This window comes from Heptranchias perlo, chromosome 20, assembly GCF_035084215.1.
Source record: "Heptranchias perlo isolate sHepPer1 chromosome 20, sHepPer1.hap1, whole genome shotgun sequence".
Lineage (NCBI taxonomy): Eukaryota > Metazoa > Chordata > Chondrichthyes > Hexanchiformes > Hexanchidae > Heptranchias > Heptranchias perlo.
The window spans coordinates 14,539,675-14,610,430 of record NC_090344.1 but is presented as its reverse complement, the minus strand read 5'-3'; the positions used below and the strand labels follow the sequence as shown (position 1 = coordinate 14,610,430).

General features: G+C 45.0%; 8 non-coding genes across 8 annotated transcripts; 4 read left to right on the top strand and 4 right to left on the bottom strand.

Annotated features, from left to right (window-relative positions):
• Positions 1–590: 590 nt before the first annotated feature.
• Positions 591–679, bottom strand: trnap-cgg (transfer RNA proline (anticodon CGG)). The gene is given in 2 exon segments: positions 591–626; positions 644–679. It is a non-coding gene; the product is annotated as a tRNA-Pro (tRNA).
• A 4,215-nt stretch (positions 680–4,894) lies between these two features.
• On the top strand, positions 4,895–4,968 carry trnat-agu (transfer RNA threonine (anticodon AGU)). The gene has a single exon. It is a non-coding gene; the product is annotated as a tRNA-Thr (tRNA).
• Positions 4,969–10,659: 5,691 nt separating this feature from the next.
• On the bottom strand, positions 10,660–10,741 carry trnas-cga (transfer RNA serine (anticodon CGA)). Its single transcript has one exon. It is a non-coding gene; the product is annotated as a tRNA-Ser (tRNA).
• Positions 10,742–21,919: 11,178 nt separating this feature from the next.
• On the bottom strand, positions 21,920–21,993 carry trnan-guu (transfer RNA asparagine (anticodon GUU)). The gene has a single exon. It is a non-coding gene; the product is annotated as a tRNA-Asn (tRNA).
• Positions 21,994–27,505: 5,512 nt separating this feature from the next.
• trnav-cac (transfer RNA valine (anticodon CAC)) lies at positions 27,506–27,578 on the top strand. The gene has a single exon. It is a non-coding gene; the product is annotated as a tRNA-Val (tRNA).
• Positions 27,579–45,843: 18,265 nt separating this feature from the next.
• Positions 45,844–45,917, top strand: trnat-agu (transfer RNA threonine (anticodon AGU)). The gene has a single exon. It is a non-coding gene; the product is annotated as a tRNA-Thr (tRNA).
• A 4,209-nt stretch (positions 45,918–50,126) lies between these two features.
• On the bottom strand, positions 50,127–50,209 carry trnas-uga (transfer RNA serine (anticodon UGA)). The gene has a single exon. It is a non-coding gene; the product is annotated as a tRNA-Ser (tRNA).
• Positions 50,210–58,332: 8,123 nt separating this feature from the next.
• On the top strand, positions 58,333–58,404 carry trnag-ucc (transfer RNA glycine (anticodon UCC)). The gene has a single exon. It is a non-coding gene; the product is annotated as a tRNA-Gly (tRNA).
• Positions 58,405–70,756: the final 12,352 nt, after the last annotated feature.

Below are 70,756 nucleotides of genomic sequence, written 5' to 3'. Positions count from 1 at the left end.
ATCATAATGCCTATCCCCTTGTATTCTAGTCCTCTGGATATAAAGACCAACATTCCATTAACCTTTTTGATTATTTTTTGTACCTGTCCATGACATTTTAATGACGTGTGTTCATGGACCCCTAAGTCTTTTTGGACCTCCACTGTTTCGAGCTTTTCACCATTTAGAAAGTACTCTGATTTATCCTTTTAGGTCCAAAGTGGATGACCTCACACTTGACGAAATTCATATCGATTTGCCACAATTTTGCACATTCATTTATTATATTAATGCCTCTCTGTAATTTTATGCTTTCATCTGCACTGCTTACAATGCTGCCCATCTTGGTGTCAACGGCAAACTTGGATATGTGGCTTTCTATCCCGTCATCTAATATCCGCCTGAATTGGGAAAAATCCAAATTCAGTTTCAATCTCCTCATCATCTTGAGACATTTTATTTGCTTCATGTGTATTGCGTCAACGAATCTTCGGCATTCAGTCCACTGGAGCTCAAACATCCTCTGGATAAAATTCAGTTCCACCAACAGCAGAACTGAAAAGATGTGAGAAGACAATTGGTGACTTTTCACGAAAAGGAGAAACACATGCGGGCTCGTCCGGGACTTGAACCCGGGACCTCTCGCATATCACTCAATGAAACTCCCGAAGCGAGAATCATACCCCTAGACCAACGAGCCGCTGTTACTTTAGTTGGGCAGCCAGTGTAAAAGTTGGTTGCGTCTCACAGCCGAACGACCATGCTTTCAGACCACTTCGATCTATTCAATCTCGTTTTCTGTTCGGGTGGACAGCAATATCAAGTTGTGCACCAACTATTTCCATTCACCAATATTAGTCTCCCTTTACCAAATTGCTTTGGAGTGCACGACTTGAGTTATCAAGAAAGACGTTTCAGAATTAGTTGCTCTTAAAATACATTGCTTGTGAGGATACTCAGAGTCGTGTCGATTTATGGCACGCTCTGTTCCCTTTGCATTGCAACCGACACATAGAATTGAATCATAGAAAGCTTACAGCACGGAAAGAGGCCATTCGCGCATTCGAGTCCGTGCGAGATCTCTGCAAGTGCAATCCAGCTAGAACCACTCCCCCGCCTTTCCCCGAAGCCCTTCATTTTTTTCCCTTTCAAGGACTTATCCAGCTCCCCTTTGAAGGCCATGATTGAATCGGCCTCCATCACACCCTCGGGCAGTGCATTCGAGATCCGAACCTCTCGCTGTGTAAAAAAGTTTTTCCTCATGTCACCTTTGGTTATTTTGCCAATCACTTTAAATCTATGTCCTCTGGTTCTTGACCCTTCCGCCAATGGGAACAGTTTCTCTCCATCTTCCATGCCTCGATCCTTCATGATTTTGAATACCTCTATCAAATCTCTACAAAACCATCTCTGTTCCATGGAGAACAACCTCAGATTCTCCGGTCTATCCACGTAAGTAAAGTCCCTTATCCCTGGAATTATGACAGTATTTTTTTCCTGCACCCCCTCGAAGGCCTTCACATCTTTCCTGAAGTGCGGTGTCCCGAACCCCACACAAAATTTCAGTTGTGTTCGAACCAGTGTGTTGTAAAATTTCATCCTGACTTCTATACTTTTATACTTTTGCACTCTATACATCTATTTCTAAAGCCCAGGATCTCTTATGCTTTTTAACCGCTTTCTCAACCTGCCCTGCCACATTCAACGATTTGTACACATAAACCCCTCTTTGTTCATCTACCGCTTTTACATTTGTGCCCTGGAGTTTATTTTGCCTCTCCTCGTTTTTCCGACCGAAATGTATCACTTCGCATTTTTTTTGCGTTAAGTTTCATCTGCCCCGTCTCCGCCCATGCCACCAGCCTGTCTATATCCTTTGAAGTCTATCACTATCCTTATCACTGTTTACTACCCTTCCAAGTTTTGTTTCATCTGCAAATTTTGAAATTGTGCTCTGTGCACTCAAGTCCAAGTCATTAATATATATCAAGAAAAGCAGTGGTCCCAGCACTGATCCCTGGGGAACGCCACTGTACACCTCTCGCCAGTTCGAAAAACAACAGTTTACCAGTAATCTGTTTCCTTCTGTTCGTCAATTCTGCATTTATGTTGTTTCTGCCCCGTTTATTCCATGGGCCGCAATCTTGATGAGAAGCCGACCATGCGGCACTTTAGCAAACACCTTTTGAAAGTCCTTATACACCACATCAACTAAATTGCCCTCATCTATCCTCTCTGTTACCTCATCAAAAAACTCTAACAGGTCAGTTAAACACGATTTGCCTTTAACAAATCCGTGCTGCCTTTCCCTAATCAATCCACCCTCGTCCAAGTGGCTGTTAATTCTGTCCCGGGTTATGGTTTCGAAACGTTTCCCCACCGCTGAGGTTAAACTGACTGGCCTATAATTGCTGGGTTTAATCGTACACCCTTTTTTGGACAAGGGTGTAACCTTTGCAATTTTCCAGTCCTCTGGCACCACCCACATATCGAGGGATGTTGATAGTTTATGGCCAGTGCCTCCGCAATTTCCACCCTTACTTCCCTCAACAACCAAGCATGCATCCCATCCGGACGTGGTGGCTTATCTACTTTAAGTACAGCCAGCCGTTCAAGTGCCTCTTCTTTATCAATTTTTAGACCATCCAGTATCTCAACGATAACTTCCTTTGCTGAGACTCTGTCTTCTTGGTAAAGATAGATGCAAAATACTCATTTGTTACCTCGGCCATCCCCTCTGCCTCCATGAGTAGATCTCCTTTATCGTGCCGAATCGGCCTCACCCCTCCGCTTACTACCCGTTTACTGTTTACATGCCTGTCGAAGTCTTTTGGATTCCCTTTTATGTTGGCCGTCAGTCTATAGTCATATTTCTCTTTGCCTCTCATTTCCTTTTTCACTTCCCCTCTGAACGCCCTAAATTCGGCCTGGTGAATTAACGCATAAAAAAGTTAGCATTTCTTTCAGCCGGAAACAGAAAGTTACTGGTTGATCAATGGCGATTTGAACAAGCATTCGTCTTTTTTACAGAGTTGAATGAGTTTTGCGAAATTAATACAGTGAACTAATACAGTAAAGTTGAATTCCTGATCGGGAACCGCCTCAGACAGCGCATTACTGCCCATCCCTGGGAAACAAGATACTATCGAAACTTTGACAACACATCGCAGTTCCCGTTACAAAGACACAGCTTGCCAGCTGTCCCGAAATTTGGAACCTGGACAGGGATTTAAACGCTGGACCTTCAGCTCACTGCCCACTTTAAAAGTCTGATACTCTACCGACTGAGCTACCCAGGCTCGATACTATATAAGCTCCCATCGTACATATTCATGGGAGGTCTCTGAATTATCCCTGCAGCCGGCGAGCAAGGGTGAGGTCCGTTTGATAAAATTCTCAGCAACGTGTTGAGGAGAATCCTTGTTCCTGTTGAACATGATGTAAGAAACATGGACAGTGAACTCGTGAGTTTCCAATTCTTCTTGTTTGTGCCAATTTTCTTGTCATTCGTTAGCACCAATTAAAATAACACTTTACCCAGCGGCTCAAATGCTGAACTTGTCCCACACGGGAGTTGGAAAAAGCCTCTCGATCTTTCAGCGTATTAACATCTATAAGCTGAATAATTTCACCCGTTGCACAGTGACAACAGGCAGAATATTTCCCTTCCAAATTTTGCCAACACGAAACTTCCAACCGATGAATATCGGCTTAACGAAAAGAAGAATTGTTTGTTTGGTTCTTTAGATTTAAAGATCTCGTACCGGCCCCTTTGCCATATGAGCTGCCGCTAAAAGCCCCCTCTCCCCCGATGAACAAGTAAACTGGCACCTGCTATTGCAAGACGACAGGCCGGAGGAACCCAAGAGCTCCCATGGGAACACTAAGAAGTAGATGCGTTATTGAACATAACAGCTGTACCTTGAACTCCAGTCAAAATGTTCGGAGTAAAAGGTTTGATTGTTTTAGAAGACGCTCGAACTCACAACCTGGTCATTTCTGGAGCCCATACTGCTATAAATAAGTAACGCACGCTCAATAATTGTGCAACACGAGAGCAGCGAACAACCGACAGCATCAGCGCTCCTGCCAAACAGCTTCATTTTCGGTCTCTCAATTATCACTTCGAGATCTTTCTCAAACAGAAGCCTCCAATCAAGATGCGCTTCATTAAATAACAATTCTTAAATCAAGAGAGTTTTGATCGATCATGACTAAAGCATGTACAATTTCCTCACCTGTTCCTTTTAATCCCTGGGATGGTAAACATCAGGTCGTGGAGATTTGTCTATCTTTAGCCTAATTATTTTCTCCATTGCCATTATTTTACTTATACGAATCCCCTTGATTTATTAACAGTTTTCCTCGTGTCTCTGGTATGTTAGCCTCATCCATTTCTGTGACGACCGATGCAAAGTAAAAATTTAGCAACTCTGCCATTTCCTGATTTTCAATTCCAATATCACCTCCATCTGTCTTCAAGCGGCCCACATTACTCCAAGCCTTCCTTCGTTCTCTTAATATATTTGGAAAAACCTTGAGAGTTGTCCTCATTTTCCCTCACAAGTTTTCCTCCTTTTCCCTTTTTGCTCCTCTTACGCTTTTTTTAGTTTCAGCACCACAATAAACAACACTTCGCTGTAAAGTTCGACTCAATAGTTCTCCAATGTCAGAGCGACAATTGTCTGATCCCCGAATTTATTTAATGTAACAAATACAATCACACATAATCATCCGTGTATCAACGCACTGATGGAGACACAAAGATGAACACAGCGAGAAATCCAGTCAGTGTCGGAATGCACAGGTGAACGGACAAGCGAAACAGACAGAGATGAAACGGCCTGAACCCCCGACAGTGAAGTGTCGCTGATAGATATTAATGAGAGGAGGTGGAGATAAAGTGTCATCAATTGGCCCTGTGGCTTAGTTGGTTCAAGCGTCTGTCTAGTAAACAGAAGATCCTGGGTTCAACTCCCAGCAGTGCCTTGTGCAGTTGGTTATTTTACCTAATTTGTGGAATTGAGCGACAAAATAACACTGTGGTGTTTGTTCAGGAGGAAACGGAAAACCGAATGACTGTTCAAAAACGCCCTTTCATTGAACAGACAGACCTCTCATGGAATGTGTCTGCAAAACGTTAATTTGAAGACACGTTCTTGTTTCTGGGCTTGTTGGGGTCGGGGTGCATTTCGCGATTTGAGGTTCAAACACGGAAGTCGTCCTAATTTGGATCAAGACTTGTGATCTTGACCTGCGGTGCAAACGTTTGCAAAGAGGGAAAGGAAGTCCCCAAATCACTCCACCTGAATCGCCAGGCCCGGATGAAATACATCCCAGGCTGTTGAAAGAAGCAAGGAAGGAAATATCGGAGGCTCTGACCATCATTTTCCAATCCTCCCTGGCTGCAGTTGTGTTGCCGGAGGATTGGAGGACTGCTGAAGTTGTACCGTTGTTTAAAAAGGGAGAAAGGAATAGATCGAATTATTGCAGGCCAGTCAGCCTAACCTCGGTATTGAGCACAATTCTGGGGGAAAGTATTAATCTTAATTTAGAAAGGGACGGATTAATGAAGGGCAGTCAGCATGGATTTGTTCAGGGAAGGTCGTTTGAATTGAATTTTTTTGGAGGTATCAAGGAAGGTGGATGAGGGTAGTGTGTTTTTTGTCGTCTACATAGATTTTCGCGAGGCTTTTGACAAAGTCCTACATGGCAGATTGGTCAAAAGTGTAAAAGCCCATTGGATCCAAGGGAAATTGGCAAGTTGATCCAAAATTGACTGAGTGGCAGGAAGCAATGGTCGACGGGTGTTTTTGTGACTGCAAGGCTGTCTCGAGTGGGGTTCCGCAGGGATCCGTACTAGGTCGCTGCTTTTCGTAGCACAGATCATAGATTTGGATTTAAATGTACGGGGTATTATTAACAATTTTGCAGAAGATGCAATAATTGGTCGTGTGGTTGATGGTGAGGAGTGAAGCTGTGGACTGCAGGAAGATATCAATGGAATGGACAGGTGGGTAGAATAGTGGCAAATGCAATTCAATCTCCAGAATGAGGTAATGCATTTAGGGAGGGCAAACAAGGCAAGGGAATACACAATAAATATTGAAACTAATTTGCCATTTACACGCCCATTTTGCAAGTTTACTGACGTCTTCCTGTATTTTTCGCTTTGCATTAACTACAGCTCCCAATTATGTGCTGTCTGTCAATTTTGAAATTGTATTTCCGATTCCTATGACTAAATCATTAATGTAAATTGTGAACAACAGTGGTCCCATCACCGATAAATTGTGAACAACAGTGGTCCCAGCACCGATAAATTGTGAACAACAGTTGTCCCAGCACCGATAAATTGTGAACAACAGTGGCCCCAGCACCGATAAATTGTGAACAACAGTGGTCCCAGCACCGATAAATTGTGAACAACAGTGGCCCCAGCGCCGATAAACTGTGAACAACAGTGGTCCCAGCACCGATAAATTGTGAACAACAGTGGCGCCAGCACCGATAAATTGTGAACAACTGTGGACCCAGCACCGACAAATTGTGAACAACAGTGGCGCCAGCACCGATAAATTGTGAACAACAGTGGACCCAGCACCGATAAATTGTGAACAACAGTGGACCCAGCACCGATAAATTGTGAACAACAGTTGTCCCAGCACCGATAAATTGTGAACAACTGTGGACCCAGCACCGACAAATTGTGAACAACAGTGGACCCAGCACCGACAAATTGTGAACAACAGTGGTCCCAGCACCGATAAATTGTGAACAACAGTTGTCCCAGCACCGATAAATTGTGAACAACAGTGGTCCCAGCACCGATAAACTGTGAACAACAGTGGTCCCAGCACCGACATATTGAGAACAACAGTGGTCACAGCACCGATAAATTGTGAACAACAGTGGCGCCAGCACCGATAAATTGTGAACAACAGTGGCGCCAGCACCGATAAATTGTGAACAACCGTGAACCTGACGATACCGGATTTCTTTACCCTTAGTCTGGTTCAGCAATAACTGATGAGAATAACACTTGAAAGTTTAACACAATTTATTAGCTGCAGCTGACCTTATCTATAGAATTGATTTCAACTCTTGACAGAGTCTGGTCAATCTCATAGAGCAGGCAAAATTACATCGGCAGATCCACACAATTATACATTTTCAGAGTGGGGAGGGACATGAGTAGCAAGGGGTTAAAACCAATCATAAGCTGAGTCTTGGCAAGCCATGCTAACTGACATAATGACCGATCACTCACAGGTAATACTTGTTCATGCGTATGCCAAGGAAAAGGGAGGCTACCTTATCTCTGGCTTGGGATGTTTTTTGACCTTGCCTGCAAAGGGAGATCCATTCATTAATGCAGCTGCATGACAACTCCTTATACTAGAATTCAACTTTATCATATCTCTTTGCTTGATTAACACAAGGCAGGCTTATACATAAAGAAAATTAATAACGTAAACAGGTAGTCAAAGAAGAAGCTCATTGTTTCTAATTCTAGCTAGCAAAATGGGCTACTTATATTAACCATTGGTTCACCACACTGCTACTTCGCTATGGAGGTATCTCACTATAAACCACTAAAAGCTTACCCCATATGCATTTTTATTAAAAGGGCGCCCCGTATGCATTCTCAAACCCAGCACTGATAAATTGTGAACAACAGTAATCCCAGCACCGATAAATTGTGAACAACAATGGTCGCAGCACCGATAAATTGTGAACAACAGTGGTCCCAGCACTGGTAAATTGCGAACAACAATGGTCGCAGCACCGATAAATTGTGAACAACAGTGATCCCAGCACCGACAAATTGTGAACAACAGTGGTCCCATCACTGGTAAATTGTGAACAACAGTGGTCCCAGCACTGGTAAATTGTGAACAACAGTGATCCCAGAACCGATAAATTGTGAACAACAGTGATCCCAGCACCGACAAATTGTGAACAACAGTGGTCCCAGCACCGATAAATTGTGAACAACAGTGATCCCAGCACCGATAAATTGTGAACAACAGTGGTCCCAACACCGATAAATTGCGAACAACAGTGGTCCCAGCACTGGTAAATTGTGAACAACAGTGATCCCAGGACTTTTGACCTTGAACTGCATTTGAAACTTCTGCATAAAATGAAATGAAGTCCCCAAATCGCCCCACGTGGCTCTCAAACGCAATGGGAAGAAGTTCAATGCGAACAATCAGGAATTTAAAGGCAACTCAACGACCTGCACTTTCTTTGAATAAGTTTTGTTAGCCATTATATTTGACCGTGAAATCGCTCTCGGCTTTCATCTTGCTGAAGCAGAGTGTGGCCGCTTTGTATCTGCGAGCATGTCGGTGACGTGGTTAGCTTTGACACTGATCGCTTCCAATTTGTAAAATTTCACCAAGCGTCAGCCTAAAGAAACCGAGAATCGAATTGTCCCTGTGAGTGATGAATTGAAGGGATTGGTGCTCCAAGCAGATCTGGAAAATGCACAGTGCGGTCGGTCAGGAGTTCGAAATCCACCCTCCAGCCACTCACCAATCATATTAACTGAGCTTTACTCTGGTCCAGTGTCACCGCACTGAAAGCGAGTATTTCTCCGGCATGTTTTTCTTCATAGTTGCTGGTTTAAGAGTGAAGACCGGCTGTTTGGATTTTCACTCCTACAAGCTTCAACCATTCATTTTGGACTGACTGTAGACAGTTGTTATATTGGTCGCTGCAAACTCAAAGTTTAGCCCAATTAATTATTGGTTCAGCAGGTGACCTCTTCGCCTGTCCAGTTGGTGCTATCGGTTCGCACGGAAGTTTGATGGTTCGAGCTCTTATTTGATTTTTCCTCAGGATTCTTCGCCTCAAAGTTCCAGGGTTTCAATGTATTTTTTGGAAGCAAGAAAAATACAATTCTCCTTGGCAGACAAGCCCCCGAAATGCCCGAAGGGAGGCCGCACTAACTGCAGGAGAGCTGTTTCGCTGTGACATGGAGATTTCTGTCGTGAGCGAGACCAGACTGTTTCTATGTTCAGAAAATAAATGTCACACCCTTTATGTTGGAAAAGCAAACCGGTGGGGATTTTTGTATCAGATGTTCCTCGTTGCGTTACTTTCATCTTGATCGTAGAACCGGTTCGGGCGTTCTTGTAATAAAAGGCGACAATTTCCTATTCATTTTAAATTTAACAACAGCTGCACTGAGCTTTTAATCATACCCTTAAGATACAGTCTATAAAATGATGAAATTTGATCACCTGCAAAGCATAAAAATCTGATTAAAGTTTTGACTGTCTCTCGGTAACCACGTCAACATCTCCTTCAGTATGAAATAGAAAGTTATCGTTTGATTAATGGTGAATAAAACAGTCATTCATCTACCAACAGGGTTTAATTAGTTTCATGTAACTAATTTAATAACTTTTGCTAAAGTTAATTCGCTGACTTGGAATCGAACTCATGCGGCGGTGGGAGCATTAAATTCTAACCATTGGTCCGTCGGGGAGCGCCCAAGATTGCGCACGGAACACAGCAGAACTGGTAAGATTTACTTTTCTTTCAATCTTCCGTGATTCATTCAGCTCTGTGTTTATTTTCAGGCCTCTTATCTCTCCCTTCTTTTCAGCTTCTGACTGCGGATATTCTTGTGGTTAAATATGAATAATATAGAATATCTCACAGCCCCAGTATATGTGCTCCTTCTCTGTACAGTTCTGTCCCAAATCAAACTGTACGTTTATAACGACGGTGTCTCTCCTTCACCCCCGACAGAAGCAGGAGGAGATGCCACTTTAAACTGCCAGTTGCTTCAAATGATTCATGATGGACCTGCGTGGCCTTGCAGTTTTCCCAGGAGCTGCATTCAGGTTCGTGAATTTTGGAAATGGAAACATGTCCATCAGCAGCTTGTGGTAGTATTTTACCTCACTTTCCATTTCATGTACATGCCTAGTTGCACTTGGTGCTGTCATTGCCTGAACATCACCTTCTGTCGCGATAGTAGTTTGAACAGAAAATGCCATTTTTTTGCGGGCAGCTTGTCTCGCACGATAATGACCTGAATTACAAAGAGGCAAGTAGGAAAGGCCGCGTTGGGCTGCTTGTTCGCACCAAAGAATTTTCAGCGTTTCTTTGTGGTCTAGTGTTTAGATTCGGTCATCACCATGGCAACGGTTCGATTGTTGTATGTCTCAACACTCGCATTTAAACACTCTACCATAAGTGCACTGCATTCAAATTGCTGATTTTTTTCACTGTGAGGTCGAAGAGACATAAATGTGTGGACAATAGCTCCGAATACATCAACTGGGTTGCACCTTTGCTTCTCCCCCGGTCTCAGTCTTTCCATCTTTACCCTTCTCTGCTGGTGTTGCAGGTTCGATCATCCTTGGCCGTTCAAGAAAACCTGAGAAGTCCATCAGGGGAAAATTCAGAGAGTCAAGAGACAGGGACAGGGAGAGATTAAAGTATAGAAACAAATCGGATAAATATCAAGCTTTGCGAACGAGCAGAATTTAAGATGGAGCTTGGTCGAGATTCTTTCACGTGCCGTGCAACTCTGCAAGAGACCATTGACTCCGAATTAAAAGCATTTGCCTCGCTGGATCATCTCTCTGAGGGAGGGAACACGGTCCGTCAACTCCAGTCCTCATTTGTTTGATCATTGAACAAATCTATAAGAAATAGCGCTGCGAGCAGGATTCGAACCTGCGCAGGAAAACCCCATTAGATTTCGAGTCTAACGCCGTAACCACTCGGCCATCGCAGCTGTGCAAAAACAGAACAGCTACTGCTACCAAAAGGGTGCAACCAGTGCAGAATTCGGTGCAACCCATCGCCGATCGGCCATCCTGCGATCCATCCAATCACTTTTTCTATTCCGATGCACAGCAATGTGAAGTTGTTCACTAACTATTTCATATCAACAATATTAGCCTCTCTTTACCACATTCGTTTTGAATGTGCGACTTGTCATGCCAAGTGAGACTTTTCAGAATTAATTTCTCGAAAGTTACATTGTTGTCTCCCTCGGCATCCGCAGATTATCCACTCTACCACAAGTATAACAGTGACGACACTTCAAAAATACCTCATTGGCTGTTTTGCGCTTTGGGAGGTCTTGAGGTCTTGAAAAGCGCTTTATAAAGACAAGACTTTCTTTCTTTTTACACTGGAATAAAATTACTGATGTTTTCACTATGAGGACGAAGAGACATTAATGTGTCGATATTATCTGCGAGTTCATCATCTGGGTTGGATTTTTAGTTTTCCTCCCGTCTCAGTCTTTCGATCTTTACCGTTCTCTGCTGGTGTCGCAGGTTCGATCAGCTTTGGCCGTTCAAGGCTGCCTGAGAAGTCCATCAGGGGGAAACACAGAGAGACAGAGACAGAGAGAGATGGAGAGATAAAAGTATCGAAAAAACCTAACGTCAAGTTAGCAGCATTTACGATGGAGATTGGGAGATATAGAATCATAGAATCGTCACTGCACAGAAGGAGGCCATTCGGCCCATCGAGCCTGTGCCAGCTCTCTTTCAGTGCAATCCAGATCGTCCCATTCCCCCGTTCTTTCCCCGTATACCTGCAAATATTTTCCCTTCAAATACTTATCCAATTCCACTTAGAAACCAGGATTAATTCTGCTTCCACCACCCTTTCAGGCGATGCATTCCAGATTATATCCACTCGCTAGTTTAAGAAGTATTTCCTTTTCTCGCCTTTGGTTCTTTTGTCAACCACCGTAAATCTGCGTCCTCTGGTTCTCGACCCTTCCGCCAACGGGAGCAGTTTTTTTAAATTTACTTTATCTAAACCCGTCATGATTTTGAACACTTCTATCAAATCTCCTCTCAACTTTCTCTGCTCAAAGGGAACAACTCCAGCTTCTCCAGTCTACCCACGTAACTGATGACCTCATCCCTGGAACCATTCCAGTTAATGTTTCTGCACCCTCTCTGACGCCTTCACATCCTTTATAAAGTGCGGTGCCCAGTTTTGGACAGTTGTGGAACATTGTGAAGTTCCCTTCACGTATCTTGATATTTGGCAAGAGACCACTGGGCTCCCAGTTAAAATGATCTGCCGCGGTGGAGTATCTCTCTGAGGGAAGGAATTGCAGCCCGTTATCTCCAGTTCATATTTATTTGAGCATTGAACAAAACTTTACACAATAGCGCCGATAGCACGATTCCAACTTCTGCCGGAATACCCCATTGGGTTTCAGATCTAACGTCTGAACCACGCGACTACCGCAGCTGCGAGCGCATTTGATGCACGGCTGTAAATCAGAATGAACAGGGTACTCACAGGAGATTTGTGAGACTATATGTTCTTTCAGACAGGTTTCCAACTGGACACATGCAGCCGCGACCGTCTGGACGTTGCTGTTTCACTGGTAGAATTCTCACCTGCCACCCGAGGAGACGGGGATTGGTTCCCGGCCGATGAAGGAGCATTTTCTTTCTGCACCCCTGAAAAGAGATAGATTCACATTCAGCTTCAATCTGCACACCACGTTGAGACATTTTCCTTTCCCTATGTGGTGTTGCGTCGACAAACCCTCTGCATTCCAGCCACGAAACGTCAAACATGCTCTAGAATTAAGTCAATCCTGTATTCTGCAAGGCTGAAAAGATGTGAAAAATTAATGAATGAATTTCCACTGAAAATAGTGACACAGGAGTGCTCGTCCAGGAATTTGAACCCCGGACCTCTCACATATCAATTAGTGAAACGCCCAAAGTGAAAACCATAATCCGAGACCAACGAGCCGTCAGTAACACAGCCGTGCAACCAGTCGAAAGTTTCCCTGCTCCCCACAACCGATCGCCTATCCTTTTAGACCGCTCTGTCCATCCAATCATCGAATCATAGAATGATTACAGCACAGAAGGAAGTCAATTCGGCCCATCCAGACCGTGCTATCTCTTTGTCAGAGCAATCCAGTTCGTCTCATTCCCCCGCTCTTTCCACGTGGCCCTGCAATTTTTTCCCTTCAAGTATTTATCCCATTCCTTTTTGATAGCCACGATTGATTCTGCTTCCACCGTTTCAGGCAGCACGTTCCAGATCATAACAAGTCTCTGCGTAAAAAAGTTTTACTCATTTCGCCTTTGGTTTCTTTTGCCAATCACCTTAAATATGTGTCGTCTGGTTCTCGACCTTTCTGCCAATGGGAACAGCTTCTCTTTATTTACTTTTTCAACACCCTTCATGATTTTGATCACTTCTATCAAATCTCCTCTCAACCGACTCTGCTCTAAGAACAATCCTAACTTCTCCAGTCTGTCCACCTAACTGAAGTCCCTCATCCCTGGAACCATTCCAGTAAATCTTTTCTGCATGCTCCCTGAGGCCTTCACATCCTTCCTAAAATGCGGTGCCCAGAATTGGACACAATACTCTGGTTGTAGCCGAACCAGTGTTTTATAAAGGTTCAACATAACTTTCTTGATTTTGTACTCTATGCCTCTATTTATAAAGCCCAGAACCACTTTCTCAGCCTGTCCTGCCACCTTCAAAGATGTGTGCACATATGCCCCCAGGACTCTCTATTCCAGCATTTCATTTAGAATTGTATCATTTAGTTTATATTGCCTCTCCCCATTCTTCCTGCCAAAATATATCACTTCGCATTTCTCTGCATTAAATGTTATCTGCCATGTGTCCGCCCATTCCACCAGCCCGTCTGTGTACTCTTGAAGACTATTATTATCCTCTTCACTGTTTACTACAATTACTAGTTTTGTGTTATCCGCGAATTTTGAAATTGTTCCTGTCCGGACAAGTCCAATTTATTAATATATATCAAAAAGCAGTGGTCCCAGTCCCGACCCCTGTGAAACAACACTGACTACCTTCCACCAGTCCGAAAAAAAATACCTTCACCACGACTGTTTGTTTCCTGTCACTTATCCAATTTAGTATCCATGCTTTTATTCCATGTGCTTCGATTTTGCTGAGAAGCATATTATGTGGCACTTTACTTCATCGAAAAACTCAATTAAGTTAGTTCAACACGATTTGCCTTTAACAAATTCGTGATGGCTTTCCTTTATTAATCTACACTTGTCGAACTGGCTGTTATTGTTATCCCCTATTTATCGTTTCCAGAAGCTTCCCTGCCACCGAGTTTTAACTGACTGTCCTGTAGTTGCTGGGTTTATCCTTGCACACGTTTTTAAAAAGGGAGTAACATTTGAGATTTTCCAGTCGTCTGGCACCACCCCCATATCTCAGGACGATTGGAGATTATAGCCAGCAACTCTGAAATTTTCACCCTTACTTCCCTCAGAAACCAAGGATGCATCCGATCCGGACCGTGTGACTTACCCACTTTAAGTACAGCCAGCCTTTCTCGTACCTTTTCTTTATCAATTTTTATCCAATCCAGTATCTCCACGACCTCCTCTTTTACTGACTCTGGCAGCTTCTTCTTCCTTGGTGAAGACAGATGCAAAGTACTCATTTAATACTTCAGCCTTGCCCTCTGCCTCCGTGCATCATCTGCTTTTCTGGCCCCGAATCTGAATTTCGATTCCGATGTGGTGCAATGTCAAGTTGGACACTAACTATTTCAAGTCAACAATATTAGTCACTTTTCATCAAATTCATTTATGGTGCATTTTCTTACAGTGAAATCACGCATTGAAATCCAGGATATTGTATCGTCCCTTGGGGGTCAATGGACCATCAAATTTTGGGTTAAGAGCCGAACGCGCTAAATGATTGTGCCAGAGAAAAACATCACATCGCATGATTAACAACATTAATTTTTCACCGAGCTAAAGCTTGTGGTTGCAGTAACCAAAGAACGTTATTAAATTAATTGATGAAACGAATGAAATTCTGTGAAAGATGAATAATTGTTGTAACCGATAACTTTGTGCTGCAGAATCACGGAAATACTAACATGGATAGTGAAACCTTAAATAAGTTTTTGTGTTTTGTATGTGATGCACTTTCACCGTTTTCCACTTTCCAGACTGCATTTAAGGGTCTGGTTTCAAATATTGATAGTTTATGACACTTGGAATTTGGTACAGCCGTTGTTAAAGTTAACAGGAAGGAACAAGAATTGTCCCTTCTCGAAGCACAAGTTGACGACTGGAGGTTTATCCGAAGCAAGTTCCTCAAAACTATGTTTTTATGCGGGAACTGAAATAGTGCTTTTTCACGTAAAAGGCGAACATGACAAGCATTGCACTGCGGAAAACTCAGCACACAATTTTCGCAGTCCCTCAGTGTCCTGCCCACTGTTTTCACAGCGGGGCAGTGTTTCAGGGGTGGGCTTTCAATGTTCAGAACATAATTTTTACCAGAATTAAATTTGTCGCATTAAAGTGCTCCTTATCTGTTAATTTCGATTTACACCCTTGCCAGTTTTATGCAGAAACAAGTAACAATGTTTAAGGGATGTGGTGTGTTCAATGTTCGTGCAATAACCGAATAACGCAGTGTAAGAAGTAAAACACAGACCACCCAATGAGTGCCCCAAACCGATTGCCGTAAGAAAAAAAAATGGCCGGTTAGCTCAGTTGGGTAGAGCGTGGTGCGAATAACGCCAAGGTCGCGGGTTCGATCCCCTTCCGGGCCATCAGTAATTTACGACATTATTTGAGTGACTTTGAAAATCCAGACTTCACAAACAAGGAAGTTCATGCAAAATTCAGAAGGAATCGTTTTTGGAATAGCATTCATTACAATGTTTGATATACCTTTGCCCCTGGGGCGGAGAAAAAAAATCTTTCCGCTCATTTTTCATTTATCCTTCATTTCTCACTCACCTTTCCGTGTCTCCATCTCTTTCTGACTGTCTCTTTTCCTATCTCTCCATTTCTTTCCATTTCCGGGACCATTCTTCCAGGTATGCTTACTGACAAACATTACAACCTGTGTCACTCAGTGTCCGGGTATGTTTACTGACACACATTGCAATCTGTGTCACTCAGTATCAGGGTGTGTTTACTGACACACATTACAATCCGTGTCACGCAGTATCCGGGTATGTTTACTGACACACATTGCAATCTGTGTCACTCAGTATCAGTGTGTGTTTACTGACACACATTACAAACTGTGTCACTCAGTATCAGGGTATGTTTACTGACACACATTACAAACTGAGTCACTGAGTATCTAACAATGTGAAGCAACGAGTTTTATTCCCGCTGTGATATCTCTCTGTCGGTTTGCTGATAAACGTTTAACTCGGGGCCTGTTCCCTTCAACGGTCACAAGCAGTTAGAAACAGACAGAGCGGAGATGAGGAAAAGGCATCAGTTTCGGAATCAAATGCTTCAAATCAAATGTTCGCCGGCGCTGAGAGAGGCAAAAAAAAGAGAAAAATGCAGAAAGAAATAAAGCTAAATAAAGATGCTATCAATATTTCTCATCCTTGATGCTTCTCTGCTCCTTCCCCAAGCCTCCAGCGCCGGTTAATATTTCAGTGTAAATTAATGCGAGATTTGACCCAAAGAATGAGATCCAAACAACCAAATTTTGCTGAAATTCGGAATTGAACTCGGGACTTTCAAATTTTTGCATTCTCAACTGAGCTGTATCGGCTCCATCCCAAGTTCGACTGTCTGGCGCAGGCCTGGGACTGTGCCTGGGCGTTTCCTGCTCTGTGGGGCTCAGTACCACTCCGGGTGAGATCAGGAAACGCACCCCAGACCGGAAACTGTGGTTTTCCTGTTTTGTGTGGAGCAGGTGAACTGCCTCTGCCTAGTGTGACTACGTCGATGAGTTTCCAGCTCTGATGGGTAATGGAATCCCTTCCCACAGTCCCCACATTTCCACGGTTTCTCCGTGGTCCGGGTGTCCTTGTGTCTCTCCAGGTTGGATGATCAGTTGAAGCCTCGTCCACACACAGGACACGTGGACGGTTTCTCCCCGCTGTGAATGGTGCAGTGTTTTTTCAGGCTGTGTAACCGGTGAAAGCTCTTTCCACAGTCAGTGCACTGGAACACTCTCACTCGGGTGTGTGTGTCTCGGTGCTTTTCCAGTCACACTGATGTTTGAAATCTTCTTCCACAGACAGAAAAGACAAACATTTCTCCTTCCACATTCATCGGTCGATGATATTTAAGTCCTGATGAATCGAGTGACTCTGTCAGATCTTGACGTGATCTTTGGTTTGAATTTCCCGTCTGCAAATCATCCCCTTCTAATACCCTGTAAAAGTTTTTAAAAGACATCACTCTAAATACAGGATCGAAATTTGGAACAGACAATTCTAGTTTCTATGGAACTTTCTATCCTCTCTTTTCCGCCAAAGCCGTAAATCCCCGTCCCACACACTCTCCCTCCTCCCTGTGCTGAAATCCAAACCCATCCCACCATCTCCAATATTTCTTCCCTCCACTCCCAGTTTTCTCCCTCCCTCTCCTCTGATTGGGTTCAGTTCTACACCCGCTGTGGGCAGAGTGAGAATAAAATAAATGAGGCAATGGTTTTCTCTCCTGGTCACTGGGACCCAGAAGCCCCGCCCACTATTTGTTCCTGGTCACTGGGACCCAGAAGCCCCGCCCACTCTTTGTTCCTGGTCACTGGGACCCAGAAGCCCCGCCCACTCTTTGTTCCTGGTCACTGGGACCCAGAAGCCCCGCCCACTCTTTGTGACCGGGGACTGGGACCCTGAAACCACGGCCACTCGTTGTTCCAGCGCCAAGATGGCCGCGCATGCGCCAAGATTCTACCATGACTTCCGCTCGCAAGATGGCGGCCAGTCACACTGATTTTCGGACGGCTGCTGGTCGGGCCTGTCACCGAGGTGCAAACACTGGGCCTGTGGACTCGGATTTGTGGCCTCAAGACGCCATCAGGTGCTTGTGATGCTTCTCCGCCTACCCACAGGTCCAATTACTCCCCCATCTTCTCCCGGCCTCCGACACGCCTGTTCCTCCTCAGTCCTTCGCCGCCACTCGCACTGCGCATGCTCAGAGCACAGCCCGGTCCTGGCACCGCGCACTGGACTCCTGTATTCATTGATAGGGCACATTCTGAGGCGCGGGGGACTGTGGGGAAATGCCCCGCCATTGAAAGCCGGAATTGGTGAACAGAAAATTAATTATTGTCATCCCATCGAGGTTGGTGCCAGGGAAGCAACAAACATAATAAATAAATAAATTATACAGAAACCCGAGTGCTCAGACCTTCCCCATGGTGCGAAGTAAACTGGCCGCTGCTTTTCCGTTAGTAAGTCGCAACTCTGCTGCAGGAGTTCCTCAGGGCAGTGTCCGAGGCCCAACCATCTTCAGCTGCTTCATCAATGACCTTCCCTCCATCATAAGGTCAGAAATGGGGATGTTCGCTGATGACTGCACAGTGTTCAGTTCCATTCGCAACCCCTCAGATAATGAAGCAGTCCGAGCCTGCATGCAGCAAGACCTGGACAACATCCAGGCTTGGGCTGATAAGTGGCAAGTAACATTCGCGCCAGATAAGTGCCAGGCAATGACCATCTCCAACAAGAGAGAGTCTAACCACCTCCCCTTGACATTCAACGGCATTACCATCGCCGAATCCCCCACCATCAACATCCTGGGGGTCACCATTGACCAGAAACTTAACTGGACCAGCCATATAAATACTGTGGCTACGAGAGCAGGTCAGAGGCTGGGTATTCTGCGGCGAGTGACTCACCTCCTGACTCCCCAAAGCCTTTCCACCATCCACAAGGCACAAGTCAGGAGTGTGATGGAATACTCTCCACTTGCCTGGATGAGTGCAGCTCCAACAACACTCAAGAAGCTCGACACCATCCAAGATAAAGCAGCCCACTTGATTGGCACCCCATCCACCACCCTAAACATTCACTCCCTTCACCACCGGCGCACTGTGGCTGCAGTGTGCACCATCCACAGGATGCACTGCAGCAACTCGCCAAGGCTTCTTCGACAGCACCTCCCAAACCCGCGACCTCTACCACCTAGAAGGACAAGGGCAGCAGGCGCATGGGAACAACACCACCTGCACGTTCCCCTCCAAGTCACACACCATCCCGACTTGGAAATATATCGCCGTTCCTTCATTGTCGCTGGGTCAAAATCCTGGAACATCCTTCCTAACAGCACTGTGGGAGAACCGTCACCACACGGACTGCAGCGGTTCAAGAAGGCGGCTCACCACCACCTTCTCGAGGGCAATTAGGGATGGGCAATAAATGCCGGCCTTGCCAGCGACGCCCACATCCCGTGAACGAATAAAAAAAAATCTCAGGCCCGACCCGCCCAGTCTGGTTTAATTGCTAAATGTTCTCTCACTCGAATTCAGACCTGTCATTCTCAGGGAAACTGACGATGTCTCATTTTTTCTGTGCCCGACCCGAGAGCCAGTTAGTGGCTTTAATAAGCTGTCAACAACTTTTGCAAAAGTGGAAGGAGGTGAAAAATTCCACGAGCGATGCCTCAATACACAAGGGACCACGTGCACTGTGACACCAAATCGAGGGCAACTTACACGGGACACCAAATCCGGGAACAACTTACACTGAGACACCAAATCCAGGGACCAATTACACTGGGACACCAAACCCAGGAAACACGAACACTGAGACACCAAATCCAAGGACACGTACACAGGGATACGAAATCTCGAGACCACTTACACAGAGACACCAAATCCAGGGACCACTTGCACTGAGACGCCAAGTCCAGGGATCATTTACATTTGGACACCAAATACAGGGATCAGTTACACAGAGACACCAAATCCAGCGACCACTAAAATGGTGACATCCTTTTTGCACCTTCTCCAGTATCTCTATATCCTTCATATAATATGGAGACCAGAACTGTTCACAGTACTCCAAGTGTAGTCTAATCAAGGTTCTATACAAGTTTAACATAGCTTTCCAATTCTATCCCTCCAGAATCGAACCCTAGTGTTTGGTTTGCTTTTAAATGGCCATTTTAACCTGCATCACTAATTTTAGTGATTTGTGGATCTGTGTCCCCAGATCTCTCTACTCCTCTACCCCATATAGACTCTTATTATCCAAGCATTATGAGGCCTCCTTGTTCTTGCTACCAAGATGCTCCACTTCATCCTCATCTTTATTAAAATTAATTTGCCAATTGCACCCCCATTCTGCAAGTTTATTAATGTCTTCTTGTATATTTTTGTAGTCTTGATCAGTATCAGCTTTACCCCGCCCCAAACTGGTGTCATCCGTAAATTTTGAAATTGTCCATCCGATTCCCGAGTCCAAATCGTTTATATAAATTGTGAACAGTCGTCCCAGCACCGATCATTTTGGAACACCACTTTCCACCTTTTACCAGTCTGAGTAGCGACCCTTAACCCCTACTTTCTGCTTTAGTGCAGTGATCAAGAGAAATCTCATTACACAGGGTGTTGTGAAATTATGGAAATCACTTCCAAAGTTCTTTAATGACAAGTTCTCCTCATGTTTTTATCCAAGACATCACACAGCCCAGTCATTTACTCCAAATGTTGATGCAATGGTTCAAGCTAAGAGGTGCCAGGTATCGGGAGCAGCAGCAGCAATAAATAAAATCTAAACGTAAGTAAGTACCAATATAGTTCATCTTCATCTATTTCCAGTTTAATAACTTTTGCGGAATGTGGCCCAGGCCAAGTGCCATGATATCAGATCAGGCTCACCATCGAAAATGAGTTTGACACCCCTGAGATGGACAATGTGAACCCGGATTACCCTCATCCACTAACCGAGCAACTTCTTCAAAAAACTCAAGCAAGTTTGTAAGACACGACCTTGTTTTTCGGAAGCCGCGTTGAGTATCTCTAATGGCTCCTTCTTTTTCCCCGTGGTCAAAACAGCATCGCTTAGGATCCATTCAAGCATCTTCCCTCTGATCGTGGTCACACTGATGGGCCCGTCATCCCCTGTCTCCTTTAATGAAAATGGGAACTACGTGAGCTACCTTCCAATCTCAGGGGACAATCCCTGACTCTATTGAGCTGTTGAAGATACAGGCAAGGGGCTCACAGACCACCCGTCCCATCTCTTAAAACACCCGTGGGTGAATATCATCTGGACCTGGAGCACAATCTATTTTGAGATTTCGTATTTTATCCAAGATGACATCACTTTCTATTTTAATATTTATGATGTTATTGTCGACAGCGCATCCCACAGCTGGAATCTCAGCATCAATCACAGGAGTGTAGGCTGATGAGAAATAGTCATTTCACAGCTCTGCCTTAGCCTGGGAATCTGTCCTGAACTGCCTTTCAGTGGACCTAAACTATCTTTAATGGTCTTCTGACTCCCGACGCAGTTGAAAAGGCGTTTGCTTTTATTCCCACAATTGTGCACCATCTTCTTTTCCAATGATCTCGTAGCTTCTCCAATGGCTGCTTTTGTCCCCCTCGATTGTGGGTGATATTTGACACTGTCCTCCTGTAAACTGAATTCATCCTGATCTGACCTGAGTTTAATGTGAGACAGTTCGGGGAGTCAGGAATCATTCACCCTGAGACCGAAACTAACAGATAAAACCCCAGACGGTTCCTTCGTAAGGTTTCCTCTGGTTCCTCGGCATATATTTTTCAGGATGCCGAAACCCAGCTTTCTCACAGTCCACTCCTGGAGGTCCCACTCCCTGAGCCTACAACCTTCAGCAGTGTCAGTGGTGGAGTTCACAAATGAACTGAAACCCTCCGGAATGCGAAAACAATTTTGCGTTTCCAAAATAAAAGGACTGACATTTATTGTGGCAACAGTCTGGTGTCGCTCACTGCAGAAACATCCATGTCAAAGTGAAGCGGCTCTCCTGAAATCTTTCGACCTTGTCTGTCAAGAAGAATTCTGATTTCCGTGAAGGCAATCTCAGGTTAAATGGTGGAAGATTGGCCGTGCTCAGCTGGCCATCGAAACCGTCCATTTTTTTGCAGACAAAACATATATTTGAAACCAGGAAATACGAGACCATGAAACTTAAGGTAAAATTTTCCCTCCCGTCCCAGGGTGGGCTCGAACCACCAACCTTTCAGTTAACAGCCGAACGCGCTAACCGATTGCGCCACAGAGACTCGACACGTTTGTTTTTGAGCCATTGATTCAACGAGCTAAAAATTCAGGTTGCCGCGATCAATATAACATCTCTCCACCATCAGTTTACTTTTCCAAAATAAAGGGTGTGAAGCTTGCATGAGTGAAAATCTGTGCTCTATTATTTCTGAACATTAAACTCACCTTGCCATTAAACATCTGTGTGTTGGAAGTCTTAGTCACATCGTGGCAGAGAGGATTGATTTTTCGAGCTGTGATTCTCCATTCTCTGTTCCAGTGATATTCAGGTGTGGTGAAAATGAGAGGAGATGAAACGAGCAGGTCCAACGAGCAGGTCTGTGGCACTACACGGTGTCTACAAAGTTCTGTCTTGCACTTACAATGCAGCGGACGGCAGTTTTCACCATTAAACCAGTAACTGCGATGTTAAGAAAAAATGTGGCTGACAAACATTCGATTTCAGCGCGGTGACACTGGGTCAGAGTAAAGTTCAGTTAATGTGATTGCCGAGTGGCGAGAGGGTGGATTTGGAACTCTTGTGCGGCTGCACTGCGCATTGTCCAGATCTGCTTGGAGCGATATTCATTCAATTCATCACTGACAGGGACAGTTTGATTCAATGTCTCTTTTCTCTTGTAATTGATGAGATTTCAAAAGTTGAAAACGACCCGTGCTGACCCCAACCTCGCCACTTACACGCTGACAGATACAATGCGGTCACAGTCTGCTTCATTGAGATGAAAACCGAGAGCGATTTCACAGTCGAATGCTACGCGAACAAAACTCATTTAAATAAAGTGCAGGTCACAGAGGTGCCTTTAAAATCCCGATTGTTCGAAGCAGAACTGGAAAATGCGCAATGCAGCCGCACATGAATTCCAAATGAACTCTCCGTGGAGGAAAATGAGTGACAGGAGCAGAAAGAGATGCCACGTGAAAGATTTGGACCCAGACCTGCTGCATGAGACTTTAAATGTTGTCCACCTTTAACTGTCGCTCATAGTGTCAGAACTGTCACTGTTATCATTAGCCTTCTTGCACTGCAACTCCTCAATAGCCCCAGGTTATCACAGCATCGCTTTCTTCAAATTGAATCCCAGTGTGAAAACTTACACGATTTCAAACCTAAGCAAAGGTGTGTGAGATTGGAAGGAGAGTGCGAGTGGAGATCATGGGCCGGGGGGCAGTGATATCATCACCTGAGCATTAAGATATCCCACATACCAAAGAAGCAGGGAGATGAGATCTTTGTGTCTATTTTTCCCGGCATGTGCAAAATCCATCCCTTCTCAAAGGCCAGCACGGTTCTTTCCCTCTCCCTCCCTGCTGTCCAGGTCAGGATGGGATTCATGAATTCCCCTGTGTTTTCATCAAGCTTCTAATTCACCTGGCAGCTGGAGGAATAGAGGAAGCGGGAGGGGAAGAATAGTCAGAAACAGGAGATGCCACGTGAAACGGGCCGAATCTTGTGTATGTCAGTTGCTTCAAATGATCAACTGCAGCCCTGTCTCGCCTCGCAGCTTTCCCATGAGTTGAATCGATTCGGCCGATGCGTGTGTGCATTTTAGAAATGTAAACAGAGACATCCGCTGCTCGTGGGAGCATTTCACCTCACTTTTCCATTTCATGCGCAGACCTACCCGCACTCGGTACTGTCATGGCCTGAACAAGCCTTTTGTGTTCTCACAGAAAATGCCACTTTGTGCGAGCAGCTTTTCTGGACTGGACTGCACTGAGCTGGGACACAGAGAATATTCAATTAATGAAATCAGTACTTCAAACAGAAAACATTCTTCACTCACTCATCCTGATACATTAGCGCCTCTATTCTTGAATTATTGTTTCATTCATTGCAAAATAGGAACAGGAATAGGCCATTCAGCCCCTCGAGCCTCCGGGTTAATACATACTTCTTGAGGTGGGGTGCCCAGAACTGAATGCAGTCCTCCAGATGGCGTCTCACCAGAGCTCTGTGCAGCTGTAACATAACTTCCACCTCTTTGTATTCGAACCCTCTATAGATAAACGGGGAGAGTGAGAGCTCAAGAGAGAAAGCGAGAGAGAGCAAAAGAAAGAGGGAGAGAGAGCACTACGCATTGGACAAACTTTCTCAGGAGTTCATTTGAAACCCCACTGAGCTTTCGAACCACTTGCTCTACCGCATCAAAAGTTCATAAGCAGCATATGGGTAATGTGAAATCATATAATTCATAACCGGTTTAGTCGCGCAATGGGTAGCACATCGGACTTTTCGCTCAGAAATTGTGTGTTCGCATCGCACCACCGTTAAATTTTAGTACGTTGATTTCGGAGCTGGGAAGTGATATTTTGCAGCAAAACCGGAACAGGATCATTAATATCTGTCAAGGAAGGGAAACAGCCCCCATCCACTTTCTCTTATACTAGTGGCTCCAGTCCCACCCGAATTTATAATGCTTAATCCACTCTGAGCTGGATTGGCGAAACACTCTCAAGAAGGAGGCTCATCATCTGCTTACCGCGGAAGACAATCTGCTGGACTTCCAGCTCTGTCAGACGGGATGTTCCTTCAGACAGGTTTCTAACTGGACACATTCATCCTGCTGCGGTGCGAGCATTGGTGCTTGAGGGGTAGAATTCTTGTTTGCAGTAATTCTATTCCTGTAAAAGTAGCACGTGAAGATCGCAAGATGGAAAGTATCGTGGCTGAGCGGTCTAACGCGCTGGTTTAAAGCTCAATCTAAATCCCATAATTTGGAGATGGATCAAAATCATAGTTTGTGGCTCCAATTCCGAAGCCTCCCTCTGTAAACTAAGAAGACTAACCATCTCATCTGCGATTGCGACAGAGTAGGCTGGAGGAACCACATGGCTGAACAAATAACTAGATGCATTACGAAACACACCGATTGTAAATAGAAACTTAGAAAATTGGAGCAGGAGTCGGACATTCGGCCGTTCGAGCCTGCTCCGCCATTCAATACGATCATGGCTGATCCTGGACCTCAATACCATATTCCCGCTCTCTTCCCATACCACTTGATGCCTTTTGTGTCTAGAAATCTATCCAGCTCCTTCTGACATATATTCATTGACTTGGCCTCCACAGTCTTCAGTGGTAGAGAATTCCATAGGTTCACCACCCTCTGAGTGAAGAAATTTCTCCTCATCTCAGTCCGAAATGTTCTCATCTGCTATTGCAACAGCATACGCCGGAGGAACCACACGGCGATGCAAATAACTAGATGCATTTTGGCACACACCAATTGTACCTTCAACTCCGGTCGAAATTTTCACAAGGAAAGAATTGGTTGGTTTCGGCGGGCCTCGACTAAAAACCGCGCCATTTCCCGGCCCTGGACTGTCATATAAGGACCGCGCACTGACTGGTTGCGCCGCTGGAGCCCAGTCACTTTGATCACCTGTCCCACTCTGCTTGAAAGAATCTTAAGTTGAGAGGCACTTACCTGTGGAAACGTGTCCAGTCATTGTGATGAAAATAATATCTGCACACTCACTTTCAGCTTCTTTCACATCCTCTGCTCCATCGCACGACAATCGGTTTTTCTGCGAATAGGCCAAAATGAACATTGGCAGAAATTCTAACAGCAGTGGGATTCAAACCCACGCCTCCGAAAAAATTTGATGGAACACCTGAGACCGCGAGGGCACGCTACCATAATGTCACAGTAATGTTTAAAGAGCTGTTTAATGCTCAAATAAATGAATTGAAGCTAATTGACCGCATTTACCCCGTGCTGGGGTTGTTCTCCTTGGAGCAGGGAACATTTCGAGGAGATTCGATAGAAGTGTTCAAAATAATGTAGCGTTTTGATAAAGTAAATAAATAGAAACTGTTCCCATTGGCGGAACGGTCGAAAAGCAGAGGACACAAATTGAAGGTGATTGGCAAAAGACCCAAAGGCGACATGGGGAAACACTTTTTTACCAACGAGTAGTTGTAAACTGGAACGCGCAGCCTGAAAGGATGGTGGAAGCAGATCCAATCGTGGCTTTCAAAAAGGAATTTGATAAGTACTTGAAGGGAAAAATGCTGGGCTACCGGGAAGGAGCGGGGGAATGGGACTAACTGGATTGCTCTTACAATGAGCCTGCACGGGCTCGATTGGCTGAATAACTTCCTTCTGTACTGTAACCATACCTCAAGGGCAATGAGGGATGGGCAATAAATGCTGGCCTCGCCAGCGACGCCCACATCCCATGAACGAACTCAAAAAATAATGGGTGTATAATTCTATTTATACAGTTTATTTACATTGCATGCATTTTTCTATCTCTCCCTGTCTCTGTCTCTTGTGTTATCCCCTGATAGACTTCTCAGGCTTCCTTGAACGGCGATGGCTGATCTAACCTGCAACACCAGCAGAGGAGGTTAAAGAAAGATTGGGACAGGAGGAAAAGTAAAGGGGCAACCCAGCTGCTGCAGCCAATGTCTACCCATTAATGCCTCTTCTCTCTCACAGTCAAACAGAGGCACCAATTTGATTAAAGTATACTTATAGTAGATTGTATATTAACACCATTCCGAGCCCGACGGCAATCATATCATGGAATCATACAATCATAGAAAGTTACCCCACAGAAGGAGGCTATTCGGCCCTTCGTGTCTGAGCCGTCCGAAAAAGAGGTATCGAGCCTCAACCCACGTTCCAGAGTTTGATCTATAGTCTTTTGGACTAACCCCTCTGCCTCCATGAGTCGATCTCCTTCATGCTCCCGAATCAGAGTTGGGTTCGTACGACCCGTTTAATGTTTACATGCCTGTGGAAGACGGCAGCTATCTTCTGAGGGTTTCCTATAACAACGTCTGCGGCAGAGTTTCTGCAGTTTGGGCGTTATCACATTCGCCGACGACGTGAATGGTCCCCTGTATGAAACCGGGCAGAATCATTTTTGGGCCGCCCCCTCTGCCTCCATGAGTCGATATCCTTTCTCGTCCCGAATCAGAGTCGGGTTCTCACGACCCGTTTAATGTTTACATGCCTGTGGAAGACTTTTGAATTCCCTCTTATTTTGCCTGCCAGTCTATTCTCATACCCTCTCTTTGCCCCTCTTATTTCCCCTTTCAGTTCCCCTCTGAACTTTCTGTATTCTGCCTGGTGAATGAATAAAAAAAAGTTAGGATTTCCGTCAGTCTGAAACAGAAAGTTATTAGTTGATTCATGGCGACTTGAACAACTATTCGACTTTTTTCAGAGTTTAATGAGTATTGTGAAATTAAAACAGTGAACTATTTTGTCGAAGTTAATTCCCGAAACGAGAATGGGACCGGTCTCCCACATTGAGAGCTTTTGCAGACTGCAGCGACCTTCTGAGGGTTTCCTAAAACAACGGGCGCAGCAGAGTTACTGTAGTGTACTGGTTATCATGTTCGCTTATAAACGTGAAAAGTCCCCGGTTCGAAATTAATACAGTAAACTATTTTGTAGAATTTAATTCCCTGAACGGGACAGGGACCCGTCTCCCACACTGAGAGCATTTGCAGTCGGCAGCTATCTTCTGAGGGCTTTCTATAGCGAAATTTGCAGCAGAGTTTCTGTAGTGTAGTGGTAATCACGTTCGCTTCACACGCGAAAGGTCTCCGGTTCAAAACCGGGCAGAAACATTTTGAAAACGTGACCCACGAAAAATCAAGAAGTATGAAAAAAAGCAAGAATTCAGTCTGTGGTTAAATGTGAATAAAATACCACACCTCACAGAACCGATAGGTTTTCCATTCTCTGTATAGTTCAATACACATTCAAACACTACACATATACAGACAGTGTCTCGCCCTCATTCACGTTTCATGCCCCGACTGTGCAGGAAGCCCCTCTCAAAGCTGCACATTGCGATTGTTTTCAGTTGATTTGTGAGAGGACATTAAAGGATCCTGCAGCGCTGCCTCGGTTTATAAATACAGTTATAAACAACATTGCAGCCGCGGCAACAAACAGATCAGTTTTTCGATGTTCGATGTTCCCCAGCTCCCGCATTGAGTGAGGCCACGAGAGCAACAACACTCAGGCCGCCTGTCCGGCCGCGCTCTCTCCAATCACACGTTGCTGGCGGGAAGCTGCAATTGCCGCTTCAGGTAGCGCATTACTGCCCATCCCTGGGAAACAAGATAACACATAAGCTTTGACAACACATCGCAGGCATCGTCTGTCCCATAGTTGTTGCTCCGTTTCGAAGACAGAACTTGCCAGCTGTTTCAACATTTACAACCAGAACACTGGATCCTCAGATCACTATCCGTTTTAAAAGTCTGTTGCTCTACATACTGAGCTACGCAGGCTCGCAATTTGTTACGTTCCTATCGGACATATTCATTGTAGGACTCTGAATTATCCATCGTAGACGTCGAAATTGGGTGAGGGTCCCTGTTATAAAATTGTCAGCAACGTGTTGAGGAGAATCCTTGTTTCTGTTGAACATGATGTAAGAAACATGGACCGTGAACTCGTGAGTTTACAATTCTTCGTGTTTGTGCTAAATAAGAACATAAGAACATAAGAAATAGGAGCAGGAGCAGGCCAATCGGCCCCTCGAGCCTGCTCCGCCATTCAATAAGATCATGGCTGATCTGATCGTAACCTCAAATCTAAATTCATGTCCAATTTCCTGCCCGCTCCCCGTAACCACGAATTCCCTTTACTTCTAGGAAACTATCTATTTCTGTTTTAAATTTATTTCATGATGTTGCTATTATTTAACAATGTCTTGTCATTCGTTAGCAGCAATTAAAATAACACTTTACATCGTGGCTCAAAAGCTAAACTTGTCCCACACGGCAGCTGGAAAAGGCCTCTCGACCTTTCAGCGTATGAACATCTGTAAGCTGAATAATTTCACCCGTTACACAGTGACACCAGGGAGAATATTTCCCATCCAGATTTTCCCCACACGAAACTTCCAACTGATGAATATCCGCTAAACGAAAAGTAGAATTGTATGTTTAGTTCTTTGGATTGAAAGTTCTCGTACCGGCCCATTTGCCATATCAGCTGCCGCTAATACCCCCTCTCCCCCTATAAACAAAAAAACTCACACCTGCTATTGCAAGACGGTTGGCCAGAGGAACCCAATTGCTCACATGGGAAAACTAAGAAGTAGATGCGTTATGGAACATACCAGTTGTACCTTGAACTCAAAATGTTCGATTGTTCCAGATGAGGCTCAAACTCACAACCTGGGCATTTCTGGAGTTCATAAAAGTACCGCACGCTGAGCGCTTGCGCCACAAGAGCAGCGCACAATCGGTCCTATCAGTGCTCCCGTCAAACAGCTTCATTTTCCGTCTCTGAATTATCGCTTTGTGATCTTTCTCCGATTTCTCCAAGAAGCGTCCAATCAAGATGCGCTTCGATAAATATCCGCAGTGAACTTTAAAAACCCTGGAATCTGAAACAAAACCCCAGAAGATAAGAACTTTTATTGATCTTATTATTCACTAAAGGACAACTTTTGATGGTGCTTTAAGGAGGATTTGGAAAAATTGTGAAATGAAACTGAGAAACTCTCTCTGAGCTGTCGTTGATTGAAGCGATGGGCGTTATTTCATTTGAAAACCGAGGCTCGGAACTTTCTGATGGAGAATTGTGACAGAAGATTGTGATTAATGGCAGTTGCCGGGGAGATCTGGAGGAGAGGGTGAAAAGTCAAAGTCACAGCTGTGACAGCTCAAGTGCTCTGCTTATCTGTAATATTTAAAAAGTAATGTAAAATACAGGACAAACCGATTTGGTATTGGTTATCAAAAATACTGAAGGATACAGGTTCAAAAGGGGATTTGTGAAAAGGGAACAGATTTCAACGCCAGACCTAAATCATTCCACATGAATCTGAAGCGTCTTGAGGAAAATGGCAGCGCGAACTGTGATGTTCGTGTCATCACTTCAAAGACCCTCCAATTACCGACAGTACCTTTGAACGAGTTGTGCTGCAAAACCGTGAGTGAAGCCGCTTTGCATTTGTCAAACGTGTAGGTGACGATATTGGCGTTAATAAGGGTCGATTTCAATTATTTGAAATCTCACCATACCTCTTGACCCGAAAATCGACGATAAAATCGGGTTTTTCCTGTAGGTCGTGAATTGAATGGGAAAGCCGCATCAAACAGATCAGAGAAATGAAGAGCAGAAAATGTGGATGAAATTTGCATGAGTGAAAATCCCTGTTTTTCGGAAGACTCAGTCCCCAATGGTGGAGCGGATTGATATTTCGAGCTGTTATTCAACAGCCTTAACTTCAGTAATTTCCTGTTTGCTGACAATGAGATGAGACGGAATGAACAGGTCTAACGAGCCGGTCTGTAACACAGGACAATGATTCAGTGCAGCTCGTTACCCAGTCACTGGGCTCCGTTATAGCCGCTCCTGTCAGTCACACACAAAGATAAATTGTAAATCTGAAACAGAAAGAGTTAATGTACAACACTTAATATCAACCACCAGTATTTCCCTCTTTCCGGCTTCTAAAACAATCTGTTTCACAGTTTGTCAAACCCAAAACAGCCTCTGGTATTTGCTGATCGAGAATTTCAGTGGAAATTGGGACCGTCACTTAGTATCGGAACAAATATACCCGCTGAGGTTTCGGGGTTGTTACTGGTTTATGTATATCAGTGAGTGACTGGTTTTAAACTAGGTGAGGATCTAAAGCTGAGGTAAGAGCCTGGGATAGACAAGAGATTCTACAATGTATCAAGTTAAAATACACTGATTCCACCAACACTGTGCATCACATCCCTGAAACATTGTTACCTTTCACTATGTAAAACTGGTGTGGATGGAAATGGGGAATAACTGAAAAAAACCTTAATTGTATCCAACTTATTATTATTATACAAACAATGTACAGCCTATCCCATAAAAAAGACTCAATGTAAAACCAGTCGCCAGTTCCAGAGCCGCTGTGCCGGTTATGTGATTTGCATCCGATTCTGACTGACTTAGTATCAGACGCGCTCCCGTCCACAGTAAACGGATGGGGCCGGATCCATAAGAGAAAAATGAGGACCGACCTCCGCATAACCTGTCCTCATAATTTAACCATTTTAGCCCCGGTATCATTCTGGTCATTCTGCGCTGCACCCCCTCCAAGGCCAATATTTCCTTCCTGATGTGTGGTGCCTAGAGCTGAATGCAATACTTTAAATGGGGTCTCAGCAGAGATTTCTATCTGTAACATACCCACCCCCCCTTTGAATACCAGCTTCCTTGAGATAAAGACCAACATCCCATGAGACATTTAAATTAATTTTTCTACCATTCCACTGGCTTTCAGCGATTTCTGTACATGGACCCCTAAATCTCTCTGCTCCTCCACAGTTCTTAGCTTCTCACCATTTAGCAAATAATCTGATCTATCTTGCTTCAGTCCAAAGTAGATGAACTCACACTTTTCCACATTAAAAGTTTGAACAGACTGGGGCTCTTCTGTATAGAAAAGAGAAGGCTGAGGGGTGACCTGATATCGGACTTTAAGATTATGCAAGGGTTTGATAGGTTAGACGGAGATAAGGTGTTTGCATTTGTGGAGGTGCGGACTCCAAATCATTGAGGCAATGAATATAAGGTATTCACTATTTAATTCAATATGGCATTCAAGAGGAACACATTCACCCAGAGAGTGGTTAGAATGTTCAATTCGCTCCCACAAGGAGTAGTTTAGGCGAATAGCTTGGATTCGTTTACAGCGAAGCTAGAAAAAGAAATGGAGGAGAAAGGAATATAAGGGTTTGCTCATAGGGTTAGATGAAGAGGGGTTGGCGGAGGCTTGTTTGCAGCATGAACACCGGCATTGTCGAGCTGGGCCGAATTGCCTGTTTCCGTGATGTACATTCTCTGTAATTCTATGTAAGCTCCATCTGCCAGTTTTGCCAACTCACTTAATTTATCAATTTCCCTTGGCAACTTTATGCTTCCATCTACACGACTCACTGTGACACCTATCTTGGTGTCAGCGACACACGTGGATATACGGCTCTCTATTCCTTGGTCCACGTCATTTATATACCGGGACTCTGTCTCCCACCTTCTATCCAACTCCCTACCAATTTCATTAGGTTGCCTTAAATTCTACGCACTGTCATTGTCGTTAACAGTCTCTTATATGGTACCTTACCGAATACCTCTGGAAGTCAATATCATTTAACAACCATGGACACTCCATCATCTACCACGTTAGTTACATCTTCATAAAGTTCAACTCGTTTTGTTTGACTTGACTTACCCTTTACAAACACATGCGGGCTCTCTCTGATCAATTCATGTTTATCGAAGTGCTCAATCTTTCTTTCCCTAATAACGGATACTGGCAACTTCCCCACAACGTATGTCAGTCTAATGGGTCCATAATTTCGAAAATCATCTCTGCTACCCATCCCAAATAATGGAGTGACATTGAAATTGTTTCCATCAAAGGAACAATTCCTGAATCAAGAGAGTTTGAACGATCATGACTGAAGCATGTACAATTTCCTCGCCTATTCCTCTTAGTCCCCTGGGATGGTAACCATCAGGTCCTGGAGATTTGTCTTTCCTTAATCTAATTATTTTCTCCATTGCCATTATTTTACTTGTACTGTATCCCCTTGATGTATTTACAGTTTTCCTCATATCTCTGATATGTTAGCCTCATATATTTCTGTGAAGAACGAAGCAAAGTAAATATTTAGCAAATCCACATTTCATGATTTTCAATTACAATATCACCTCCATCTGTCTTTAAGCGGCCCACATTACTCTAAGTCTCCATTCTTTCACTTCATATACTGGTAAAAATCTTGACTGTTGTCCTCATTTTCCCGAACAGGTTTTTCTCCTTTTTCCTGTTTGTACCTCTTACGGTTTTTAATTTTCAGCACCAAAATAAACAATACTTTGCTGCAAAGTTCGTCTCAATAGTTCTTCACTTTCAGAGAGAGAATTGTCTAAACCGGTAATTTATTTAATGTAACAATCATAAGGACACATACTCATCCGTTTATCAACGCATTGATGGATACACAAAGATAAACACAACGAGATATGCAGGCAGCATCGGGATGCATCGGTGAACGGACAAGCGAAACAGACAAAGATGAAACGGTCTGAACCCCAAACAGACAGCAACGTATCGCTGATAGATATTAGTGAGAGGAGGTAGGGCTAAATTATCATGGATGGGCGCTGTGGCTTAGTTGGTTAAAGCATCTGTCTTGTAAAGCGGAGATCATGGGTTCAACTCCCAGCAGTGCCTCGTGTTACTAATTATTTTCACCTGATTTGTGGAATCAAGCGACAAAATGGCACTTTGGAATTGGTATTTGTTCAGGTTTGAGGAGGAAACGGTTATCAGATTGACTCTTCCATCACGCCCTTTCATTGTGCAGTCAAACCTCTCATAGAATGTGTCTGTAACGGGTTAACTTAAAGACACGTTCTTGTTTCTGGGCTCGTTGGCGTCAGGGGACAATTCACGATTTGAGGTTCAAACCCGGAAGTAGTCCTAATTTGGACCGAGACTTGTGATCTTGACCTGTGGTGAAAATCTTTGCAAAGAGGAAAATGAAGTCCCCAAATCACTCCACCTGAATCTCCAGACCCCGATGAAATATATCCCAGGCTGTTAACAGAAGCAAGGGAGGAAATAACGGAGGCTATGACCATAATTTTCCAATCCTCCCTGGTGACAGGTCATATGCCGAAGGATTGGAGGACTGCTAAAGTTGTACTGTTGTATAAAAAGGGAGAAAAGGATAGATCAAGTAATTACAGGCCAGTCAGCCTAACCTCGGTCAGGCTGAAGGTATTCTATTAAATCTACTCTGCACTTCCTCCGCGGCCAATACAGGGAGGAGGGGACTCTTGACTGACAAGCCTCAGCTCGATCAGGAGAGGGAGACTGACCCATGCTCTCTCTTGCTTCTGGGATGTGCCACTTCTGAAAAAAAAGGTGAATTTCTCTATATCTTTAAACGCTCTGTCTCACTGCACATGATTTAAAGTGTATTGTGGGACGCTGTGAGTGTCTCTGAACCTGTAAACTCTTTGGCTCACTGCACGGATGTTTAATGTGTACTGTCGGATAGTATGTAAGTATCTCTGTATCTTTAAACTCTCTGTCTCTCTGCACAGCATTGACAGTGTATTGTAGGATGGTGTAAATGGGATGAGGGTCTGTGGGGCGAAGTGTAGCCGATTGGGAGCAGCGCCCGTTTGCGGGGTGAGTATTGCACGCTTGATTTTCTCGCTCCCTTCTATCTTTCTTTCTCTCTTTCTTTCTTTCACCCCCCTCTCTCCCATTCTTTCTTTCACTCTCGTTTCATTCCTCTTCTTTCTTTCTTTGCCTTTCTGCCCCAGCACCTTTGTCTGTATCCTGTTTTTGTTCTCTCACGTGTCTCTGTTGGATTATCCAAAATTCAGACCCGCCGCTTCTTCCAGCTTTTCCTTCCTTCCACGATCATGGTCTATTTCATTGAGATTTACTGCGGCCTTGCCCACTCTAACATTTACTTTCACATTCTTACGCCTTTAAGTTTGCTCTCCATCGACCGCTGTTTCTCGGGGGCACATGTCCCGTTCGCACCAATGTACATTTGTGCCTTGAAACCAATCGATACATTTCGATCTGCTCCAGAGACAAGCACTAAGAAAGCAGGTCTGGCATTCGGTAGGACAGCGCATACTTTTCCGTGAAATTTCCATGGGGTATCTTGTGACACGGGGGATGTTAACTGAAGAACTGGGTTTTGTTTTCATGGTCGTTGGCGCTTTTCCCCGAGCAGTTGATGTGCGGGAGAGACGGGCGGCGCTGCATAGCTGCGAATGACGGCTGGAAGGTGCATTATTGGCAATCTGGGCGGAAATGTTTCGCTTGATCTTAATAGGTCTGTGGAAATGTCCGATTGAAAAGGAATGAGGAGAAATGAAAAGAGCGGCAATGGTGAAAAAGTGTCGATTACAGGAGATTGGCCGTGAGCGAAAGGTCATTTGAAAGCTCGGCGCGGAGGGGATTTTGTTCGGAAACGGCAGACTTTAAGCGCGTGAGGAAAGTGAAGTGTGAGCTGCGTCCTTGGGTCAAATTGGGTGTTTTCAGGAAAACAGCCATTGTGAAATCACAAAAATGAAAATAGAAAATGCAGAAAACGCTGAGCAGGTCAGGCAGCACCTGTGGAGAAAGAACCAGAGGGAACGTTTCAGCTCTATGACATTTATCATCAGATCTGAATGGCTTATCAGATGCGTGAGTTACTGCGCTGTCTCAGATGCTGGTTTCCATCTCTGAATTATGTGGGTTCGAATCTCACTGCGGCCAAAATTTGTGCACCCTTCCATTTTGGCCGCCTCATCAAAAACCCTTCTTTGATAAGAAGTGCTTTTCCGCATTGCTGGTTTACAACTTTTTGCACAATTCAGCAAAGTCTGGATTGCCACCCAACTGTTTCTTGGACGGAGGTGTTGGGACTGTAAGGTGTGATCTCGGCGAAGTATCAACCAATGTGCACAATGGCGCCCTGGTGAACCGAGTACCTCTTATAGTCAGTATAATATAAAAGTTATGTACCATAATTATGAATTTCTTCTTTGCATCACACTAGGATTTATTATCAGGTAATGTACGTGAGCAGGTCGATTCACGTCACACTCAGATCGCTTCGCATCGCCTCCCACAAATAGAATAGAATCAATGAAAGGTCACAGCACGAAAAGAGGCCATTCGGCACATCGAGTCCGTGCCGGCTCTCTGCAAGTGCAATCCAGGCAGACCCACTCCCCCACCCTTTCCCTGTAGACCTGTATTCTCTTTCGTTTCAAATACTTATTCAGTTCCTTATTGAAGACCATGATTGAATCTGCCTCCACCACCCCCTCGGGCGGTGTATTCCAGATCCTAAACACTCGCTGTGTGGAACAGTTTTTCCTCATGTCACCTTTGGTTCTTTTGCCAAACACCTTAAATCGATGTTCTCTGGTCCTTGAACCTTCCGCCAATGGGAACAGTTTCTCTCTATCTCCTCTGTCCAGATCCTTCATGATTTTGAATACCTCTATCAAATCTCCTCGTAACCGTCTCTGTTCCAAGCAGAACAACCCCAGCTTCTCCAATCTATCCATGAAACTTATCCCCCTCATCCCTGGAATCTTTACAGTAAATCTCTTCTGTGGGGATTCGGTATTAACATGTCCGAATCCCCCACCATCAACATACTAGTGGTTACCATTAACCGGAAACTTAACTGGACCAGCCACATACATATTGTGGCTGCAAGTTCAGGTCAGAGGCTGGATATTCTGCGCCAAGTGACTCACCTTCTAACTCCCGAAAGCCGTTCAACCATCTACAAGGCGCAAGTTGAGTGAGTTGGAATACTCATGTGATGGCCATCGAACTGAAACGTTAACTCTGTCTCTTTGATTAAAGCCCTGCTGAGGATATACACAATTATAGTTTTTAGTTCAGTATTTTCATTTTGAATAATGGGGCTTTCGGTTATTTGCACATGTGGGGAGGTGGTCGAGAGGTTAAGGCGATGGACTACTAATCCATTGTGCTGTGGGTTCGTATACCATCTTCATCGTTATTGTGTTTACGTTTTTTTTCTCTCATTCAGTCCTCCCAGAAGGTCTGGTCAAAGTCCCAGCCTTCTCGAAACGCAGACGGAGTGTTTTGCATTGTTTGCTGAAATCAGCAACAGTTCCTTCCAGGAAGGTGTTGAGATTGTATGGTCGCGAAGTATCAGATTGTACATTGGTGTAATTGTAAAAAGAGTAAATCTTATGGTCAACGTAAGAGAAACTTATGTACCATAATTATGATTTATGTCCGGATCATTCCGTGTCTGTGTCTGTTTAAAAGCGGTGTGCTGTAAGTCCCGGATCATTCTGTGTGCGTTTTACCCGATTTTCTTGATACCTTTTTCCTTCTGAACTGAAATGACGATCCTTTCTCGAGAAGAAGGTTCACCGCCTGCTTCGGGCAACTGGTTGGAAAAATAACAAAAACTGATGAGACCAAGTTCATTCTGCTGGACTTCCATTCCAATCTCCGCACTCTATCCCCCATTCAGTCCCACCCCCGCCTGGACAGTATAATCTGCGATATTCAGAAGGGAATGGAGAAGCCGAATATCACGGTTATAATTTTCTTGGTTGCTCAACACTGAATAGCTTCAATTGCAATGATTCAGTAGGTAATCATGGAATCATAGAAGGCCATTCGGCCGTCGTGCCAGTGTCGGCGTTTTCGAAGATCTGTCCAAATTAGACCCACACGCCAGATTTTTCCCCATAACCCTGCAAATTAGACCTCTTCAATTATGTCCAATTGCCTTTTGAATGATCCCATGGAATCTGCTTCCACCACTCTTTCAGGAAGTGCGTTCCTGATCTTAACAAACCCTCTGTGTGAAAAAAAAATTCTCCTCAATTCCCCTCTAGTTCTTTTGCCAATTATTTTAAATCGATGACCTCTGGTTACCGACCCACTTGCCAGAGGAAACAGTTTCTCCCTACTTGCTCTTTCAAAACCCCTCATTATTTTGAATATCTCTATTAGGTCTCCCGTTAACCATCTCTGCTGCAAGGAGAATAATCCCAGCTTCTCCAATCTCTCCACATAACTGAAGTCCCTCATCACTGGTATCTTCCAGGTCAACCTGCTCTGAATCCTCTTCAATGCCTTTTCATCGTAAAGAGTGGTGCCCAGATCTGTACAAGATACTCCAGCTGAGGCCTAACCACTGATTTGTAAGGATTAGTATGATTTCCTTTTTTATATTCAATGCCCCTATTTACAAAGCCAAGTATCCCATACGCTTTCTTAACCGCCTTATCAACTTGCCCTGTTTTATGTATATGAACCCTCAGGTCCCTCTGCTCTTGGAACCCCCCATAAATTGTTCCATTTACATTATACTGCCTCTCCATGTTCTTCTTCCAAAAGTGCATCACTTTACACTGATCGGCGTTAAATCTGTCACGTGACCGCCCATTTCACAAGTCTGTCAATGTCCTCCTGAAGTCTGCTATTATCTTGTTCACTACTTACGACGTTGCTAAGTTTTGTATCATCCGCAAACTTCGAATTTGTACTCCCTATTCCCACATCCATGTCATTTATATACAAGAAAAGCAACAGTCCTAATACCGACCTCTGGGGGATTCCACTGCATATTTCTCCCCAGTCAGAAAAATATCCGTTCACCACTAATCTCTGCCTCCTATCCCTCAATCAATTACTCGCCCACGTTACCACCGGCCCTTTAATCCCACGTGCTTCTAGTTTTCGAATAAGTCTTTTATGTTTTAATTTCTAAAATGGATCCTGAAAATAATTGTAACCATGTAATTTTATTGCAAACAATGAGAATACAGATATTAAGACCGAGTGATAGATCGGGTTCATTCCCATTACCCGGAGGTGACGGGACCCAAGGAGGGGAAATCCCATCTGGGTTTATATTTTCCGAAAGTGGAGACGGAAAATAGCAAAACCCATCCCCTCGAAATCCAACAATTGGACGAAGAACCGACAGTCTTTTCCCATCCCGGGTTTCCAGACCTGGCCGTTGAAGGAAGCCTGATATGTCCATTAGGGAGCAACACCGAAAGTGAAGAAACGCAAACCGAGATGGAGAGATACATGAAAAGAAAAATAGTATAAATCTCCAAAACTGTGATTGAGCAGAATTTAAGCTGCTGCTTAAAGCAAATTCGTCGCATATCGTGAAATCTTAGAGTTTAACATAGGGCTGGATTATAACTTTATTTCTGACAGAAGTAAACACTGCCTGGTAACGACAGCTGTGATTTATTTAACCATTTTACAGTGGCGGTGTGAAGTGATTTCGAATCTCAGTGAATTTCAAGACCTAGCTTGACCCACTCGTTTGGTCACCCACAGGTAGCACGCGGTTGGAGACTGCGCAGGCTCATCACAGGAACTCTGCCAGACTGCATGTTCCAGACTTGTATTCAACGCTTCACGTGCAACCTGCAGCCGTGTTTACATTGGTCGTTCAGTGTCGAACCCTCGCCAGCCGTTTGTTTCCAGGCCAATGCAGCTTCCTTTACCTTTTGTATCTGTACCCATGAGATCGCCTGAATTGGGATAAATTCATGTGCCGGCTTCAATCTGCACAACTTCTTGAAAGATTATCTTCATTTCGTCTACGTGTCTTTCGTGGACAAACCCTCTGCATTCTGTCCTCTGGTGTTCAAACATGCTCGGCTGGAGATAAGTCAAACCTGCCTTCTGCACTTACTTCAAAGATATGAGAAGCCAATTGGTGGTTTTTGACGAAAAATGGGGACGCAAGGGGACTCATACCGGGATTTGAACCAGTGAAACTCCCTGAGCGATAATCAGATCCAAATCCAACTGGCAACAGAGCCGTGCAGCCACTGTAAAATTTCGCTGCCACGCAGCCGATCCGCCATCCTTTCAGAACACCATGGCCATCCAAACTCGCTTTCTTGTACGATATACGATGAAGAGCAATATCAAGTTCTAAACTAATTATTTCAGATCAAAAATATTAGTCTCTCTTTATCAAATTTGTTTTGAATGTACGACTTGTATTATCAAGGAACACTTTACAGAATGAATTACTCTGAAACGACATTGTCGTCTGTCTCGGCATCGTCATAGTTTACACTCCACCATAAGTACACTTTACTCAAATTGCTGCTTTCATTCACCACGAGAACGAAGAGTCATGAATGTGGAAACATTAGCTACGAATTTATCAGCTGGGTTGCACCCTTCCTTTTCCTACTTCCTCAGTCTTTTTTTTCTTTACCCTTCTCTGCTATTGTTGCAGGTTAGATCAGCCATCGCCGTTCAAGGAAGCCTGAGAAGTCCATTGTGGACAATACAGAGAGACAAGAGACGGAGACATGGAGAGATAGAGAGATGCATGCAAAGAAAATAAAGAGTATAAATGTCAGGTTTTGCAAACTAGCAGAATTTATGTTACGGATTGGGAGAGATTCCTTCTTGGGTCTTGAAATCTTGCAAGAGAAGATTGGAAACAAGTTAAAAGCATAGGCCTCGCTGGAGAATCTCTCATTCTGGGAGAGAGATAAATGCGGTCAATTAACTCCAATTAATCTATTTCAGCACTGATGGGATCTTTAAACAGTTGCTCTGCGAGCAGAATTCAAACCTGGGCAGGAAAACCTCAATTGAATTTTGAGTCCAACGCTTTAAACACTCGGCCACCGCAGCTGTAAACGGCATGTTCATTCAGATCGGATTCCAAATGGACACATGCTGCTGTTACAAACGCGCGCATTGATGGTGCTTGGGATCGAATTCTTACTTGTTACGCTGGAGACCTTGGTTCGATTCCCAATACAATGCAGGATCATTCTGTAACAATGAGGAACTGAAGAGCAAAAGTATACTATTTCGCCCCTCGAGCCTTATGCGCAATTCAGTGAGACCCTGGTTGATATGTAACCTAACTGCATATTATTGCCTTAGCCCCATGTCCCTTAATGCCTTTGGTTAACAAAAATCTATCAATTTCAGTTTTAAAATTGACAATTGAGCTCGCATCAACTGCCGTTTGCGGAAGAGAGTTCCAAACTTCTCCCTCCCTTTGCTTGCAGAGGTGTTTCCCAACTTCACTCCTGAAAGTCCTGACCCTAATATTTAGGCTGCGTCCCCGAGTCCGAGACACGTTAACGGGCGGAAATCTTTTTTTTTCTATTTACCCCATCAGTTCCCCTTAATATTTTGAAATGTTCGATCAAATCAGCACTTAATCGACTGAATTCGAGGCAAACCCGAGTTTATGTAATCTCTCCGCGTAATTTAAACTGTGGAGTCCAGGCAACATTCTAGTAAATAGACGCTGCACTCCCTTCATAGCCAATATATCCTTCCTGAGGTGCGTTGCCCAGAACTGAAGGCAATACTCCAGGTGTGGTCTAACCAGAGCTTTGTATAACTGTATCATAATGCCTATCCCCTTGAATCTGGTCCTCTGGATATAAAGACCAAAATTCCATTAACCTTTTTGATTATTTTTTGTACCTGTCCATGACATTTTAATGATGTATGTTCATGGACCCCAAAGTCTTTTTGGACCTCCATTGTTTCGAGCTTTTCACCATTTAGAAAGTACTCTGATTTATCCTTTTAGGTCCAAAGTGGATGACCTCACACTTGACGAAATTCATATCGATTTGCCACAATTTTGCACATTCATTCATTATATTAATGCCTCTCTGTAATTTTATGCTTTCATCTGCACTGCTTACAATGCTGCCCATCTTGGTGTCATCGGCAAACTTGGATATGTGGCTTTCTATCCCGTCATCAAATGTCCGCCGAAATTGGGAAAAATCCAAATTCAGTTTCAATCTCCTCATCATCTTGAGACATTTTATTTGCTTCATGTGTATTGCGTCGACGAAACTTCGGCATTCAGTCCACTGGAGCTCAAACATCCTCTGGATATAATTCAGTTCCACCAACAGCAAAACTGAAAAGATGTGAGAAGACAATTGGTGACTTTTCACTAAAACAGAAACACATGCGGGCTCGTCCGGGATTTGAACCCGGGATCTCTCGCATATCACTCACTGAAACTCCCTCAGCGAGGATCATACCCCGAGATCAACGAGCCGCTGTTACTGTAGCTGTGCAGCCAGTGTAAAAGTTGGTTGCATCTCACAGCCGATCGACCATCCTTTCAGACCACTTCGATCCATTCAATCTCGTTTTCTGTTCGGGTGCACAGCAATATCAAGTTGTGCACCAACTATTCCCATTCACCAATATTAGTCTCCCTTTACCAAATTGCTTTCAAGTGCACGACTTGAGTTATCAAGTAAGACGTTTCAGAATTAGTTGCTCTTAAAATACATTGCTTGTGAGGATACTCAGAGTCGTATCGAATTCTGGCACGCTCTGTTCCCTTTGAATTGCAACCCACACATAGAATTGAATCATAGAAAGCTTACAGCACGGAAAGAGGCCATTCGCGCCATCGAGTCCGTGCAAGATCTCTGCAAGAGCAATCCAGCTAGAACCACTCCCCTGCCTTTCCCCGAAGCCCTGCATTTATTTTCCTTTCAAGTACTTATCCAGATCCCCTTTGAAGGCCATGATTGAATCTGCCTCCATTATACCCTCGGGCAGTGCATTCGAGATCCGAACCTCTCGCTGTGTAAAAAAGTTTTTCCTCATGTCACCTTTGGTTATTTTACCAATCACCTTAAATCTATGTCCTCTGGTTCTTGACCCTTCCGCCAATGGGAACAGTTTCTCTCCAGCTTCCATGTCTCGATCCTTCATGATTTTGAATACCTCTATCAAATCTCTACAAAACCGTCTCTGTTCCAAGGAGAACAACCTCAGATTCTCCGATCTATCCACGTGAGTAAAGTCCCTCATCCCTGGAATTATTATCGTATTTTTTCCGGAACCCCCTCGAAGGCCTTCACATCTTTCCTGAAGTGCGGTGTCCCGAACCCCACACAACATTTCAGTTGTATTCGAACCAGTGTGTTATAAAGTTTCATCCTGACTTCGAAACTTTTTGTACTTTTGTACTCTTTATATCTATTTCTAAAGCCCAAGATCCCGTATGCTTTTTAACCGCTTTCTCAACCTGCCCTGCCACATTCAACGATTTGTACACATAAATCCCTCTTTGTTCCTCTACCGCTTTTACATTTGTGCCCTGGAGTTTATTTTGCCTCTCCTCGTTTTTCCGACCGAAATGTATCACTTCGCATTTTTTTTGCGTTAAATTTCATCTGCCCCGTCTCCGCCCTTGCCACCAGCCTGTCTATATCCTTTGAAGTTCATCACTATCCTTATCATAGTTTCCTACCCTTCCAAGGTTTGTTTCATCTGCAAATTTTGAAATTGAGCCCTGTGCACTCGAGTCCAAGTCATTAATATATATCAGGAAAAGCAGTGGTTCCAGCACTGATCCCTGGGGAACGCCACTGTACACCTCTCGCCAGTTCGAAAAACAACAGTTCACCAGTAATCTGTTTCCTGCTGTTCGTCAATTCTGCATTCATGTTGTTCCTGCCCCCTTCATTCCATGGGCCGCAATTTTGATGATAAGCCCACCATGCGGCACTTCATCAAACACCTTTTGAAAGTCCTTATACACCACATCAACCAAATTGCCCTCATCTATCCTCTCTGTTACCTCATCAAAAAACTCTAACAGGTCAGTTAAGCACGATTTACCTTTAACAAATCCGTGCTGCCTTTCCCGAATCAATCCACCCTCGTCCAACTGACTGTTAATTCTGTCCCGGGATATCGTTTCTAAACGTTTCCCCATAACTGAGGTTAAACTGACTGACCGATAGTTGCTGGGTTTAATCGTACACCCTTTTTTGAACAAGGGTGTAACCTTTGCAATTCTCCAGTCCTCTGGCACCACCCACATATCTAAGGATGTTGGTAGATTATGGTCAGTCCCTCCGCAATTTCCACCCTTACTTCCCTCAGCAACCGAGCATGCATTCCATCCGGACCTGGTGGCTTATCTACTTTAAGTACAGCCAGCCGTTCAAGTGCCTCTTCTTTATCAATTTTTAGACCATCCAGTATCTCAACGATAACTTCCTTTGCTGATACTCTGTCTTCTTGGTAAAGACAGATGCAAAGTACTCATTTGGTACCAAGGCCATCCCCTCTGCCTCCATGAGTAGATCTCCTTTATCGTGCCTAATCGGCCTCACCCCTCCTCTGACTACCCGTTTACTGTATGCATGCCTGTCGAAGTCTTTTGGATTCCATTTTATGTTGGCTGTCAGTCAATAGTCATATTTCTCTGTGCCTCTCATTTCCTTTTTCCTTCCCCTCTGAACTCCCTAAATTCTGCCTAGTGAATTAACGCATAAAAAAGTTAACATTTCTTTCAGCCGGAAACAGAAAGTTACTGGTTGATCAATGGCGATTTGAACAAGTATTCGTCTTTTTTACAGAGTTTAATGAGTTTTGCGAAATTAATACAGTGAACTAATACAGTAAAGTTGAATTCCTGATCGGGAACCGCCTCAGACAGCGTATTACTGCCCATCCCTGGGAAACAAGATACGATCGAAACTTTGACAACACATCTCAGATCCCCCTACAAAGTCACAGCTTGCCAGCTGTTCCGAAATCTGGAGCCTGGACAGGGAGTTAAACGTTGGACCTTCAGCTCACTGCCCACTTTAAAAGTCTGATACTCTACCGACTGAGCTACCCAGGCTCGATACTACATAAGCTCCCATCGTACATATTCATGGGAGATCTCTGAATTATCCGTGCAGCCGTCGAACGAGCGTGAGGTCCGTTTGATAAAATTCTCAGCAACGTGTTGAGGAGAATCCTTGTTCCTGTTGAACAAGATGTAAGAAACATGGACAGTGAACTCGTGAGTTTACAATTCTTCTTGTTTGTGCCAAATGTCTTGTCATTCGTTAGCAGCAATTAAAATAACACTTTACCCAGAGGCTCAAAAGCTGAACTTGTCTCACACGGGAGTTGGAAAAGGCCTCTCGACCTTTCAGCGTATTAACATCTGGAAGCTGAATAATTTCACCCGTGACACAGTGAAACCAGGCAGCATATTTCTCTTCCAAACTTTCCCCACACGAAACTTCCAACCGATGAATATCGGCTTAAAGAAAAGAAGAATTGTTTGTTTGGTTCTTTAGATTTAAAGATCTCGTACCGGCCCCTTTGCCATATGAGCTGCCGCTAAAAGCCCCCTCTCCCGCTATGAACAACGAAACTGGCACCTGCTATTTCAAGACGGTAGGCCAGATGAACGCAAATGCCCACATGGGAAAACTAAGAAGTCGATTGTTGACCTCCATATGTTTGTCCCACAAGAGCATATTGTAAAAACGACTGGTTGTTAACAAGATGCGTTATGGAAGATACCATTTGTACCTTGAACTCCGATCAAAATGTTCGGCGTAAAAGGTTTGGTTGTTTTCGAAGACGCTAGAACTCACAACCTGGTCATTTCTGGAGCCCATACTGCTATAAATAAGTAACGCACGCTTAACAATTGTACAATACGAGAGCAGCGAACAACGGACGGCATCAGCACTCCTGCCAAACAGCTTCATTTTCGGTCTCTCAATTATCACTTCGAGATGTTTCTCAAACAGAAGCTTCCAATCAGATGCGCTTCGTTAAATAACAATTCCTCAATCAAGAGAGTTTTGATCGATCATGACTAAATTTCCTCACCTGTTCCTTTTAATCATCTGGAATGGTGACCATCAGGTCCTGGTGATTTGTGTATCTTCAGCCTAATTATTTTCTCCATTGCCATTATTTTACTTATACGAATCCCATTGATTTATTAACAGTTTTCCTCGTGTCTCTGGTATGTTAGCCTCATCCATTTCTGTGACGACCGATGCAAATTAAAAATTTAGCAACTCTGCCATTTCCTGATTTTCAATTACAATATCACCTCCATCTGTCTTCAAGCGGCCCACATTACACTAAGCCTCCCTTCTTTCTCTTAATATACTTGTAAAAACCTTGAGAGTTGTCCTCATTTTCCCTCACAAGATTTTCTCCTTTTCCCTTTTTGCTTCTCTTGGGATTTTTTAGTTTCAGCACCACAATAAACAACACTTCGCTGTAAAGTTCGGCTCAATAGTTCTCCAATGTCAGAGCGAGAATTGTCTGAAGCCCTAATTTATTTAACGTAACAAATACAATCACACATAATCATCCATGTATCAACGCACTGATGGATGCACAAAGACAAACACAGCGAGAAATCCAGTCAGTGTCGGAATGCACAGGTAAACGGACAAGCGAAATGGACAGAGAGAAAACGGCCTGAACCACCAATAGTGAAGTGTCGCTGATAGATATTAGTGAGAGGAGGTGGGGCTGTTGCATCATCAATTGGCGCTGTGGCTTAATTGGTTAAAGCAACTGTTTAGTAAATAGGAAATCCTGGGTTCAACTCCCAGCAGTGCCTTGTGCAGCTTATTATTTTACCTAATTTGTGGAATTAAGCGGCAAAATAACAATGTGGTATTTGTCTTTGTTCAGGTTTCAGGAGGAAACGGATAGCAAGATGACTGTTCAAAAACGCCCTTTCATTCCACAGACAGACCTCTGATGGAATGTGTCTGTCACACGTTAATTTAAGGACACGTTCTTGTTTCTGGGCTCGTTGGGGTCGAGGCATAATTCACGATTTGAGGTTCAAAGTCGGAACTCGTCCAAATTTGGACCTCGACTTGTGATCTTGACCTGCGGTACAAACGTTTGCAAATAGGAAAAATAAGTCTTCAAATCGCTCCACCTGAATCTCCAGACCCGGATGAAATATATCCCAGGATGTTAACAGAAGCAAGGAAGGAAATAGCGGAGGCTCTGACCATCATTTTCCAATCCACCCTGGCAAAAGTTGTCGTGCTGGAGGATTGGAGGATTGCTAACGTTGTACCATTGTTCAAAAAGGGAGAAAGGGATAGATCGAGTAAATACAGGCCAGTCAGCCTAAACTCGATGGTGGGTAAATTATTTAGCACAATTCTGAGGGAAAGTATTAATCGTCATTTCGAAAGGCACGGATTAATCAAGGACAGTCAGCGTAGATTTGTTAAGGGAAGGTCGTTTGAATTGAATTACTTGAGGAGATATCAAGGAGGATCGATGAGGGTATCGCGATTGATGTAGTCTACATGGGTTTTCGCGAGGCTTTTGACAAAGTCCTGCATGGCAGATTGGTCAAAAATGTAAATGCCCATTGCATCCAAGGGACATTGGCAAGTTAAATCCAAAATTGGCTGAGTGGCAGGAAGCAAGCGGTTGTGATCGACGGGTGCTTTTGTGACTGGAAGGCTGTTTCGAGTGGGGTTCCATGCGGCTTCGTAATAGGTCCCTGCTTTTCGTGGTACAGATCATCGATTTAGACTTAAATGCAGGGGGCATGATTAAGAAATGTGCAGATGATAGAAAAATTGGTCCTGTGGTTGATAGTGAGGAGGAAAGCTGTCGACTGCAGGAAGATATAGATAGAGCGGAACGGTGGATTGAAAAGTGGCAAATACAATTCAATCTGAAGAAGTGTGAGTGAGTTGTGGGGGGGGGGGGGCAAAAAGGCAAAGGAGTGCACAACAAATATTGTTATTAATTTGCCATTTACACGCCCATTCTGCAAAGTTGTTCATGTCGTCCTTATTTTTCTCATTTTTCCTTTGTATTAACTACAGCTCGCAATTAGGTGTCATCCCTAATTTTGGAATTGTACTTCCGATTCCCGTGTCCAAATCATCAATGTAAATTTTGAACAACAGTGGTCCCAGAACCGACAAAATGTGAACAACAGTGGTCCCAGAACCGATAAATTGTAAATAACAGTGGTCCCAGAACCGATAAATTGTGAACAACAGTGGTCCCAGAACCGATAAATTGTGAACAGCAGTGGTCCCAGCGCCGACAATTTGTGAACAGCTGTGGTCCCACGAATTTTGATCTTGAACTGCAGTTGAAACTTTTGCATAAAAAGAAATAACGTCCCCAAATCGTCCCACGTGAATCTCAAACGCTTTGGGAAGAAGTTTAACAGAAACAATCAGGACTTTAAAGGCACCTCAACGACCTGAACTTCCGTTGAATGAATTTTGTTAGCCATTACATTCGACCGTGAAATCGCTCTTGACTTTCATCTCACTGAAGCAGAGCGTGGCCGCTTTGTATCTGTGAGCATGTCGGTCGCGTGTTAGCTTTGATATTGATCGCTTCCAATTTGTAAAATTCATCAATCGTCAGGGAAAAGAAATCGAGAATCGAATTGTCCCTCTAAGTGATGAACTGAAGGGATTGGTGATCCAAGCAGATCTGGAAAATGCGTGGTGCAATCGGTCAGGAGTTCCAAATCCACCCTCCAGCCACTCGGCAATTATATTGAATGAACTTTACTCTGGCCCAGTGGCGCCGCACTGAAATCGAGTATTTCTCCGGCATGTTTAACTTCATAGTTGCTGGTTTAAGAGTGAAGACTGGCTGGTTGGATTTTAACTCCTACAAGCTTTAATCATTCATTTTTCACTGACTGTAGACAGTTGTTATATTGGTCGCTGCAAACTCAAAGTTTAGCCCAGTGAATTATTGGTTTAGCAGGTGATCTCTTCACCTGTTCTCGGTGGTGTTATCCATTAGCCTGAAAGTTTGATTGTTCGAGCCCTTATTTTATTTTTCCTCAGGATTCATTGCCTCAAAGTTCCAGGGTTTCAACGCATGTTTTGGAATCAAGAAAATGTACCGGAATCATTGCCAGCTGAGCAGGGCTGATATTCTACCATTTACCCTGCGGTCGGGAATCAGGCACATGAATCATATAAAGGAATCGAACATTGTCGACACGGTAATTACAATTCTCCTTGAAAGACAATCCCCCTGAAAGGCCCGAAGGGAGGCCGCATTCGCAGCAGGAGAGCTGGTTCGCTGTGACATGGAGATTTCTTTAGTGAGTGAGACCAGACTGTTCCTATGTTCAGAGAATACATTTCACACCCTTTATTTTGGAAAAGCAAAACGGTGGGGATTTTTGTCATAGCCCGATGCCTTTCGTGTTGTATCAGATGTTCCTCGTTGCGTTACTTTCATCTTGATCGGAGAACCAGTTCGGGCGCTCCTGTGACAAACAGCGACAATTGCCAGTTAATGTTAAATTTAACAACGACTCCACTGCGTTTTTAATCCCACTCTTAAGATGCAGTCTTTAAAATGAAAAAAATTCATCACATTCAAAGCATAAAAATCTTATTAAAGTTTTGACCGTCTCTCGGGAACCACGTCAACATCGCCTTCAGTCTGGAATAGAAAGTTATCGATTGATTCATGGTGATTAAAACAGGGATTCAGTTACGAACAGGATTTAATTAGCTTCATGTAATTAATTTAATAAGTTCATAACTCTTTTTAAAGTTAATTCCCTGACTGGGAATCGAACCTCGCGGCGGTGAGAGTACCGAATTCTCACCACCAGGCCATTGGGGAGCTCCCAAGATTGCGCACGAGACAAAGTGGAACTGATGACATTATTTTTTCTTTCGCTCTTTCATGATTCATTCAGCTCTGTGTTTATTCTCAGGCCTCTTATCTCTCCTTCTTTTCAGCTTCTGACTGCGGATATTCCTGTGGTGAAATATCAATAATATAGAACATCTCACAGCCCCGGTATATTTGCTGTTTCTCTGTGCAGTTCTGTGCAAAATCAAACTGCACGCAAATACCGACAGTGCCTCTCTCTCACTCCCCACAGAAGCAGCAGGAGATGCCACTTTAAACTGCCAGTTGCTTCAAACGATTCATGATGGACCTGCGTGACCTTGCAGCTTTCCCAGGAGCTGCATTCAGTGCGTGAATTTTGGAAATGGAAAATGTCCATCAGCAGCTTGTGGTCGTATTTTACCTCACTTTCCATTTCATGTACATGCTTACTTGCACTTGGTGATGTCATTGCCTGAACATCACCTCTGTCGCGATATTATTTCGAACAGAAAATGCCATTTTGTGCGAGCAGTTTGTCTGGCAGGAAAATGACCTGAATTACAAAGGGCCAATTCGGAAAGGCCGCGTTGCTCTGCTTGTTCGCAGCAAAGAATTTTCATCGTTTCCTTGGTGTTTAGTGTTTAGGATTCGGCGCTTTCATCACCACGGCAAAGGTTCGATTGTCGGTCTCAACATCCGCATATTATACACTCTACCATCAGTGTACTGTACTCAAATTGCTGATTTTTTCATTGTGAGGGGAAGAAACATAAATGTGTGGACATTAATTACGAATTCATCAGCTGGGTTGCACCTTTTCTTTTCCTATCGTCTCAGTCTTTCCATCTTTACCCTTCTCTGCTGGTGTTGCAGGTTCCATCATTCTTCGCTGTTCACGATGCCTGAGAAGTCCATCAGGAGAAAACAGGCAAATTCAAGAGACAGAGACAGGGAGAGATTAAAACATAGAAATAAATTGTATAAATGTCAAGTTCTGCGAACGAGCAGAATTTAGAATGGAGCTTGGGAGAGATTCCTTCACGTGTCTTGCAATTTTGCAAGAGATCATTGGGCTCCGAGTTAAAAGCGTCGTTGGCGATGGAGCACCTCTCTGAGGGAGCGAACAAGGTCCGTTCGTTCAAGTTCAGATTAATTTGAACACTGAACAAACTTTAAAAAGTAGCGCTGCGAACAGGATTCGAACCTGTGCAGGGCAAACCCCATTGGATTTCAAGTCCAACGCCTTAACCACTCGACCATCGCAGGTGCAAACAATGCACAGCTATAAATCAGAATGCGTAGGGTTATCACACGAGATCTGTGACACTTTGTTCTCTCAGACAGGTTTCCTGCTGGTAACTTACAGCTTGTTAATGTGCTGACTTTGCTGTCTCGGTGATAGAATTCTCATCTCTCACGTGAGAAACCGGGGTTCGATTTCCGGTTCGTTTAGGATTATTTTCATTCTCCATTCATAAGATCGCGTGAATTGTGCGACATTCGCCCTCAGCTTAAATCTGCGCACCATTTGAGACATTTTCCATTCTCCACGTGTGTTGCGTCGAAGCTGGGTTGGAAAATCACATTGCAAGTCCAACGCCTTAATCATTGGGTCATCGCTGCTGCAAGCGACAAATCCGACACCGCTGCAGAAGAGAATGAAGAAGGTTATGACAGGAGAACTCTGAGATTGTATGTTCTTTTAGACAGGTTTCGAACTGAGCGCATCCCACCGGCTGCTGTGTGGACTTTGTTATTTCAGTGATCAAATTCTTGCTTTCTGCGCGGGAGACCCGAGTTCGACCACCGCTCAATCGAGGAGCATTTTTCATTCTCCATTCATGTGGTCATGTGAATTCGGATACGTTTACATTCAGCTTCAATCTGAACACCATCTTGTGACATTTTCCTTTCTCCATGTGTGTTGTCGTTGACAGAACCTCTGCATTCTGTCCTCCATGCACTGGAATTAAGACAATCCTGCCGACTACACCGCTGACAAGACGTGAGAAGCCAATTAGTGATTTTGAACTAAAAATGGTATCACCGCAGGGCTCGTCCGGGATCTCTCACATAACAATCAGCAAATCCCCAAAGCGAGAATCATACCCGAAGACCAACGAGCCACTGATAACAGAGGGGTGCAACCAGTGCAGAATTCTGTGCCACCCACAGCCGATCGGCCACCATTCTGTCCATCATATCACTTTTTCTATTCCGATGTACGGCAATGTGAAGACGTACATTAACTATTTCATATCAACAATATTAGCCTCTCTTTACCACATTCGTTTTGAATGTGCGAGTTGTATTATCAAGTGAGACTTTGCAGAATTAATTGCTCTAAAGCTACATTGTTGTCTGTCTCGGCATCCGCAGATTATCCACTCTCCCACAAGTATAACAGTGACCACACTTCAAAAATACTTCATTGGCTGTAAAGCGCTTTGGGAAGTCTTGAGGTCGTGAAAAGCGCTTTATAAATACAAGACTTTGTTTTTATACTGGGCTAAAAGTACTGATGTTTTCACTATGAGGACGAAGAGACATCAATATGTGGACATTGGCTACGAGTTCATCATCTGGGTTGGTCCTTTACTTTTCCGACCGTCTCAGTCTTTCGATCTTTACCGTTCTCTGCTGGTGTCGCAGGTTCGATGAGCTTTGGCCGTTCAACGAAGCCTGAGAAGTCCATCAGGGGAAAACAGAGAGGGACAGAGACAGGGAGAGATAGAGAGATCTCAGTATAGAAAAAAAGCCTGATTATCAAGTTAGCAGAATTTGAAATGAAGCTTGAGAGAGATGGAATCATACACTCATTGAATCGTTACTGCACAGAAGGAGGCCATTCGGCCCATTGAGCCTTCCCCGGCTCTCTTTAAGAGCAATCCAGTTCGTCCCATTCCCCCGTTCTTTCCCTGTCGACCCGCTAATATTTTTCCTTCAAATACTTATCCAATTCCTTTTAGAGAGTCACGATTAAATCTGCTTCCACCGCCCTTTCAGGCGATGCATTCCAGATTATAACTACTCGCCGATTTAAAACGTTTTTCCTTATATCGCCTTTGGTTCTTTTGTCAACCACCGTAAATCTGTGCCCTCTAGTTCTCGACCATTCCGCCAACGGGAGCAGTTTCTGTTTGTTTACTTTATCTAAACCCGTCATGATTTTGAACACTTCTATCAAATCTCCTCTCAACCTTCCTGCCCGAAGGAGAATAAGCCCAGCTTCTCCAGTCTATACACGTAACTGAAGTCCTTCATCCCTGAAACCGTTCCAGTAAATCTTTTCTGCGCCACCTCTAAGGCCTTCACATCCTTCCTAAAGTGCGGTGCCCAGAATTGGATACAATTCTCCAGTTGTGGATTATTGTGAAATTTCCTTCAAGCACCTTGAAGTTTTGCAAGAGACCACAGGGCTCCCAATTAAAAGGCTCTGCCGCGGTGGAGGATCTGTCTGAGAGAAGGAAATGCGGCCCGTTATCTCCAGTTCATAATTATTTGAGCATTGAACAAAACTGTAAAAAATGTCGCCGTGAGCAGGATTCCAATGATTCACCGAAAGACCCTGTCGAGTTTTAGATGTAACGGCTTAACCACTCGGCCATCACAAGCAGTGAGTGCTAGGAATGCACGGCTGTAAATCAGAATGCGCAAGGTACTCAGAGGAGATTTGTGAAATTATATGTTGTTTCAAACAGGTTTCCAACTGGACACAGAGAGCCCGATGCCATGCAAACGTTGCTGTTTCACTGGTAGAATTTGCACTAACCACGCGAGGGAACAGGGTTCGTATTCCCGACCAATTAAGGCGCATTTTTATTCTGCACCTCTGAGATCGCCTGAATTGGGATAAATTCACCTTCAGTTTCAATCTGCACACCGCCGTGAGACATTTTACTCTCTCCGTGTGTGTTGCGTCGACAAACCGGCTGCATTCTGGACTCTGGACCTCAAACATGCTCGAGGATTAAATCAATCCTGCTTTCTGCAACGCTGAAAAGATGTGAGAAAGAAATGAGTGAATCCTCACTGGAAATAGTGAAACAGGAGGGTTCTGGGATTTGAACTGGGGACCTCTCGCATATCAAACATTGAAACGCCCAAAATGAAAACCATAATCCGAGAGCAAGGAGCCGTCAGTTACACAACCGGACAACCAGTTAAAATATCCCTGCGACCCACAACCGATCGCCCATTCATTCAGACCGCTTCTGTCCATCGAATCATGGAATGGTTACAGCACAGAAGGAGGCTGTTCGGCTCATCGAGCCCGTGGCGGCTTTATATAAGAGCAATCCAATTAGTCCCATTCCCCGGCCCTTTCCCGGTGCTCTGTATTTTTCCCCTTCAAATTCCTTTTTAAAGTCACGATTGAATCTGCTTCCACCACCCTTTCAAGCAGCGCATTCCAGATCAGAACTACTCGCTGCGTCATTAAGTTTTTCCTCATATCTCCTTTTGTTCTTTTGCAATCACCTCAAATCTGTGTCCTCTGGTTCCCGACCATTCCGCCAATTAAAACAGCTTCTCTTTGTTTACTTTATCTAAACTCTTCATGACTTTGAACACTTCTATCAAATCTTCTCTGAACCTTCTCTGCTCCAAGGGGAACAACCCCAGCACGAGGCAAATACGGTCAATTAGCTTCAATTAATTTATTTGATCATTAAACAGACCTTTAAAGACAGGCGTTGTTTTTTGGAAGTTTGAGCTGGTGGTTTAAATCGCTGGTTTCAATGTCTGGGGCGTTTCTCGATTCGAATTTTTCCACTGACAGAATTTATGCAAATGTCCATTTTGACTTGTTCACAGAAATCCCGATTGTAGTGCGATGGAGCAGAGGATGTGAAAGAAGCTGAAAGTGAAAGTCCAGATATTAGTTTCCTCACGGGGACAGGACACGTTTCCACAGGTAAGGACATCTTACCTTATGATTCTTTCCAGCAGAGTGGGACAGGTGATCAGAGTGACCGGGCTCTCGCGGCGCAATCAGTCCTTATATGAGTTACAGGCTCGGGAAATGCCGGGGTTTTTAATTCGAGTCTCACCGAGATCAAACAATCCTTTTGTTTGTGAATATTTCGACCGGAGCTGAAGGTGGAATTGATGTGTTCCAAAATGCATCTACTCATCTGAATTGCCATGTGTTTACTCCGGTCTACGCTGTTGCAATAGCAGATGAGATGTTTAGTATTACTTGTTTACAGGAAGGAGGCTGCAGTTTTGTTGACACAAACTATGATTTTGATCCATCTTCAAATCGTGGGATTTAACTGGAGCTTTAAACCAGCGCCAGACGCCGCTCAGCCAGGATACTTTCCACCCGACACTTCAGGAGCTAGTTTTACAGGCAAGAATTCGACCCCTGAAGCACCAATGCTGCCACGGCAGCAGGATGCATGTGTCCAGTTAGAAACCTGTCTGAAGGAACATGCAGTCTGACAGCGCCGGAAGTCCCGCAGATTGACTTTCGGTCTGAGCAGATGTTGAGTCTCCTTCTTGAGAGAGTTTCGCCAATCCAGCTCAGAGTGGTTTAAGAATCATGAATTCGGGTGTGACTGGAGCCACTTGTGTAAGATGAAGTGTCGGGGGCAGTTTCACATCCTTGACGGACATTAATGATCCTGTTGCGGTTTTGCTGCAAAATTTCACTTCCCAGCTCCCGAACTAAAATCCAACGCCGTTGCAATTCGAATCCACAACCTTTGAATTGAAAGTGTGTCTCTGGAACTTGGGATCAGTGTGGGACTGACTACTTCTGCTGTCTGAGACTGTGGAACTGATGACCTGTCTGTGTCTCTGTGCTCTGTCGGTGATAATGTACCTACTGTGTGTGAGAAGGAGCTGGCTGCATAGTTCCTTGTGCCTCGGGTGGAGGAAACATCACATTCATACAGGATCCTCCAAGTATTCGCCTGTAGGAAGAAAAATGATCTGTTGTCACTCAAGAAACGGTTTAATATCTCTGCTAATGATCATTTTGAATATCCACAAATGAAAACTAGTGATACAAACAGTGTCAGTGTCTGACTCCACTGCAGTACTGCACCACTCAGCTTCTGCACACCAGGTGTGTTGGGCTGTTTTACAACAATTTAGTGACATCCAGACACAACCCAACCCTTGCACTGATCCATGAGTGGGACTACCCGATGGGGCAGGGACCTTTGTCCAGGTCAGGTTTCTAATCCCCTCTCCCATGGGACTAACCGTTCAACCCAAACATAACAGCGGCTGTTTAAAATGTGTCCTTCACACTTCTCACCTGGTGCCTGCAATAGGTGTTCTTTGTATAACTCCCCACATCCTTACTGTCCGGCTCTTCACTGTCCAATAACAATAAAAAGGGTGAGACTGGAACTAAACCAGGGCCATTCACTATTGGTTTGGGGAGAGAAAGCAGCAATGATTTTAACAGCAGGTTCTTCCCATTCTCTCTCCCTTCCCCTGGACACACCCTGGACACACACAGCCCGAGAATGACCTCTCCCTTCCCCCCTCTCACTCCATGTTCCGGGACCAGTTCCTGATCCACTCCGCCTCTTACAAACAGCCCTCGGACTCACATTACCCTTCCCCCGGAATCACTGCCGATCTCTGAGCCCATCTGCGGACACGGTCCCGGAGCGATGAGCTGCTGTAACGAGGCTGCTCTTTGCTCCCTTGCCCCGGGGGCCGTGATCTCTCCATTCCCGGCTGTTTTAAACCATCTTCTTCCGCTCACTGAGGGAATGGCGCCCACAGGCCCAGATGGGGGAGCGCAGCGCGCATGCGCTCTTCTGCTCACCAGCAACCAGCGCTGGGGGCGGGGCTGAGTCACGCATGCGCAGATATCTGGTTTAATTCCCAAGACAAAAATCGATGGAAACTTCCCCCAATTGGAATTTTTCCGAGTCTGAGCAAAGGAAGTGGGGCTGGGGGAAAGGTCAGAGGGAATGGGGTCCATAGGCAGTGCAGGAACAGGCACCAGAATGGGAAACAGATAGGATTTCACCAGTGCCCAACGCTGGAATCCAGACTGACTTTACAATCTCCAACTATTAAAGTGGATGTTTCCTTCCCTGCTGTTTCTCTCGGTGTCTTTTGATGGTAAAGGGGCTTTCATAGATAAATTGGGCGGTTGTGGAACGAGCCAAAGGATCCTGTTCATTAATGGCCCCTACAATGTGTGACTCCGAAACTGGAGGGAGGATTTCTCAAACCAATCCTGGTGAAACGCCGGAGGAAAGTAGGAGTCGGTGTATTTGCTGGGACCGTGTAGGATTAATATCAGGCAGCAACAGTCCCAATTTATTTCAATCGGAGTGAAACTCTCGATCACGGAGAGTAATATCGAACAGCTCTGAGCTGTAAAACTGCAGATAGTAGAACAGGCATTAGAGGGTTAAATGTGACCCATTGTTTCTGTCACTTTCTGCACTGTCCCTGAGTGTGGGATTATTAGTGTTTCTGTCCCTTGTACAACATCAGTGAGAGATGAGATTGCATGTTCTGTCTCTCCCAACGCGATCTTTCTGGATAAAACGGAACTTTACCGGTCAGTGCGGAACTAATACTGTTAACGTCTGTCTGGCACTGTGTCTCACCGCTGTCTCTGTCTCTCTCACCGTGTTTGCCTCCCTCTCTCTCTCTGGTGCTACATATGAAGGTGGATACTGCTATTGAGCGTGATTTGGACACAGATAGGAAGTGTAAGACTGATACTGTCTCTCTCTCTCTCTCTCTATTGCTGTACATGAAGGTGGGATACTGTCTGATATAAAACAGAGAGAATGAGATGTCCGGGCCGGGCCATACTGTTACTGGGGATTTGTTCGGCTTCAGTCCCAGTTCATGCTCATTATCTTTTCACAGATTCAGGGCAAGTGTCTTTGTGAGACGGTAACACTGGCGAAGCTACTTTTATTCACTACTTTTAGTAATTTGTCTATCTGTATCCCTCGATCGCTTTGCTGCTCTATCCCATTTATTCTGTTATTATCCAAGCAGTATGTGAGCTCCTTATTTTTCATTCTGCAAGTTTATTAATGCATTTTGATGCATTATTCCTTTGTATTAACTGTACCCCTCAATATTGTGTCATCGTCAAATTTTGAAATGTTACTTCCAATTCCCGAATCCAAATCGTTAATGTTAATTGTGAACAGCAGTGGTCCCGGCACTGATCCCTGTGTTAAACCAATTCCCACTTTTTGCCACTCTAAGCAGCGACCCGTAACCCGTATTCTCTGTTTTCTGTTTTGTCGCCAGCTTGCTGTCTATTCCGCTACCTGTCCCCTGACTCCACGTGCACTGAACTTTGCCATGAGTCTACAATGCGGTACCTTATAAAAGGCCTACTGAAAATCCAAATGTATTACATCGACCAGGTTACCCTCATTTGCACTTTCTGTTAATTATTCAAAGGATTTAATAAGATTGGTCCTGCCTTTGTCCTGTTAGTCGATTAAATCTTGGCCGCTTTACTTGCTCTTGGTACTCCCAGCGCTTTTCTTCGGCAGCAGCACGGCCTGGATATTAGGCAGCACCCCGCCCTGAGCGATGGTCACCCGTCCCAGCAGCTTGTTGAGCTCCTCGTCGTTGCGGATGGCCAGCTGCAGGCGTCTGCGGATGATTCGGGTCTTCTTGTTGTCCCGGGCCGCGTTGCCGGCCAGCTCGAGGATTTCAGCCGTCAGATACTCGAGCACAGCAGCCAGATAGACCGGGGCTCAGGCACCCACACGTTCAGCGTAGTTGCCCTTTCGCAGAAGCCTGTGAACACGGCCCACAGGGAACTGCAGTCCGGCCCGGGATGAACGAGACTTGGCCTTGGACCGAGCTTTACAGCCGGTTTTTCCTCTTCCAGACATTTCCACAATCTCACAAATACTTTCACACAGAATAAAGAAATCCTCCAGCACTCGCCCGACTTATACCTTCTGGGGGAATACAGTGGGGGCATTTGTGATGTGTCTCTCTCAGAGTGTTTACACTGCCCGCTCACCCTCACTGATAACCTATCTTTCAACTGTTGTAATATTGTCCTTTAGCAATATTGCTGCTCCTCCTCCTTTCCCTATTTCCTTGTCCTTTCTAAAGATCTTATAGACTTGAATATTAAGCTGCCATTCGTGCCCAGTTGGTAGTCAGGACCCCGTAATCATATAATGTAATTATTTAACCTCACTGAATGTGTAATGCGGCCGATATAAGGTGAAGAATTACTGGCTGTTGTGTTATTTCCATTGATTGGGGGTTGGCGACATCTACTGGGCGGAAACGGGAACTGCAAAAGAGCGAGAAAGGATCGGTCAGAAACCAGTTGAAATGAAGAACAAAATGCAACAGCCTGCAGTGTCTGTTCAGGATCTGATGTTTAGGAACTATTTTAGTGCGCTGAATTGTCAGCGATGGTGGTATAGTGGTGAGCAGAGCTGCCTTCCAAGCAGTTGACCCGGGTTCGATTCCCGGCCATCGCAATTAAGTGTTCTTATGAGTTTATTTCCTTCAGAAACTCGAAGTTTGCAATCGAATTTGATGCAGTTCAGTTGGACATTGGGCGTCATTTCAGCACCCGCTATCGGGTGCGTTCCTGGTCGGGGGGGGGGCTCCGAAAATCGGAGAATCCCGGCGCGTGACCTGAACCCGCGCACTTCCGGGTTCCCCGCTGACGCGCCGGCGTGCGCGCGCAGCCCCCGCTGGTGGGAATCCCGCAGGCAATTAAAGCCAGCGGGATGCCACTTGAAAGTATTTATTTAGGTATTTCAGGTCATTAACTGACCTGATTAAGGGATTATGTGAGGAGGGGTGGGATTCAAGAGCAAACTCGGACTGTTTCCCACACTGGGGGAAACACTCCCAGGTCAAATGGACGTGTTGCAGCTGTCAGCCTGTGGCAGCTGCAAAGGTCTATTTGACAGGTGGTGGTGGGAGACCCTCACCCATTGCAGGAGGCCACTCTGTCACTTGGGACAAAGTTTGGCCTCCACCACCCTCCTCCTGATGGTCGAAGTCACCAACCCGCACACTTACGCCGGGGTCCGCAGACATGTACCTACATTGCGGACCCCCTCAGATGTACATCTTACGGATGGGGGCCGCCGTAGCTGCAGTCTTGACCTCCTCGGAGGGTGAACAGCATCACCAGCCTCACTAGCCTCGCCATCCACGCCGTCCACCTCTGACACGTGGAGCTCCACAACAGAGTGCTGTGACACATCCACCTGTACAGCAGGAGGGAGGGCTACCGCAGAGAAATGCGTCGCAGAGGGCACTATCCTCGCCACAGGGTCCACAGACCGAGGCTCAGCCTCCTGGACCTCTCTGAGCAGCAGTGCACACGGAGGCTCAGAGTCACTCGACATGTAGTCGTGGAGATCTGCAGCCTCTTTCATGCCGAGCTGCTCCTGGCTGGCCCGAGCACCATCTTCTTACCTGTCGCTGTCAAAGTCACCACTGCCCTCAACAACTTCTCCTCCGCATCCTTCCAGGGTGCAACCAGGGACATCGCCGATGTCTCTCAGTCATCTGCGCAAAAGAGCCCTGCAAATACACCTACACCCACTCTGCAGTGACACAATGGGTGGCATCAGTTGTGGGTCCTCATAGTGATCCTCAGGAGAGGGCATTATTGCACAAACCAGACAGCATTCGCGAAGACATGGTAGTAATGGTGCCAATATAATATGTAATGTGAGCTTGTCAGAAATTCATTGTAAGTAACACCCATGACAAACCCTCAAGCACCCTTGTGCATCCCCTTCATGCTCACGACACGTTTGCCTTACGCTGCCTACTGCACATATGTGATGCATGCCCTGTGGCTGCAGCACAGGTAGTGGCAGGTTGAGTGAGGCTGGCCGTGAAAGAGATGCACGAGAGGGTGATTTTGAGATAGAGCCATGAGATTGTATGAGGATTGGGTTGAGTGGTAGTGGCGGGATGAGTACTGGCGAGGTGAGTAGGTGCAGGTAAGATGACGATGAGGTTTGAGTGGGTATGAGGGGTGATGTGACAGAGTTGTGTTGGCAGTGCTGAAGGAGATGTGGGGTGGGGGCAGTGATGTGGCAGACGGAGTTTAGGGGAAAGACGACGTGTACTCACTTTGGCTGACCTACTGACATAATTGGAGCGCCTCCTGCACAGTATGCAGATGGGCGATATGTTGGTTGCGCTGGTGAGCCAGGCCTTCCTGGTGGCAGAGGCAGGCCGGGAGGAAGATCTCTGTCCTCCCCCTCCTCCTCACTTATTGATACCTGGAGTGAGGCATCATTAAACTGGGAGCAGCCTTCCCCCTGGGCTGCTCCATGCTGTAATTTTTGTTATTTGTTGCAGCATCTGTCAGTGGAGGACTGCCCCTTTAAATAGAGCTCCTCCAGCTGACAGATCTTACTGTGCATGCGCAGTCCGCCCGACGCGCAGATCAGCAGTGGGGAATCCGGAGGAGCAGGGAAGTGGATCCAATTAGTGGATTGGATGCTACAATCGCGCGGGGAGCTGACTAATTTCACCGGGCGCGTTACCCACGCGCCCGATAGCCCCCCCGGGGAGAACCCGCAGCCCTGCTAACATCGGGCCCATTGTTTCCAAAACATAAACGGGTATAATTATAGTAAAACGTTTTCCACCTTCATTTATTTTCCCTATAGACGGAATAGAGGAAAAACATGCTGGAAATAGTGAGCCTCAAAGTATCTAATGAGAGTGAGGAAGGCAAATGATATGCTAGCCTTTATTGCAACGGTGTTGGAATATCAGAGTAAGGAGGTCTTGCTGCAATTGTAGTATGAGGAAATACTGTGTAAAATTGGCCTATATTCGGTGGAGTTTAGAAGAATGAGACGGAATCTCATTGAAATGTATAACTTTCTTAGACGGCTTGACAGGGTAGATGCTGAGAGGTTGATTCCCCTGGCTGTGGAGTCAAGAACTAGAGGTTCTAGTTCCGCCCTCGAGCCTGCTCCGTCATTCAATAGATCACAGCTGATCTTCCACCTCAACTCCACTTTATTGCCCTATCCCCATATCCCATGATTGCCTTGTCCAAAACTCTTTCAAACTCAATCTTGAATACACTAAACGACTGAGCATCCACAACCCTCTGTGGTGGAGAGAAAAGCCTCGACGAAGATAACGGGAATTAAATGGAATATGTCATACAGTTATATCTCGCTGCTCTGCCTGATGATTTTGATCGCTACTTCCCAGCAGAGGGATTTCAAAATTTGGTGGAAAAGCGTTAGGTGAAAGATCCTTTTGCTTTCGAAAATCCTGAATCAATAATGAAGCAGAGAGAGAGAGAGGGGGACTCGCTGTGTAACCGGGCGCAAACACTCACCCACAGCCAAAACAAAATCTGTTTCCCACTTGGCGCGAAGCAACAATCCATGTTATTTGATTTTAAATAGTTTTGTTTCTGAATTGTATAAATTTTCTCCAATTGTATTTCCCAACTCAGATTCAATGCCTCCAAACCAACCCAATGTTGGAGATGGTGCGATGGGTTTGGATTTCAGCAGAGAGAGAAGGGTAAGTGTGTGAGACGGGGATTTACAGTCTGGGGGAATGAGCAGGAAGAATCTTCCATAGAAACTAGATTTGCCTGTTCTGAATTGCTATCCTGTATTCCCTGTATTCAAGGTGAGGACTTTTGTTACATACTTTTACAGGGTATTATAAGGGGAGGATTTGCAGACGGGAAACTCAAACCAAACATCACATCAAGATCTGACCGTCACTCGATTCACCAGCACCTGCAGATCATCGGCCTCTCTCTCTGTCTCTCTCCTCTCTGTTTCCTTTTTTGCTCTCCCTCTCTCTCTTTCTGTGTCTCTCTCTCTTTCACTCTGTGTGTTTCGACCTCTCCAGCTCTCCCTCTCTCTCCTTTCTCTCGTTTCTTCTCTCCCCTCCCTCTCATTTTCCTTCTCAGTCGCGTTCTCTATCGCTCCTCTCTATCTCTCCTCAGTCTTTCCTCTCTTTAGCAATGCCCGATTTCACATCCGACTAAATCCTAACATCCTGCGCCTGTTTTCTGTTCACCTGCCCCGTGTTCCAACGATTCTATTATCAGTGTCAGTTTATTAAATGGTGAAACCTCTCTGAATAGTTTAATGTTTCTATAGATCATATAGGTCTCCACGTGTTTCCCTGCACTGTTCACTTCATCTACAATGCAAGGAAGAAACAATCGAAAGCCTGTTACACACACCTCGCAATAATTGAAATCACTTCTCCTGTAACTATAAAGTACACCGTTAGATGGCGGCATTGTTCAATTAACAAAACGCCAACATCCCCGCTGCTGCTCACAATCTGCAGATAAATAGAAGGGCTCATGATTCCAACAGAAACAGTGCAAACTGATACAACATAACATCAAAACATTGCATTTTACAATGAATTCATCCACAGTGCCTCAGAGAATGAGATGTGAAAGAATCAGCAGCAAATTCAATTCAGTAACCAGACCTCTGGGGCTGTAGCAGATACACATATAATGAAATAATATTTCATAACAGTCAGAACCAATAAATACATTGAAATCCCAGTTAAACTGAACCATATTATTGTGGAGGGAGGAGATTGTGCTGCCTCCTTGTAACACCGAGACCGTGAGCTGTCTCATTATCAATCACTGAAAGCACATTGATGAAATAATATTCCAGGACAGGTTTGTTCCACAATATCAAACTGTTAGCAGCTCCTGGTGGTCTGGCAACAGCTCTTAGCCCAGACACCTGATTCAAATACATTCAGCACAGACAATAATCCAGCAACAATCCCAGGGTTGGATATACAAGGTACATTACATATATAATGTAATTCCGACAAGACCAAAAGAGCAGAGACAAAACATTCCATCAATTGAAAGAACAGAACAGGTTGCAGTGTAAAACATGATGGGAGAAATGAATTGCCAAGTAGAGCAGCATAGTTAACACCGATTTACACCATTAACAGTTGAGATAACAACTTACCAGAAATTCCAAGGGCCGCAAGAACAGAATAATAAATGAGTTGTATCTGATCGATTACTGTGTATCCCATTTCTGTGAGAGATACTGACTTCTGTTGGCCTGGAAACCACTGCTCCAGCAGGCACCGTGAGCTGATTCATTCCAACCACCCCTGATTTATACAGAGGATAATTCTCCCCTGACACGGTTATACCGCTGATCACTGTCATTAATCTGAGGAAGGAGGTAGCCTCCGAAAGCTTGTGAATTTAAAATAAAATTGCTGGACTATAACTTGGTGTTGTAAAATTGTTTACAATTAATTAGAGTAACTTGAACAAACACGTTGCATCAACAGCTTTGATTCCAATGTACAATAATGACGTGGATATAAAGAAACATCTCAACGTCCAGGACATTATCTTAATCAGGTTTCTCACAGGAATAGAGTTACAAGCTGTGCTCGTTCATGACTGATCCAACAATAATAAGTGGCTTCATTTACAGTTTTCATAGAATTGAATTGACCACGTTCACTCCTGCCCATTCATTTATCACTGTTACGGATTTCTCCACAGTCTACACTGAATCCAGGGACACAAACAGACCCGTTTCACTCTGGTACTGCAGTTTCCCAGTTCAAATATGAATTTGAGTCTCTGACAGAACGACAGGTTCAGGATATGAACCGAGAAATGACTGTGGGTGATATTAGGTATCGGACACTGAACGAGCTTCGTTGCCATTCCTCTCTCCGTTGTTTTACTGCACACCTTCACCCGTTTATTCTACATTTGATACATGGCTCTAGTAAAATTTGTCACCTGCAACTGAGCTCAGCTCAGGATCCGATTTGACCTCCGTCATGAAGTCCCAGTGCTTCCCTCACCCATTGCCAGTGAAAGCCTCACCTATGCCCCTGTCCCCTCCAGACTCCATTCCTCCAGTTTTCTCCTGGCCGGCCACTCATCCTCGACCTTTGGACCCGGACCAGGTCCTGTTCGGCCTCACTGAACTTCGCTGACTTTCAGTTCAACATCGCTTTCCAGTTGAAATTCTCAGTCTTGGGTTTAAATCCCTCCATGGCCCAACATTCCGCACCCTCCCACACACACACACCCACACATAAAATGAAAGAACCATACTGCACAGAAGGTCATTCGACCCATCGTACCTGAGGCGGCCCTGTGACAGAGCTGTCCAATTAGTCGCATGCCCCTGCTCTTGCCCCATAGCCCTGCAGATTTCCCCGTACACCTGCAGTAAACTGTGACCTCCTCATTCATCTGACTCTGACCTCTTTTGTTGGGACTACCCTCACTTCGTTCACTCACCGATCTAATCACGGCCAGGAGAAGCTTCTCTTCCCACCCTATCACCGTTATCTCTGTTGTCTCTAAAGGTTCAATCCTTGGCTCCCTCCTCTTCCTCATCTACATGCTGCCCATTGGTGACATAGCCCGCAGAGATGGACCAACTTTCAGCTGCATGCTGATAAAACCAGCGCCTCTCTTGACCCTTCCAATGTCGTTGTGTTGTCAGACCGACATTCTGTTATAGATGAGACATAATTTCCTCCAGTTAGAATTCGAAAGTCATGATCTTTGGTCTCACAATCTTCACATCCTTGCACTGATTGCATTCCCATTCCGGGCTTTTGTCTGAGGGGAATCCCGACTGTTCGGAACTTCGATGTCCAAATCAACCCCGAGTTGAGCGTCTGAACCACTCTCCTCTCCATCGCAAAGACCACCTACTTGCGTGTCCGTAATAATGCACATCACACCCTCCCTGCCATCTGCTACTTAAATCCTCAGACATGCCTTTCTACCCTCTGCGGTAAACACATACGGTTCGGCATTACCAGACAGGAGTGAATCGTTCCCTTTTACCCGATATGTACAGCTCCATCACAGGAGCTGACACTGAGACATAGATGAGATTTACAAGTACCTGACAGGAGTGAATCGTTCCCTTTTACCCACTGTCTACTGTACATGTGCAGGAGCTGACAGTGAGACACACACGGGCCGTACAGTACCAGACAGGAGTGAATCGTTCCCTTTTACTCACTGTGTACTGTACATGTAAAGTAGTTGACACTGAGACACACACGGGCCATACAATACCAGACAGGAGTGAATCGTTCCCATTTACCCACTGTGTACTGTACATATACAGGAGCTGATACTGAGACACACACGGGCCGTACAGTACCAGACAGGAGTGAATCGTTCCCTTTTACCCACTGTGTACTGCACATGTACAGGAGCTGACACTGAGACACACACGGGCCGTACAGTACCAGACAGGAGTGAATCGTTCCCTATTACCCACTGTGTGCTGTACAGGTACGGGGGCTGACACTGGGACACACACGGGCTGGACAGCACCAGACAGGAGTGAATCGTTCTCTTTTACCCACTGTGTGCTGTACATGTACAGGAGCTGAAACTGAGACACACACGGGCCGTACAGTACCAGACAGGAGCGAATCATTCCCCTTTACCCACTGTGTACTGTACATGTACAGGAGCTGACACTGAGACACACACGGGCCGTACAGTACCAGACAGGGGTCAATCATTCCCTTTTACCCACTGTGTACTGTACATGTACAGGAGCTGACACTGAGACACACACGGGCCGTACAGTACCAGACAGAAGTGAATTGTTCACTTTTACCCACTGTGTACTGCACATGTACAGGAGCTGACACTGAGACACACACGCGCCGTACAGTACCGGACAGGAGTGAATCGTTCCCTTTTACCCACTGTGTACTGTACATGTACAGGAGCTGACACTGAGACATGCACGGGCCGTACAGTACCAGACAGGAGTGACTAGTTCCCCTTTACCCACTGTGTACTGTACATGTACAGGAGCTGACACTGAGACACACATGGGCCGTACAGTAACAGACAGGAGTGAATCGTTCCCTTTCACGCACTGTGTACTGTACATGTACAGGAGCTGACACTGAGACACACACGGGCCATACAGTACCAGACAGAAGTGAATCGTTCCCTTTTACCCACTGTTTACTGTACATGTACAGGAGTTGACACTGAGACACACAAGAGCCATGCTATACCAGATAGGAGCGAATCGTTCCCTTTTACCCACTGTGTACTGTGCATGTACAGGAGCTGATACTGAGACACACACGGGCCGTACAGTACCAGACAGGAGTGAATCGTTCCCTTTTACCCACTGTGTGCTGTACATTTACAGGAGCTGACACTGAGACACACACGGGCCGTACAGTACCAGACAGGAGTGAATCGTTCCCCATTACCCACTGTGTGCTGTACATGTACGGGAGCTGACACTGGGACACACACGGGCGGTACATTACCAGACAGGAGTGAATTGTTCCCTTTTACCCACTGTGTACTCTACATGTACAGGAGCTGACACTGAGACACACACGGGCCGTACAGTACCAGACAGGAGTGAATCGTTCTCTTTTACCCTCTGTGTGCTGTACAGGTACGGGGGTTGACACTGGGACACACACGGGCTGGACAGCACCAGACAGGAGTGAATCGTTCTCTTTTACCCACTGTGTGCTGTACATGTACAGGAGCTGAAACTGAGACACACACGGGCTGTACAGTACCAGACAGGAGCGAATCATTCCCCTTTACCCACTGTGTACTGTACATGTACCGGAGCAGACACTGAGACACACACGGGCCGTACAGTACCAGACAGGAGTGAATCGTTCCCTTTTACCCACTGTGTGCTGTACATGGACGGAGACTGAGAAACATAGAAACATAGAAAATAGGATCAGGCGGAGGCCATTCGGCACTTCGAGTCTGCTCCGCCATTCAATGTGATCATGGCTAATCCTCTGTCTAAATTCCATATTCCTGCTTTCTCCCCATACCACTTGATGCCTTTTGTGTCCAGAAATCTATCTCGCTCTTTCTTAAATATATCCAGTGACTTGGCCTCCACAGCCTTCTGTGGTGGAGAATTCCACAGGCTCACCACCCTCTGAGTGAAGAAATCTCTCGTCTTCTCAGTCCGAAATGTCCTACTTTGAATCCTGAGACTGTGAACCTTCGTTCGAGACCCCCAGCCAGGGGAGACGTCCTTCCTGCATCCAGTCTTTCTAGCCCTTTAAGAATTGTATACGTTTAAATGATATTCTCTATCATTCTTGTAAACTCCAGTGAATACAGGCCTAGTCGATCTCATCCCTCTTCATAAAACAGTCCTGCCATCCCAGGAATCAGTCTGGTGACCCTTCGCTGCACTACCTCTATGGCAAGTATATCCTTTCTTAGGTAAGGAGAACAAAACTGCACACAATACTCCATGTCTGGTCTCACCAAGGCACTTTATAATTGCAGCAAGATACCCTTGCTCCTGTACTCAAGTCCTCTTGCCAATGAAGGCCAGCATATCATTTCCCTTCCTAACTGCTTGATGCATCTGCATGTTTGCTTTCAGTGACTGGTGTACAAGGACACCCAGGTCCCTTGTACATCAACATTACCCAATCTATCACCATTTAAGTAATACTCTGCCTTTCTGTTTCTCCTTCTGAAGTGGATAACTTCACATATATCCATGTTGTAATGCATCTTTTTTTTTATTCGTTCATGGGATGTGGGCGTCGCTGGCTAGGCCAGCATTTATTGCCCATCTCTAATTGCCCTTGAGAAGGTGGTGGTGAGCCGCAGTCTTGAACCGCTGCAGTCCGTGTGGTGAAGGTTCTCCCACAGTGCTGTTTGGAAGGGAATTACAGAATTTTGACCCAGCGACGATGAAGGAACGGCGATATATTTCCAAGTCGGGATAGTGTGTGACTTGGAGGGGAACGTGCAGGTGGTGTTGTTCCCATGTGCCTGCCACTCTTGTCCTTCTAGGTGGTTCAAGTCGCGGGTTTGGGAGGTGCTGTCGAAGAAGCCATGGCGAGTTGCTGCAGTGCATCCTGTGGATGGTATACACTGCAGCCACAATGCGCCGTTGGTGAATGGAGTAGATGTTTATGGTGGTGTATGGGGTGACAATCAAGTGGGCTGCTTAGTCCTGGATGGTGTCGAACTCCTTGAGTGTTGTTGGAGCTGCACTCATCCAAGCAAGTGGAGAGTATTCCATCACACTCCTGACTTGTGCCTTGTAGATGGTGGAAAGGCTTTGGGGCGTCACGAGGTGAGTCACTCACTGCAGAATACCCATCCTCTGACCTGCTCTTGTAGCCACTGTATTTATGTGGCTGGTACAGTTAAGTTTCTGGTCAATGGTGACCTCCAGGCTGTTGATGGTGGGGGATTCGTCGATGGTAATGCCATTAAATGTCAAGGGCAGATGGTTAGTATCTCTCTTGTTGGAGATGGTCATTGCCTATCACTTGTCTGTCGCGAATGTTACTTGCTACTTACCAGCCCAAGCCTGGATGTTGTCCAGGTCTTGCTGCATGCGGGCACGGAATGCTTCATTATTTGAGGGGTTGCGAATGCAAATGAACAATGTGCAATCATCAGCTAACATCCCCATTTCTGACCTTATGATGGAGGGAAGGTCATTGATGAAGGAGCTGAAGATGGTTCGGCCACAGACACTGCCCTGAGGAACTCCTGCAGCAATGCCCTGGGGCTGAGATGATTGGCCTCCAACAACCACTACCATGTTCCTTTGTGCTAGGTATGACTCCAGCCACTGGAGAGTTTTCCCCCTGATTCCCATTGACTTAAATTTTACTCGGGCTCCTTGGTGCCACACTCAGTCAAATGCTGCCTTAATATCAAGGGCACTCACTCTTACCTCACCTCTGGAATTCAGCTCTTTTGTCCATGTTTGGACCAAGGCTGTAATGAGGTCTGGAGCCGAGTGGTCCTGGAGGAACCCAAACTGAGCATCGATGAGCAGGTTATTGGTGAGTGAGTGCCGCTTGATAGCACTGTCAACGACACCTTCCAACACTTTGCTGATGAGTGAGAGTAGGCTGATGGGCAAGTAATTGGCCGAATTGGATATGTCCTTTTTTGGACAGGACATACCTGGGCAATTTTCCACATTGTGGGGTAGATGCCAGTGTTGTAGCTGTACTGGAACAGCTTGGCTGGAGGCAGGGCTAGTTCTGGAGCACAAGACTTCAGCACTACAGCCGGGTTTTTGTCGGGGCTCATAAGCTTTGCTGTATCTAGTGCACTCAGCTGTTTCTATACATTACGTGGAGTGAATGGAATTGGCTGAAGACTGTCTTCAGTGGTGGTGGGGATATTGGGAGGAGGCCGAAATGGATCATCCACTCGGCACTTCTGGCTGAAGATGGTTGCAAACACTTCAGCCTTGTCTTTTGCACTCACGTGCTGGACTCCGCGATCGTTGAGGATGGGAATGTTCACAGAGCCTCCTCCTCCCGTTAGTTGTTTAATTGTCCACCACCATTCACGAGTGGATGTGGCAGCACTGCAGAACTTTGATCTGATCCGTTGGTTGAGGAATCGCTTAGCTCTGTCTATAGCATGTGGCTTCCGCTGTTCAGCATGCATGTAGTCCTGAGTTGTAGCTTCACCAGGTTGGCACCTCATTTTTAGGATCGCCTGGTGCTGCTCCTGGCATGCTCTTCCTCACTTCTCATTGAACCAGGGTTGATCCCCTCGCTTGTTGGTAATGCGAGAGTGAGGAATATGCCGGGCCATGAGGTTACGGCTAAGAACATAAGAACATAAGAAATAGGAGAAGGAGGAGGCCAATCGGCCCCTCGAGCCTGCTCCGACATTCAATAGGATCATGGCTGATCTGATCCTAACCTCAAATCGAAATTCATGTCCAATTTCCTGCCCGCTCCCCGTAACCCCTAATTCCCTTTACTTCCAGGAAACTGTCTATTTCAGTTTTAAATTTATTCAATGATGTAGCTTCCACAGCTTCCTGGGGCAGCATATTCCACAGACCTACTACCCTCTGAGTGAAGAAGTTTCTCCTCATCTCAGTTTTGAAAGAGCAGCCCCTTATTCTAAGATTATGCCCCCTAGTTCTAGTTTCACCCATCCTTGGGAACATCCTTACCGCATCCACCCGATCAAGCCCCTTCACAATCTGAGATGTTTCAATAAGATCGCCTCTCATTCTTCTGAACTCCAATGAGTAGAGTCCCAATCTACTCAACCTCTCCTCATATGTCCGCCCCCTCATCCCCGGGATTAACCGAGTGAAACTTCTTTGTACTGCCTCAAGAGCAAATATGTCTTTTCTTAAGTATGGAGACCAAAACTGTATGCAGTATTCCAGGTGCGGTCTCACCAATACCTTAGATAACTGCAGCAATATCTCCCTGTTTTTATATTCTATCCCCCTAGCAATAAGCGCCAACATTCCGTTGGCCTTCTTGATCACCTGCTGCACCTGCAAACTAACTTTTTGATTTTCTTGAACTGGGACCCCCAGATCCCTTTGTACTGCAGTACTTTCCAGTTTCTTGCCATTAAAATAATAACTTGCTCTCTGATTTTTCCTGCCAAAGTGCATAATCTCACATTTTCCAATATTGTATTGCATCTGCCAAATCTCTGCCCACTCACCCAGCCTGTCTTTATCCCCTTGTAGGTTTCTTATGTCCTCCTCACTCATTACTTTCCCTCCCATCTTTGTATCATCTGCAAACTTTGATATGTTACAATCGGTCCCCTCCTCCAAATCGTTAATATAGATTGTAAAGAGTTGGGGACCCAGCACCGACCCCTGCGGAACACCACTGGCTACTGGTTGCCAATCCAAGAATGAACCATTTATCCCAACTCTCTGCTTCCTGTTAGATAACCAATCCTCCACCCATGCCAGAATATTACCCCCAATCCAGTGATTCTTTATTTTGAGCAATAATCTTTTATGTGGCACCTTGTCGAATGCC